Consider the following 71,815-nt stretch of genomic DNA (forward strand, 5'->3'; position numbering starts at 1 on the left):
TGAATCTAAAAACAAAAAAACAAGAAATACACCAGTACAGTACCGTATTGTACTTCTACTGCAGGGTTGCCTCTCGTCAGAAGATATCACTATAACAGAAGTTTAGAGAATTTCACCCAGCTCGGATAAACGTTGGAAAGCTGGTTGGTGCTTCACCCTACACCATTAGTGTATTTAAAGAGCACATTTGCGATTCAGATCCATTAGAACTGTTAAAAGATACTGCCTTCCGTAAAGCACGTTCAATTGGAAAAGTCAACGTTAATCACAATGTCAAGTGTTCGCTAATCGCTAGATGTTAGAACACTACAGTGGTCGACTGGGGCAAACGCTGCAAATGGCAGAACACGAACAAAACAGCAATAAAGAATAATGAAAAAAAACTGCAAATAAAAACACAGACCCATTAAAAGAAACGCTACAAAAAATATATATATATCTCAGAACACTTACAAAAACTGAAACACGCACAAAGTGATAAACAACTCCCATGAATGGCAGCATGTAAACGGTGATTCTCACACCGGAAATGCGCCACGCCACTAGGAGACGCCATTGGACCAGAAACATCCCGAGACCAACTCCTCGATGGAAGTGTTGACCAGGTCTCGGAGAAAGAAAAGATCCACTTTAGTTACAGTCTGCCTTGTCTACGCGTAACCGGCTAATTTAAATCCGCATAGACTCCCCCTCGTTGTCGTTGTTTGTTTATGTAAAAAACTCGTCTATAAAAAAACCGCATAGCGTGGTTTCAAACTCGTGTACAAGCATGCCAAGTCGCTAGGCAGCAGTAATGTCGCAAATTCTGTCCACCAGAAAGAACCTCCGCCTCCGACGTGTGTAATCAGAAAGAACTTCCGCTTCTAACTTCGCCGGTATTCGCGTCTTCGGCGGGAAAAAGAGTAGCCCGTCTAAAAGGTGACCACGAAACTGGACGCGTGTGCAAATCTCCACTTTGGCCAGAGGTTTTGAAAACATTCAATTCTGTTGGAAAAAAAATTGCCGGGCCATATATAGCAAATAGGGCAAAACAGAGACATTCACTGCTCGTTTGCAAGAACCCCGGCAACATGGAGACAAGGCCAAAACGGCATTTTATTTTGCGTTTTATTCCAACTGAGCGTGCTAACGCATTTCGAGTATAGTGTAAGGCTGTTAGTTAAATGAATTGGTGTTTTCCCTTTTTTATATATTATTGAATATATTTCCTATTCGTTTTGTATTTTAAGCTTTTACAGTGTTCACACAAGGAAGGAAAATAAAACGGTGAAGCATCAGTTAAAGAGACCAGCTTTATTTCAACCGGGGATGCAACACCCTTTGACAGTGAAACGGGATTGTGGCATAGCTTTGTAAACGTACAACTTTCCAATTGCATCCTTGTACTTTGGTTTTGTGAAAGGGGTGTCTGTTCCTGGGATGTTCATAACTCTCCTACCATCTGCACAACAACACAATAGTACAATCTTCTAAGTCTTGTTTTAAATCTTTATATTTTGTTGTCTTCTCCAGGGGTTTGTTTGTCTGCTCTGATACAAATTTGATGTTTTTGCAGCACAGACAACAAAAGTCTGCTGAAGACATGGCAGTGGCTCCACAGACGGTTAGGGTTAGGGGTGGATAGTGTATTTTGTTTTTACCTGTCTTAAAAAACACCTAACTAAATTATGTGGGTACTAATGAACATGATTTGTCCCTCTATCCTCTCCCACGTGAGCTTCTTTTTATAACCATATTTTATAGTGTCACTATTGGTATGTATTTTTTTCATATAACTTGATTTAACAACTTCAACTTTTTAACATTAAATGAACATACAGATGTACAAAACATGTTGGCATAGTTACAGTGTAATACCAGAAACGTAACAGACAAGCCTAAGAAGTGTTCATAGAAAAATAAGAGATTGAAAGATGCAAAAAGCCTCTTTAAATTAATAATGATAATACATTATTAAATTATCATCATAAAATAAATAAAAAAAAGAAAGCAGGACAAAAAATAGGGGGGGGGGGTGCTTGGAGTTTTCAAGATTGTGGTCCTCTACTAACTTACATATTTCACTACCTTTTTTTCTTCATACATTTCAAGGATGAAAAATAATGACATAGTTCTTTATGGAAAACAATTATGTCTAGACTTGGAATTATACAGTGTAATTACGTATTAATATATTTAATGCATGTCCAAGTTAATTAAATGCAAATCCTTTCAAATCAACAGGTTTAGAGTCAAGTAACTATACTTGCTGTTTTATAACAATAAAACTTAAAGTCCCAAAGTTTAAACACATTCAAAGTAAAGCGCACCTTTTCTTTCTCCGAGAGCTGGTCAATGTAAAGACTTCCACCGAGGATCTGGTCTCAGGATGTTTCTGGTCTAATGGCGTCTCCGAGTGGCCTGGTGCATTTCCATTGCGATATCACAACTTCCTTGCTGCAGGGGATACAGGGGAGTTGTTTTTCAGTTGGTATGTTTCACTTTTGTAAGTGTTCTGAGATTTATAATTTTGCAGCGTGTTTCCTTTAATGGGATTGCATTTTTATTTGTAGTTTTTTTTTTCTTCGTGTGTTTCCTTTATTCCTGTTTTGTTCGTGTTCTGCCATTTTGCCGGTTGCCCCAGTCGGCCTCCGTAAAGTCCAATTTATTTTCCATTTCAATTTGCTTATCCTTACTTTGAGCATTATTCACTGGTGGCAGCTTCCCACTCCATCTGGTTGATATGTCTCAGCTCTTGAGTGCGCTTGTGTGTATGGCTGTCTGTAAAATGTTGTCTTTGCCCATCTGCTTTGATTGGCATGAATTCACTATTCTTGTATCCAACAATGTGGCGATAGCTTTTACTGAATTGTTGGCAATTTTGTTTTCTTTTCTTACTGAGCAGAATTTCGTGTAACCTTTTATTTGCGTCCAACAGAAAGCACTGTCAATACCCTTAAAAAGACAATGTAAGATTTGACAGTTTTTCATTACTGATGCATTCACCATTGTTCGTAGCTATAACAAACTTGCCAGCCTCTGGAGAAGTGCCACCCTGCATAATATAATTTAATGTTAACTAGACCTACGATTATTTATAAAATGTACTGGTGGTTGTTGAGATCACATTTATTTGCAGAGTTTTTTAAAAATATTTTTAATCATTTAATTTATTCCTTTTTAATGAAAAAAATTCCAAATCTTACCCATTGTCCCTTTCGCTGACTCATGCGAAACTGTCCAATACTTCAAAGGGAAGGCAAAACACAAGATTAGTAAATTAAATTTTAATTGTAAAGGTATACTTTGACTAGGCTTCACATGATCAGATTTCTGGGACCAGTTACTGATGAGTCAGTTAAAAAAAAAAAAGGCCTCCTACTCATTCAAAAGATGGCACAAATATATAAGTAACCTTTTTTTTCACTGCATATGAACTTACACTGTTTACAGCATCGGTGTTAAACTTAAGGCCAAGGGGCCAAATCCGGCAAAGATTTGGGGTAACAGAGAGCAGCTTTGCCATTTCCATGTGGCCAACATTTGTTCCATTGGTAACTCTCAAGTTATGAAATGCAGAGTTTGGCTTAATTTTTCATTCTTTTGTTCATTTCTCTCTTCTTTTTTTTATTTTTATTTTTTAGCTGATGTATGTCGGATGAAAGAATGAGCTATACTTCTACATTTACTTTGAAATTGACTTTCATTTTCTTTTTTCTCCAACGGTGTCATTTTCAAAATTGAGTGGCTACAAACAACGTGTCAATTCTTGATGTTGTAGAAGCATATGTCATTATTGGGTCATGGGTAACTGGAGAATAGCCCGGCAGACTTCAGACAAGAGGTGGAAAACACATCCTACATTCCGTTCAGTTGCCAGGACACACGCACACACACACACACACACACACACACATATATATATATATATATATATACATATATATATATATATATATATATATATATATATATATATATATATATATATATATATATATATATATATATATATATTTACACGCGTCCATTCCAGACGCTATAATTAATTCTATAAGATTTTTTTTCATGTGAAAGGAAATTGAAGTACCCAGCGAGAGCATGCAAAGACCGCACAGAGAGATGGTCCCACTGAGATTTGAATTAAGATCACCAAACTAAATCAAACCTGCCAATTAATTCCCAGTTGAGCTGCAAGAGGTGTGACATACCAAGAATAAAAATCTGCCAGAAAGCGTCCTTTAGTGCACAAAACAAGATTCATTTGTCCACTTGCATGATATAACCTAGTTACTTTGGATGGGCAAAGTCACAGTAAAGGTAAAGGTCAAATTTTTGCAACGAAAACTGAAGATGTGTGATGATCATTCACTTCCTGGTAAGAGCTTTAAGGAGCTTCACATGACAAGTGTCAACATTTCCCTAATCCACTCAGATTATATTGAAGAAGCAGTGGGTTAAAAGCTTCTTGGAGCCACGATTATACAAGGGAGAAGCAGTAATGAGTGGGATGGTGACTGCGACTGTCGTTTTGCCGCAAGTGAGTAAGCGAGTGAATAAGAGAAAGGGGTTACATGTGGGAGTATACCACTGTGGATATGCTAGCGAGACAACACATTGCAGCCGCTGCCTAGTTTTATGAAGTGGATGAGCCAATGAACAAGCAAGCATGTCTGGTCCAGACACCCACACTGCATGGGCTGGTGTCCTAGGAGATAAGCAAAATATTGTTGCGCCTTCATCTGCACAACACTGTGCGTTTTCACCATTTCACTGCAAATCTCGCATTGCCTTGAGTAAAATATTGAGTGCTGCCGTCATATCCCGGCTGTATTTGTTTGGAGTCATGATGCACTTGCTGAATGTTTTTATTCATAGACACCTTTCAATTTAGCAGGCACATTTAAGTGTAGTTTTGACAAATCCTACTTGCTGGAATACCCCTCTGACATCTCAATACTAGCAAACAGATGAGACAACGACACACACTTGGACTAGACATGGGGGTTTGGAGCGGATCGTCTTACACAGGGTAACAGCTGACAAGTACAGGTAGAATCGAAAACTTAATGAGCAAGACAAGCCTTGAACATAGCAGAGACATGCGTGGGTTTGAGGGGGCAACAGGGCCAAGGCCCCGGACTTCCACACGGAGGAGGTGGGCGTGGGAAATCCACATTGCACATTTGCCATATTTGTCAATTGATGGATTTACAGTAGGAAAGAAATAAGAATTGCTCACTTTGAATTGCAAAGGAAGTGGAAGTAAATAATCACGAAATCATTTCATTGGCAAAGAAAAAAACAATCTTTACAATTCAGGAATTCTTTAGAAAAGCTCATCTTTGGCAATGATCAGCGTGATGTTTTCTGCGTTATTCCTCCAGAGAGTTTAGTTATGAATCCACAGAGGCCTCGTGACTCACAGTCTGGCAGTGTGCCAGTACGGTCTTTTGGCCGCAAGATTTTCCAATGTCTTCCTGTTAATTGTGAAGGCAGACAGAAGGCTTATGGAAAAATCACAAAAGTAACAAGATTCATTTATGGAGTATATAGTTACACATGTGGACAAAACTTTTGGTACCCTTATCTTGAAACAGACCTCGGCATTATAGTGGTTATTTTCCATGGGAAATCTGTATTCTTTGGTAACAAAGGTAAGGTAAATTACTATTTGTTCATTTAAGTCTTTAGATTTTATTAGACATGAAAAGAACGTGTGCTCACCTAAAAAAAGAGCAATACTGCAACATCTTTTCCTAGTGAAATTGTATGTTGAAAGTTAGAGCTACGCCCGCTGTTTGAACCCGTTCCTTTTTAGATTGCTCCTAAGCAATCAGTGTCTCCGTGGCGGAGAATAAGTTCCACTTCTGATCGTTGTCACCAAGCGATGGTGAAAGACGAAGCTCATCCCCGCTTTTCATAGAAATCTGGTTGCAACCACGTTCAAGCGGAGAACATCCAACAACGGCCAGCAAAGTACCACGGCAAGTAATAAGTATTTGATCTCTGGAAAAGAAAATGTATGCTCGCAAAATAAGAACCAGGGAGTTGCATGTGTCATGTTGTGTTGGGATTCGTTGTTTGTTGTTCTTGTTGTTGTGGGTTTATATCGGGTTTGTCTGTTCTTTTATGTTTTGGGTTTTTGTTGACAGGTCTATTCATGTTTCTGTTTCCATTATCAGCGTCTCATCAGTGTCATTTTGTCCACCTGGCCCTGTTTACCTGCCCCCACCCACCCCACCCATGTTGACCAATGAGCTCCCTCTGCCGATTGTTTCCCTTCCAGCTGTTTCATGTTGTCTTGTTAGTTGTGAGTATAATTAGTCTCTAGTAACCTTTCACTTCTTGTCAGGTTATTGTCAACTGTTGCTCAATGTGGCTGTTAGTTTCATGTCGCCCTCGAGTATATTTTCGTTGCATTCTAGAGATTATGGCCTTTTGTAGTTTATTTCAAAGCTTTGCATTTGTAATTTTTATGCAGTAGTCAACATTGTTTTCCTTTTCTATTCTTCAAATTAAACAAGTATTTTTCTGAGTGCAACTCTCCTCCCTGCCTTCACTACATGTTTGGGTCCACAACCTTCCACCTCTTCATCCACCATGTCTGGATGTGACAAGAAGTATATTGATATAGTATGAAATATATATAATATCAGCTATATTTATGTCTTTTCACAAGAGAGTTTTGTATATTGCCTCCATACATTCAATTAATTTTAATCCTCGGGCATTACCTTTTGTAAACATAAAGACAAACACTTATTTACCTTGAAAAGAAATATGTAATATAAAGTAAACATTTGTCTCCCCGGGGAAACAATATGTAGCATACACATCTAACATACCATTTCAATGACAACATTTACTTACCATCTTGGAACTTAAATATAAATGTCTCTATGTACCCCACACAATTTCCATACCCGTGCATGGGAAGCCCTTGGTATTGTGTTTTTGTTTAACAATTTAGCTTTAGCAAGACAAGAAAATACATGTTGCACCAATACACAGTGTGAATTTAAGAAATGAAAACAGTTTAATATATAACCAAGAAAACCAGTTGTTAATAATTTCATATGATTAGTGTTGAATAAAAACTGTTTATTTAGGTCTGTTTGGGCTCCAAGAAAATATAAAGTTGCTCCTCAAATTAAGTCAATGATTTGAAAAAGCTGCTCTACAAAAAAAATCGAACCTAGTGTGTCAGATTTGTTTGCAGTAACATTCATTGTATATTCACCTTTGTTGTCTTTTGCTAGTTTCAAGTTTTTTCAGTAGTCAATGTGTTTTTTTTTTTTCTTTTTTAATTTTCCATCTCTGTTCAGCCATTTCAATTGTATCCTCTGAACACATTCACCTGAATTCCACAAAACAAATATGACAGCACTTCACTGATGCAGAGACTAATTTTGACAATGTCAGACAAAGGCAAATAAATATTCTTCCATTGCCAAGGCTGCCAATACCTTTATTAATTGTGTGTACCTTCCACAAATTAAAGACAAAACTGTCTAAAAGGGGTCGCAATGAAGCCCCTTGTCCTTTCTTTTATTCTCTTTGTCTACGTATCTGGCAGCTAGTAACGCTTTCTTTTGAAGATTGTTTTTGATGTATTGTTGTTTTAGTAAACAATTCAGGAACACTGTTGAATAGCAAAAAAATAATGATAGAATAATTTGATTATCGCCATATGTAGGCACAAATGTTTGTTTGCGAAATCATTTGAAAACTACAGCTTCTGACTCATTGCTGCAAAAACACTCTCTAGGTCTGCACTTGTTTTGGATTAGTATTTCTAAAAATTGAATTTAGTTTTTTGTCATAGGAGGTTGACAGTTGACTCTTGGCAACAGGTGGGCTACGCCGTAAACTGGTCGTCAGTCAATAACGTTACAACTAATCACCAAATTTGACTACTTACAATATTGCAATATTACTGCATAGACAAAATTAACAATTTTAGAGAAAGTACTCGGTGGGTAAAAATAACCAATGTGTTCACTTCTGCTTTGCGACATGTCAACACACCCATGTAATGAAGAGCCCTACCCAAAAAATGCTTCGTTCAAAAACGCTAGTTACCCTTTAAGTAGTCGGACATCACTGCAACACAATACCATTTAATCACGTCCACAAGGTTGTCCACATGTTACTCACAGAGTTATCAATTTCACACTGTCTGAATTGTTATTAATAATTATTTTTTTGCTTGCCGGGTCCATATTTAGTATTCAGTAGGAAGCTTCCTTGGCTGATACGAAACACTGAACACCCACATGATATCTTCTTCTTTTTTTCTTTCTCTTTTTTTTAATGCTGATATCATGGCCAAAGTTGTTTGGCAGTTTATATCTCTTTTAGCCAAGCTACACAGTGAAATATTATTTACCAGTGCTACCTAACAGTAAGAAGGTTCAGGGTTCAAAAATGTCAGTGTGTGGATGCTACTTTGGTTGTGGAGTATGTTAAGATGTGAAAACAATTGTGACTATGCCTCACAGTATTGAAGGCCACAGCACACACATATCTCATTTAAACTTTATATAATTTTATATGCAGGTTTTTTGTCGTTTTGAATGCCCAACTCAAAGTCTTAATTAACCTTGTCACACAGAGCCACAATATTTTCTTAATTTTTCATGAGTTTATATTTATGGCCTATGATGTTAAATTTGAGTCAAGGCGAAAAATGTGAAAAGTCATTTCTGTGTAAAAACACACTCAGCTGATCTCAGTTGCATGTAGACAAGAAATGTTGTTCCTGAGGCGTGTGTTTCTAACAAAGACACAGCATGAGACTGTTTCCTCTTTCAAAGGAACCTCTAAATGATTTGCTTTGGAGAGAGAAGTTGTTTTCTCTTCCGCCCGGCCTGTTGCTTCCTGAATCTTCAGCAGGGAGGAATTCCCTCTTGTGCCTGTTGCCCGCTCTCCTTCCTAATGCATGCACACACACAAACACACACGCACACACGCAAGCAGAAAACATCAAGTTATAAATTGCATTTATTGTCACATTACGTGAGGTTATATTGGTATCTCACGTTTCAAATACAGTACAGAAAATGTTATACAATTTGGAAACACTCCAAATATTTTCAGTACTGCCATTGCTGGAAAAAGAAACCATTCAAAAAACACTGCCTCTGCACACTTTAAACTAAATTTCTACATCCTAGCTTGCAGTAACAAATGAATTAAGCAACTTTTAACATTCAAAGAACCATTTTGACATGGTTTCCACAGATAAGACAACACTGGGAGCCACAAACGCTGTATTACATCTGAAATGAAGATGTTTTATATATATATATATATATATATATATATATATATATATATATATATATATATATATATATACACACACATATTGTTTTGATAATTACGGTAATGGGACGAGTGGGAGGTTGGAAGCGAACTGCAGCTGCTGTTAGCAGCCAGATGAGTTGCTTACCGCAGCTTCTATTAACCAAGGTCGTACCACATTATTTTTATTAAAAGAGGCAAGCAGACCGAATAAACGTCTGAATCCATTCATGTCACGAACGGGCTTTAAAATGATATTTATTCTGTTTTAAGAATTTTTCAAGCACTCCAGTTTGTATCGTTTAGTTACCTTTGTCATTTAGCACTTAGCTGTGTTCATTTTAACTAAGGTTGTTACCATGTTGGTTTCAAGAAAACGACAAGCAGACTCACCCAACGTGAGTCCAACCTTAATTTATTTTGTTTTAAGAATTCTTCAAGTGCTTTAGTTCTTAATGTTCAGTTATATCATACTTTAGAAATGTGTGCTATATTTGTATTTCCTGTTTTTACCTTCCCAAAACTGATTGGCTGACTTTTGTCACCTTTCATATGCATTTTGCACCAAACATGTCCTATAGATGTCACCTTATCACCTTATCATGCAAACGTCATTGACTGCAATTTAAATGTACAATGAACTTAGCATCGTTTACTTTCCCAAACCACAGAGAGCCACAACATAAGGATGAAAGAGCATCTCTGAAGTTGCAAGTTGCTGACCCCTGGACGAGGACATATGGAAATAAGGCTGTGTTTAAAAAGGTGAGCAAAACTCAAAAGCTCAAAAGCAAAATTTTAATAGCTTGTTTCAAGTTTTCTGACTATCTCTTTGGTTAAAACTACATAGATGCATCAGAGCAGGAGACACTGCTCTCTGGTCTGCTGCTCTTTGGTTAAAACTACATAGATGCATCTGAGCAGGAGACACTGCCCTCTGGTCCGCTGCAATGTCTAGAACTCACTGGAATGGTGAAAAAAAGCCCCACAATAATTCTACCAAATCAAATTCAGCTCTGGACTTTACAGAACTAGCGTGACCTTTGGTTAGATCTAGTCAATCAGTGTTGGGCAAGTTACATCAATACTGTAATGCATTATTTATTACTTATTACTCTCATCTCAAAGTAATTAGTTACATTACAATATTACTGTAGTTGAAATGTAATGCATTCCACTACTATTGCATTACTGTACTTATATATTACTCTCACCAACATAGTAACTGGAAATATGGATTTTCCATTCTAGATGTAGCTCGTTACATTCATTAAACATCCAGTGGAACGTTGGCATAAGCCTAAAACCAGTACAAAATTTTGGTCTGTACACCTTTAAAGACATGACTATTATTATTGTGTTTAACATACTGTTTAACATGAGTTTTGTATGCTTCATCTTGATGCATATTGACCAGAGCTATTTATAGTATAGTACTATTATGCCTACATTTACAGTCAGGCCTTTCAGGCAAGTTTAAAGCGTAAATATATGGACACGTTGATCTACCAACCTAGATTATTACAATGACCTTCAGCTACCCCATAGCCACACAGCAGTTTGTGGAGGAAGTGGGGTTTGTCCAGAAGTCACAGAAAAATAAGCCCGTGCAGGAATGTCACGAACCTCCACACTTGAAGTTTCCGAAGGAAGACCCCATTGACACATGTGCTCAAGAAGTGCTGTTGTCCAGAGTCCCAAAAGTAGCTCGCACAGGCATGGTAGTGGTGCAGATTGGTAAGAACTGCTTTGAGACAACACAGGGCCTGTATGAGTTGGGACTAGGCAATAGTCCGCAATGTCACTTGGACAGACAGCTGGCATGCAGAGCATGCGTTCGAGTGTTTTACCATTTTCAAACTTGCATGGCGATCCCATTCATCTGAAGAAAGGTGGCGACCCTGAACTTATTGCTGGGCTCCATAAAGGAAACTTTCAAGCACGTACTGAATTCATGCCAAAAATCACTAGGCCTCTTACACCTGGGTCCACAATCAGGTCCTGAACCCAATTGCAAGCATACTAGGGGCTTCAACCAAGTGCTAAACACCATCAGTGCAATCACTTTAGTACAGGCAAGAGTTCAGCCAAGGCTAGGACACAATTCTGTGGCACCAGGGATCATGTCAGAAGTAGGACTTTACTGGCAGCTGTCATGCCTGGAGAGCCGTCTGGTACATAGCGGCATAGTGGCGAGAGAATAGGACCCAGACGCATGCACACTGAACAAGACGGGGTCTTTAAAAGCAATAAACTGAGAAAACGAGACAGCCACACCAGCTAGAAAAGTACAACGGAAAATCGCTCGAAACTGATAACGTTTAAATAAACCTTGCTCAAGGGAAAAACAATGTTGGGACAGAAAAACAGCGTGTATAGTATATAACACATCTACGAAGGAGTAGGCTTGCGCTCATTCACAAGGATAGAAGACAATGATCCGACAACTCACGGCATGTAAAACGGACATAAGTAACCTCTCGAGATTGGATGACATACAATGTGTGGAGCAGGTACGTGAAACTAGCAGCTGGAATCAATAATGCTACTTAGAATTAACCGTGAAAAACAAAAGCGGATCTCAACAAAAAGGCCAAAGAAGAAAAAAACCACAAAGATAATCCAAACATGACTGCAGCTTCTTGAGGACCTCAAGACTCTATTGAGAGTCCAACACCACATCCCCAATACCACTTTGAGGCTAGATATTCTTGTCTCCGTGACCATAAAAAACACCCTCAGCCTGGTGCTGATAGTACCACCGCAAGATCACTTGGATGATGCACATGAAAGAAAGAGAACCAAATATAAACATCCAATCATCAGCTGTCAAGAGCAGGCCTAGAAGTAAAGGTGAATGGCCATAAAAGTAGGCTGGACAGGGTTTATGGGCCAGTCACTCTACTGGGCCCTCAGTGTACTAGAAATCACGGGAAGGGCAAGGGTCAGAGTCATCTGGAACATCACTGAAGCAGCCAAGAAAACTCCAGATTGCTGGGGATCGGGAGAGACTGTCCCTGGAGACAAGCGAATGCCACCTGGTCATATATCACAGCCTTGGCAGAGCATATATTATGTCGCAAGACCCAAAACACCCTATGGCACCAGGTTAGATCACTGACAATGTGATCCAATAAATCAGAACACGTCATTTAGAACTGTATAATTGAGAATGATTTGGCATTTAACATTGCTGCGAATCATCAAAATAATATATACAAGTAAATATTATTTTGATGATTCGCAGCAATGCTTTTAGGTGTCAACAAAGTTTCTGTTGACAAAATTCTACAAGGTGAGACAGTGAGAACTAGAGGGGAGATGGTGATGATGATTGGGAGGAATGGTCCCCCCGATCAAAGCATTGAGGTGGTCCGGTTTGGGAGTCTCAGCATTGCATCTCTGCTATTTGCCGATGATGTACCTGACTCTGGATAAAGTGGTAAATAATGGATGGATTGATGGCAAATTCTGCAAATCATCTAAAATACGTTTCTTGGTTTTGTCTCAGAAACACAACTGACACCATTCCACAGGTTTTCAGTTGGATTAAGGTCTGAGGTTTGGGCTGGTCACTTCATAAATTTGCTTTTTATGTGAAAGGGGAGGGAATATGTGGAGGGAATATGCTGCTCTTTCACTGGTTTATTTGGAGTTGACTTGCCAATATCAAGGATCATTTTTTTAATTTTTTGTAAAATAGACCTTTTTTTCTACAGTGTATCAATGTTTGATATCTGCTGTTTAGTCTGTGTAATCTGTGCAAACTCTTACAATTCACTGTCAGCAATTTGAAATCCCATAATTTGTTTTTATGAATTCCTCCATAGTCTACACTCACTTATAGCAAAATAAAACTGTTCTCCCTAATCTCCATCCCAATGGCTTCAACATTTTTTCTATTTTTGCTTTGAGTAGGACACGTTGAGCTTCATTTCAATGGTTCGTTACTCACTGACGATTTTCTCTGTCCTGCATGGCATTCCATCTCATCTCTCTTTCCCTAAGTCTTTCACACAGCTTACTCTCTCAGTGGGGGGTTGTGTTCACATGGCTGACCTCGCCCCATCCTCCACGCTACCCCACCCTGGCCAGAGTCCCCCTTCGCTACATTCAGTTGACCAACAGATGCTATTCAGATGAGTGTAGTCTAACCAAAGGACTTAGCCGGGTGGAGGATGGGATAGTGAGATGTTTTATTCGTTCCCAGATGCTGACAGATTTTTGCATTAGAAATACAACTTGGGGGATGTCATGCACTCTATTTCTTTGTATGGAACTTTTGTATATGCTACATTTTTGACAATTTTATGGGTTACTGGTGTCCTTTATTATATCATGTGTGGCATTCGATCTTGGGGTCAAAAGTCATAGTGCAATGTTTCATGTTTTTGAATAATAGTAAATACAGTGCACTCTCACTTATTGCTGGTGAAACATTCTGTGGTCGGTGTATTTCCACAACGTAGGAGTTGACGCTACTCACATTAGTTTCCAAACGCAACCTATCTGTAGACCGTGCTTCAACTGTTTAGTACTGCCAGCAGTACCGTGCTCCAGTACACCCAATTTTGGGACAACTGCTAATATTCAAAAAACGCATTTGAACATTCTGAGTTTGCTGAACAGACCGACAATGAGGAGGTAGGGATTTTGAGGGTGTCAAATTAATTAATTAAAACAAATGTTTAAGGTCTCAGTTTTTGTAAAACAAACATCCTCTTAAAAAAAAAATAAAATAAAAAAAACATGCTGTGACTTAGATGGAAAATAGCAAGAATAAATGGCAGGAAATCCTGTATAATAGCAAACAGCAATTCATGAAATATTGGTCACAAAAGAAAAATTTGTGATCGAGTAAAATGGCAATAAATGACAAATCACAAAGTGTCGGGGAAACAATCTATTTCAATTTCCTGCTTAATGAGTGTTTATAGGTGTCATTCATCATACCATTTGTTGATTATACTGTGTTTTGGAAGATGAACACAAGGAGTGCCATTTTAATATCTTTTTTGATCCACGTCTTTTTTTCTCTTACTACTACCAGCACTCTTTTCCTGCACATGTTGTGTAAAAGAGACTGTCATTTACCAGCTTCACTTGGTGTGTGTGCGTGCGTGTGCGTGTGCGTGGGTGTGTGTGTGTCAGTTTGCATGCATGTGTGTGTTGACCTATTGAAATCATTTCAGAGCCATGTCCCTGTTGCCATGGCAATGCAGGCTTCTGTGTCTCTTTTCTCTCAGTGATTCCCCTCCCATTGCATTTCCCCTCCACTCCAGTGAGGTCATGTGATTATGCTTACGTCAAGCTGGAGAGGCAGGCAAGGGAGAGCGTTAGCCTGTGTGTATGTGCGTGTATGTTTTAAACAAACCATCTTGCTTCAACGAGGAGTATCTGAAAGTCTGTGTGTCTCTGTTTCAGTCAGTCAATTTCTCATTTAGTCCACATTGTTCTTAAGTCCCTCCTTGTTTTTCCGATAGTATTCTCGCCTGTTGCTTCCTCTTCTCCCTCCACAAACTTATTGTACAGAGTGTTGAGTGATGGACTGCTGAACAACTTGTACATCGCTACAAAGTGAGGTAAGAACCATGATGCATTTTTACAATGACTAGTGGCTGCGCCTGGAACCACAGCTGAGAACTGATAAGAATTCTGCTTTTTGTTGCATTGACAAAAGATTCCTATAATTTTTTTTGAGGAGGGGGCAGGGCATTCAATGTATTCACCGATTCTACTCTTTATTGGCCTGCTTTTGGTAAAGTAGAGCCAGTGATGTTATGAAATGCTTAGTGGTCTCAGATGAATCCCTGATTACAAGACAAGTTGCTTTCTGTCTCAGCAAACAGCCTGATCTTTTTTCAAAGACGCTGCAGGAAGTGAGGGGGGGGGGGGGTGGGGGGGTGTAAGCGAAGGCGAGTGTGATCATTACGGGGGCTGAGAGTGTTATGTGCTCTCTAACCACGAGTGATGGGCTGCGCCACATGGCTTTTCCTCTCAAAACATTCTAATGTTAGTGGCGGTCGTGGGCTGTAGCTGCTTCTTCTGCCTGCCAGAGATTTAGAAGACGGGAGGGGGGCTGAGCAGCTGCCACCTGCCCCCCTTGGAGAGAATGGGAAAGCATGAATGGCATGCTGTGCATGTCTCAAATAGTCTTAATGTCAATTTTGTTTATGATTTTCAAAGCAGACACCACTGATAGGGCAAGAGTTCCAAATTTCCCTTGCTGTGGGCCAAGCTTCAGAACCCTCCTCCCATTATTTTTTACAAGACCCTCACACACAAACCAACCCTTCGCAAGGCAAGCCTTACAAAAAGCATGCCAGACTACTTTTAGCTAGCCGAGATGGAGGAAAGAAAGGGGAAAACATTGACAAGAAGTGGTCACCATCTTCCTATAAAAACTCCCCGCTCGTATTCACTCTTTTCTCTGCTTTCTAAATCTGCTGTGGGGTTCTTTCTCTCCATCCCCCCTCCAGCCAAGAGCCTAGACCACGCAGCAGCTCATTGTGTCTTATTGAAGTGTTTATATTCACATTCCCAAAGTAGAATTGATGATTTGTGGCTTGTAATTTACTGTTTGTCCGATAGAAGCCAGTGACTGCGAGTATTTTTTATGAAGTAGCAAGTTCACAAGCATAGGTTCATGTCAATATTTTCATCAAGACAATGAGCTGAGCATATGCTTCTATTTAAAATCCACATGTTTTTGAAATTATCTATTGTGTAAGAGTTTACATAAAAAAAACAATGTAGTGTTCAAGAATATGGAGTGCAGTTTTTCACCAAAACCCCCCCACCAAAGATAGCATACTAGCAACTTTTATCAGACATCCTGCAGCCTACAGCAATGTGTGTGTACGCGTGTGTGTTTGGGCCCCTGGTTTTTGCTCCATGGTGGGTTGGTGGACCATATAAGTTCAGACCATTTTTTGAGGTTCAAGACTTGCTTTTAGAGTACATGTCTGTATTGGATTTTGGTTGAGGTTAGGGTTAAATAATCTAGAGTTATGGTTAAGGTTAGGAACAAGTTATGGTTAAGGTTAGGAACAAGAAAATGCACTGTTGATGGGATGCCCTCACTATGATGAAACAAAATAACCCCTTGCGTGCATGTGCGTGTGTGCTCATGTCAGTGTGCATTCGTGAGCATGATGCAATTTGTTTCAATTTATGTATGCAAAATCCAAATAATGGTAATGTTTCCATTTTTAAGTGACTTCTGTTTAGTGTCAGTAATAGAGGCCAATTCAGTGCAGAATGTTTCCTTTTTGTAAGACAAGTGTGAATTAATGTTTTATTTAAATTATATTCATCTATCCATTTTTGTGCTGCTTACTTTTAATGCTGATGCTCTTGACCAAAAGAACAATTGATCCTAGATAAAAGTGGTTTCCTCCACATTGTGTCCAGCCTCTCTCTTAACGTGGGCATTCCACATACTGCGTTGTGGCTATGCTCCACTGCGTTGCATCTCCGCTGCGTCAAATGTAGCACTACGCAGCCATATTAATGAATGAGAGCGGTTCCACATCCTGCGTATCTGCCACGCTGTTTTGCATTGCAGCTCCGTCGTTGCGCCGCCTTCCACCAACTTTAAGCAGGATTTGAAAAATCTGGTCCACCGCCGTCCACCATGGTCAATTCCACAGTTCAGAAAGCACCAAAGGAGAAAAAGAATGTAATCTACATCCGGATTTATAAAGAAAAAGCACACGATGTGGACGATTGTCTTGTCCTTTGCTGATTGACTGGATGAAGCCAAAAGCAACTGCTTCTCCTTCTCTGTGCCAGTGTAATCAAGAAAAACAAGTGCAAACACTTTCCTCCTTTTAATTAGCACTGCAACGTGTGTACATATATAGGATTGTTTGAGTCACGATTCTATCAATCCACTTGAAAGTTGAAACGAATACAATTGTAAATGAAGCTTGCTGTGAAGTGTTATTCACACAGACTTTCCACAAACGGAGATTGCTTTGTTTCTGGAAATTCAGAAAACATATTTTTTTCTGTTTAATCTCTTGATAGTACCCATGAAAGCAAACCAAACAACAACAAAAAATTCACTTCATTTTCATCCAAATACTAAATCATTCAAAAGAAGCATCACCTGTGTGGTGACATTTTGGTTTTCCAGTTAAGGAAATGAATGGTTAAATATTGACATACCGAAGTATGTATATGTATATGTATGTGACGTATGTAAACACTGCAAAAAAATTATGCCAATCACCGCAGCAGATAAGATGCGTGCATTATGTCAAACTAGCTCAGCCACACTCTATTGTTTATGTTTACATTTGCCCCTAAGGTGTTCTTGCAGTCTGCTCAATAAAGAATATATATATATATATATATATATATATACATGGAAACTAACCAAAGCAAATAACCAAACTAACGAACGTGATTATGTGTGTGTGTGTGTGTATGTGTGAAATGAATGAAAACCTCAATGACACATACAATATGCTGCATAATGCCCATCTGAATATCTACTGTAAATACAGATTGGATGTTACATATATTAGCCGAACATTGTTAATTATATCAAGAAAAATACCACAAGTTCATGAACTTCTTGAAGGTATCTATATCATCCTGTTAAGTGCTGTTAAGAGCTAAGAGCTGAAACACTGGCGGAAACTAAATTGAAAGCAGTTTATGTAACCAGTGATTTATGACCATAGTCAGGAAGAAAGACATGGAAAAGGGTTAGGGTTAGGGAACTTAACAATAGGGAAAATAGACAAATGTTGAAAAAATGTTTTAATCAGATTTGTCACAAAGATTGAATGGTCACACATAAACATTTTGTATTTGACTATCAAAAGTAAGATGGGTTGAGCAAAATATTCCTTACAAGCGAGCCTGTGAGTCCAAAGCCTTCAATGTGAAAAACATGTTCATAAAATATGAATAAATTGGGCACTCACGTTTTTAACTTTATCTGTTGTTATGAGACTTTAGCTGGGCTGTGAGAAGCTTCTTTTTTATGCCTCTATTTGAGCGCAACACAAACATGGTGCCAAGCTCTTAACAAATATGAACTTCTCTGCCAAGAGGGCAATAGCCACACAACCACACAAATAAATAAAAGGAATATATAAAATCAGAAAAACATTACTTGGCAAAATAGACCTAAGTTGAGGAGATAGGGTGGAGCTATGCCATGCAAGTATTTTATAAGTAATTAACAAAACCTTGAAATGACATCTCAGGTGTACCGGAAGCCAATGCAAGCTAGCGAGTTCCCATGCTTCATCCTCTATCCATGCTGCTAGCATCTACCAGCTTTGGTCTTTTCTTGATGCATGCACGGGTTGCGGTATCGCTGGCCAATTACTGGACTTTATTTTTTTTCTTTTTTTGTATTACTTGGTATTACTATAATTGATTTCATTGCTTTACTTTTATTCTTAATATGATCATTATGTTGTTGTATATTATTTTTCATTATGTATTATATATATATATATATATATATATATATATATATATATATATATATATATATATATATATATATATATATATATATATATATTATTATTATTATAAACATGTGACATGTTTTGATAAAACCAGGCACTTATGTCAGAAATTACTCCCCTCAAAAATGTGTTTTTAAGTAGACAATTGTTCTTAATACTTTAATACTGAACAACAAACAATGTCCATCCCTCCTATTAAGACTATTTTCAGTGCATTCCACGAATGTCAAAACTTAGTTGTCAGCCATTGTGTTAGTTATTTACCCCGTTGTTAACCATCAAAGTCATTACAATTCTTTGGCCTTTCATAGTTTCCTTCCTTTGTCGGCAAGGTCGTTTTTTTATAAAGGACTTTTCTAGGTTTGTGTCTCCACTGATGAATTATATGTAGGTTATCAAATGCAAAATTTTGGTGGAGTTGCGTCACAAGCTTGCTGTTTTGCTCGCTTTTTCCTTTTACGCATCAGCTTCATAGATGTTCAGTTCAAAGCTGTTTTACATATAAATGGACATGGAGCATAATTTATTTGTGTCTGCATGATTACCGGTAATGAGAATGAAAATAATGTGTTCATTCCCCAAAAAAGCTAACTCTTGGGTGGTTGGGATCCTGGATATGATTCTAGGGGATAATGCAATTTATTAAGACATTTGGTGTATTTATTGGAATATTGAAAAAAAATGCATGGCTGATGAACTGCAAACCTCAAATCTTCTGGCCTTGAGCTTGATGCAATAGCGTGCTGTAAATATTATTGATACTGAACATACAACTGAAAATAAAAGCCTGGAATAGTTTTTACTAATGAATATTTTAATGAGTCCGCTCTGCTTACAATCTGAGACGAGTAGTGTTTTTTTTCCCCCCAATTTTGAATAAAATTCATTTAAAATCCACGACATCCTTGTGAAAATCTGCACAGATTTCTGTGAAACTCATGATCATTATCATTCTTGTAGCCATAAGACATGGCACAATTAATTCCTACAAACATTTTAGTTGTAATATTTTTTGTTAGAATGCCAATGTAAAGTTGAAGTAGCTTTTGCTAAATGAGTGTGCTCTTCCCATCGGTGAACGTGTTGTTTCCAAGCACTAATGTAAGCAGAACACACTTAGCCAGTCATTAGCGAGTTATGTATGTGTTCTTTAAAAGAAAAAGACTAAATTCTTGCAAAAGTATGACTGAATAGAGAAAATCAGGCCAATCCTAATGTGCAGAATCTGAGCGACGCCATCTAGTGTAGTGTGTGTTGTAATATGGAAGGGGAGAAAAAATTAAGTCAGACAACTTCTTAATAATAATTGTGAATAATTAACACAATAATTTTAAAACCATACATTTGAACATTAAAATTGTCGAGAATGTCTTAAGAACATTCAGTGAATATTTGAGACCTTATGAACTGTGACAAACTCCTGACATGAACGTACATTTGGTACATTCAAAACACTTGTAAAGGTTACTTCGGGGTTACTTAACTGAAATTCCACTTGAAGTGCTTGCAGAATATTCAAAGGGGTCATCTCCAGCTAAAAGATTCCTTTCAGGGTGTCACACACTGACCTGTCTCATTTTTAAAGAATAACCCCGGCCTATTGGGTTTCATGCATCTTTGGGACCTATGGGAAACAGATGTTCTATTTTTATTCACAGACCCTAAAATGTCATGCTAAACACAAGTGATTGATTAAAAAGGAAGATGTTGTCTCGTTTGCTGCTTGCTGGACTATATCTGACAGTGATACCATTTGCCAAGCTAATCTTAGTCTGATTCATGTCTTAAATTCTTCAAGTCATCGTAATATAACCATGTCTTGAACAAAAAACAAAATTATATTCTGACAATCCTAAAATTCATTGTGATTTCTTTCCTTCTGTGATTGACTTTTACTGTTACTTATTTGAAAATCATAAGGTATACAGTTTTGATATTAGGAATACAAAATATGTGGTTAGTTAATAGTTATAACTGGTAAGCATGTCCACCTCAAAGTTCAGAGTCACAAATTCAATTCCATTTGACGCAAGTAGTCAAGTATGTGCTGCTTATCAAAAGCAAATGTGTTAGCTAATGCTAATGGGTGCAACCAGCACAACGCAATGTAGTATTGCTTACTTGTGGCATTGACATAGTATTTAACCCAGATTTCTTTAAAAGTTACTGTCGAGCCTATTTTCGATGTTACACGCCTCAAACAAACTTGATTGAAAAAATCAATTTACTGTATCAGCTAGCTTTGCAGGAGCCTGACAGCAATCCTGGATTGGGCATCTTGTGAAGTGGAGTTTTCTGTATTTAGGCAAGAACCGTAAAATAGTGTGTAAAATAAATTGTTGTTTCTTTACATTGCAACTATGTAGCTATATTCTTCTTTTTCTTCTTATTATTATTACTATTATTATTCATTAGTAATTATTATTTTACAGCAATTCTTTTTTTTTCCAGTAATATTGCTTAAAAAAAAAAAAAAAAGCATGCAGTCACCCAAGCAGAAGAGACACTTTTATTGCGGTAGTAACTAAAATGAATTTTTTTTTCGGCTGACTTTAGTCCCATTATTCAGTCCGATGTCTTGTCATCAACGAACACAACCTCGGCCGCGGTCGACACATTGAGCACCCCTGCCTTGGAGTCATCTTGCCTTCTGACCTCTCCTAATGTGACTTCCGTTCTATTAGTTATTTTCCATGATGCTATATCCTGTTTCTAAATTTTTCTGCACAGGAAGCAAAGTGAGCTCTGGTCCATCCCTGGAGGCATGCTTAATGAGAACCATCTCAAGGCTCAGGCTTTGCCTCCAGATTGCTCTCACTGTTTGCCAAAAACATACACTGTTAGTCAATAGTGGTTATCATCATGTCTGTACACTTGCACTGGTTGTTCTGGTTAACTGTCAGACTTTAACTTGGTTAAATCACAAGCAATTTTGGGACCCAAGGCTAACCAATTAAAGTTTGAATGAAGCACTAAAATGCACAGTAAATATGATATTATAAGCACTCACACTAGGATCAAGTCTTCAGTTTGTCGCATCTTAGTGACACCACCAATAGCAGACCAGCATATTAGTGACACATTGCAGCGCAGGCAGTTTGACGCAACCAGAAAACTGGAGCAATCACAAATAACGATGCCTGAGGATGGAGACAAAAAAACATGAACACAGCTGACCCTTGAGGTCATGACAGTTGTTGGATGTCGTAAAGCAGGAAAAATGCCATAAAGAGGGGACAGAAAAACGTCACAGTCCATGTCGAAAAGTGAAAAATACATAAGGCAAGGGCGTCGTAAACCGCATAATTTTGGATTGGAGAAAAACCTAAAATGGTATATGTGGACAACACCCTGCTGATGCAAGGTTGAGTAAGAGCAAGCTTGTTCTTGATGTTTTGTTGTTGTTGTTTTTTTAATAGATGGTTTATTTTGTTTGAAATTTGAATCTCAAAAAAGTAACTTCACACCTGACCCTATGGGAACATGCCCAGTAGAAGCGACAGACCCTGCAGCAATGAATTTTGCGTGAGAATTCTTGATGATATAACCATCAATTTGAGCATGTCTTCCATTGATGGTCCAACCATCTTTACAGCTTGACCAACAGATCTTCAAACTTTGTAACGTGCCACAGTTGGTCATGTTCCTGTCATGTCATTATCATCGTTGGAAGCTCTTTGTCCTCCCTGGACGACATTGCCAACTCTTGCTATCCGAGCAGACAGAGGAAAATTGTCAGCGGCAGAACTCACCCTGGTCACCATGCCTTCAAACTGTTGTCCTCTGATTAGCAATACTGGGCTAAAAAAAGCCACATAAAAAGACTCAGAGACAGCTTTGCCCTCAGAGCTACTGTATATACGCTCTGAATAACAACAAAACAAGAAGACACTGAAACGATTACGATAGCAATTGCGCTCTGTGAAACTATGGTTTATTTTCTATTTAGTCTTTTTTTTATCCATTATTTATTCTATTTATTGTTCATATTATTACTGTATTATTACTGTAAACGGTTTCTTACCTACAGGAGTGAGTTACGTCACAACCCCTTATATTAAAAAAAAAATAGAAATGCAATGTTGTTCTGAAATCATGTTCAATCACCAATTCAGGGCACTAAAGTATCTTCGCCGAAAAAGTAGTATTCCAAGAAGTGTTTGTTAGGTCTGATTGTGATGTCAGGCTGACCCAAGCCACAAAGATATGGACCGAAAAAAAACACAAAAAAACTCGTCACTACCAGTACTGAGAGCACAAAGCAGCAAGGAAGCTTAGCTGATTCTCATAATGTTCCAAAATAGTTATCAAGTGTGACTCAGTTGAGTGGGCGCTGAGTCCACTGGTACTGTATTTTTCACAGTTTTTTCTCACATTACATAATTTGTGTGGAAAATACCAAACATCTTTGATAGTATTGTTTTATTTATTATTTATTTTCAATTTAGTCTTTAGCACAAACGAAACAATTAACTTTTGAGTGAGGATCAAATTGACTTTTTCATCTTGTTCGTTCCATTTGTTTTCCTGAATCAATGAGGTTTGATTGCCTACTCTTCCTTTTGCAAGATCTGTTGCTATGGCAACCCAATGATGGAGGGAGAAAATTTAAAGGTATGTTCACCATCCATCCAGTTATTGCCTGGGTACCCAATTCTTGTCAGATTGTTTCAAGGAGTTTGGCGGCTATTGGTCCACCACAGCACATGTGACTAAAACATCATTATTCAAATTTTGGTGAACACATGTAAACACAGTGGTATTGAATTAATAGCAAATTCTTCCAAGGAAATTAGATTTTTCTTAATGTATTAGTAAAATGTATTCGTAAAACAAGCAAAGTTTAGCAAAGTTTTGGCAGATGATGAACAGAAATGGACTGTAAGCTTAATAGGAAAGTTGTTTTGGGGTTGAAGCCAACACTGATGTGTTTAGGGCAGAGGTGTCAAACATTCGGCCCGTGGGCCGGTTCTGGCCTGAGAACCGGTTTAAGCCGGCCCGCAAGATGATTTTGTAAAGTCTAGAAAGGAGATGGATTTTTTTCAATTAATGAAAAACTTGAAATGGTTTATGATTCATGTTATAGTGTTATGATTCATAGTGATGTTGTCCTAATTTGAACACCATTAAAAAAAAAGAATAATAAACATGAAGTTGTTGTTTTAAATTTATATAAATATATACATCATGATTTTATTGATCCAGCCCACTTGGGAATAGATTTTCCTCTATGCGGCGAGTTTGACACCCCTGGTTTAGGGTGTTCAAATCTCAGATGATGTCTTTACTTGCTATTGGAATTTACTTTCCAGTGGTCATTCAACACTTTTTCTAAGGTGCTTGTATTTGAAAGAATGGGCCAAAACTTTAAATGCATTTTTTTTGGCTCCATGTATTATATATAATCTTAAAGAGAATATGAATTACAATATATTAATATCTCAATTTTCATTTTTGATCAAATAAGCCTGTTTTTGTCATCATGGGTCTAGTAATTATGTATATTACATAGATCTCTAATTGTATTAGAGAGAACACCAGGGTTAGCAAAGTGGAAAATGATTGTGAAGTGTAGTCTCTCTAAGACGCTTTGGTGTATGTGCTTTAAAATAATTGTATTCTTTTAGCTCACCACTAGATGGCTTGAAACTCCACACATTGGCCCTTTAGGCATAGGTGTCATTGCAGTCATAGAGGGCCGGTATCTTGCATGTTTTCCAGGTATCGCCTCCCAACACACCTGATTTAAATGATTACTTCATCGGCAAGCTCTACAGGAGCTTGAAAATGATCCTAATCATTTGACTTGGCTGTGTTTGAGAGTGAACCATCAAAAACATGCAGGATAACAGCCACTGAATGACACCTATGCTTTAAGGCAGGGGTGCTCACTGTGTTGCCTGTGATCGACCAGTTGCCTGCCTAGCTATTGTTGGTTACCTGCATGACATTTCACAAAAAAAAAAAAGAACTCAGCTGAAAAAAAGAGCGTCAATCGAAAAAAAAACAGAATGCCAATCCAGGAAACAAAAGGATGTCAATAGAAAAAGCAAGATTGTCAGCCATCTAAATTGACTGTTTCAACGTATTTTCTATCTGGAAACCAAAGATTATCAAGTGAGCTGATGGGTCCCAAGGTTAATTCCCCTGGCCTCCCTGTGTAGAGTTTGCATGTTCTCCCCATGCTCGCGTGGGGCTTTTCCGAGTGCTCCGGTGTCCTCCAAAAATATGCATATTGAGAAAATTGGTCTCTCCAACTTGCCCTTAGGAGTGTGTGTGTGTGTGTGTGTGTGTGTGTGTGTGTGTGTGTGTGTGTGTGTGTGTGTGTGTGTGTGTGTGTGTGAATGGTTGTTTGTGTGTGCCCTACGATTGGTTGGCAACAGCTGGACTAGGCACTAGCAAGTCAGCGACCCCAGTGTGAGATGGATAGACTATTGTTGTGACAATGCTTCCGGGAGGAACTTCAAAATAAAAGCCTACCAAGGCCGTTCATGTTATATATGACTTGTTATAGAGAGTTTATTTTGAAGAATTTGTTGGCTATCTCACAGCGTGTGGCTATTTTACCATAATACAGTGATTTGACAGGCAGCGCATTCTCCCATGTATTTTATTGCACTTCTGCAAGCTAAACAAAAAACACTGATCTCATCCCATGGTTTCTGCCAGGAAAATGTGTCTATCCTACTAGGATCATTTTACTCTTCCCTATCTGAAAGGAGAAGCCTTAGTGAGCTGAGTGAGTCAGACTTTGTCTCTCTCTGCAGTTGAACCAATCTACAGACATGAGTGACACAGCCCAGATGTGTATCTTCATTTGTCTGGTGTTTACTAAGCTTTTGTATCTCTACATCTACAGTACATTGAATCAAACTGAATTGAACAATTACTCGTTAAAATCTATCAAGATACATCTCAAGTCTTTTTTTTGAGACGGAAAACTGGCACAGTTCTGACAAGTTCATTCAAATTTGGACAAAATGGGTAAAAAATTTAATTATTTTGATAAATTCATCGTTTTAAATATCGACGACTTAAAAAAAGCTAAATCATAAAATTGATGTTTTGCTCTTGGCAAAATGCTGGATGGGTCATTTAAAAAATGTTTTTATGATAATTACTAACTACTGTACTCCCGTACCTATTGTCATTTAAGCAAAGGTTAGGGTGTAGATGTTGATTTAAAAATTATTTAATTATCAGTACAGTGATCCCCCCTACTTCGCGGTTAATGGGGGCTGTCAACCCCCCGCGAAGTAGGGTATCAGTTCCTAGATTTCTATGTACGACCCAGAATAGCCGCAGTAACCCTAAACAATCCTTTTTGTTTTGTATTTTTTGCCTATTTTATTTCCTTTCTCCTATTACTTAACATTACATTATCCTTATTAACATTATTAACATTATTGTATATTCATTAAATAACTAATATTACAGTTTGTTGAGAATTTGTTCTCAGGACTGGTTATCTGCACCAAGTGTCTGGTGAAAGAGTACACAAGTCAGCACGTTGAACTTCACATTTATTTTGGCTCATGTATGGTGTATCATGTAGTATCTGTTGAATAATAAATCAACAACAATCTTAAAGTCCGTAAACTAACATATAAACACTTAATCGATTAATTTACTGTATTTTTAGCCGACATTAGCGGGTTAGCAACAACTAAAAACTACTAACTATAAAGTGCAACCTCTACACAAACGAACACATAAACAGAATAAACACTCATCGCTTACTAAACATAGGCAGTAGCGTGCGTTATCAACATAAATGAGAATAAACTATAAATATGAGCTTACGTTGTCATTCACTACGTCTCCGTAACGAGCCGAATGACTCACAGAGAACGTAAAACAGGAAACAGAAAAGCAAAGCAGCCCGACAAATTAAAAGCATGCATTTCAAAATAAGATAATACAGTACTGTACTGCATAATGTACTTTTTTGCTTTTTTTTCAACTTTTGTACATTTTTGCACATATTTTAAATGTTTTTATTATTTTGAAATATTTTTTATTTTTCCTGGAAAAAAACGCGAAGTACTGAGACCGTGATATCCGAGACCGCGAAGTAGGAGGGATCACTGTATACTCCTGTAAGTTGGTAAGTCAGTATATATTGTTGTTGTTACACCAATTTACACAGGATTTACTTTTGAAGAAATCAAACTATGAATAAAATGTTGGTCTTACTACTATGAATAAAATTGTAATCATTCAGAATAACTGAAATTAAAACAGAATAGCGCGTGGGAGCTTGAGTGGTTTACGGTAGATGCAGCAATACACGCTCCTCCTCCGGCTGTCCGTAGCGATGACAGACATGGCAACCTCCGAAGGAGTGCCACCCCCTTCATGCAATATAATTTAGTGATAACTAGACCTCTGATTACATTTAAAACATACTGTTGGTGGTTAAGAACATATTTATTTGCAAGTTTTTTGTATTTTGTAATAATTTCATTTATTCATTTTTAGTGAAAAACGGTCTAAATCTTACTCTCATATGGTTACTTTAATAAAAATGTATGTAAAATACCCTCTTAAACTGAGCCGTACCATATCAAATCAAATCGTAAGCCCACTTAGTCAAACCAAATACAATTGTTCAACAACGAATAGAACCGTCCTTGAATCATTTCACGGCCGAAGCATCAAAAACTGTATCTAATAGCCTTTTTGGAGCAATGCGCACTCCAAGTAGCCATATGCTTTGTAAAAGGATAGCACACCGATTTAGCCATTTTCGGTAGAAAATACTTTTTATTTGGTCAATTAATAATTTGATGGCTACTGCACATTATGTTTCATGTGCAATTAATGCCCCTAATGTGCTCAAAGCTCTGGTGATGACCATACGCAGCTCAGCTTGTGAACATCACATGACCAAACCCAGAAAACAAATAAGCTGTGAATGTCAGTGGATTACAAGAAAAAAAAGGGTATTTAAATTAAATGTGCATAACAAATGATTTAGTTATTTTTGACAAAAATACAGCGACATAAATGTATTGTCCCTTTAAAGCATTGTGTTTTTTGGTCACTTACGCATTTTGCACTTTCTCACATGATTGAAGCCTGCTTTTATTTCAACAGCCTAAGGACTGTATTCAGTACAACAGTCTGTCTGCTACTCACGTCACTTACCTTCACCCACACATAGCATATGCACCCACACAAGTGAACACACACGCCAGGCAATCGGAACCTCTGTTTACCTGCAAGTAAAGTGTATATCCGTGCGTAAGTGGATGAACGTGTCAATGTATTCAGCCAGAAAGTTCATCAATTGTTATGTGATGTGAGCACTATGTTGCTATGGTAACAGATATTGTAAAAATGCTTCATAAGAGATTGTAGGATGCAGTAAAATGGCTGTGTGGAATTAAGGTACAAAAAAAAGAAAGAAGAGTAGCAAAGAGATTTGAGTGAACAAATAATTTGTGTTCAAGAGACCTTAACATGTGACTAATGTTCTTTCAGTTTTTTCTTCATCTTGTTTTGGGAGAGTAACAACATTTTTTAGTCAATACATTCATTTGGAAGCATTGCTTCTTTGTTTGTTTAGTTAGTTTCACATTACGGAATAACATGATACAGCATTTAATGGTGCAGCATGTGTGCATCCTAAAAAGAAATCAATGCAATCTTTTGTGGGGTGGCAATCAACCAGTGGTGGATCCCTTCCTTGCTGGACTAACATAGCCTGACAACATTATCATAATAAACGATAATCATTATAATAACTATAATGAAAGTCAATTTCATTTCAAATTCATTTATCCTAAATATATACACTATATTATATATATTTTCTATTTATTTAAAAAATTATTCTCCATATTCTGTTCTTTTCGTGTCTGCCTTCCCCCGGAGGCGCTAGGGCATTCGCTTCGACAGTTGTGGGATTCTGCGCAAGCGCAGATGGATATGTGAGCGGCCCGTATAACTTAATAGACAGCTGTAATAGCCAACCGAGTCGTAAGATCGCCATCTAGAGACCACATACTGACCGTGACGTGGGTGGATGCTCACTGCAGGAAGGTGGTGCAGTGCTCAACAAGCAAGCTATGCAGTGTTGGCTTTGCCTGATCGCTTTAAAGGTGTAGCCTAGCTATTAGCTTACCTGTCTCGACTTAGCCACATTTCTGACTGGGCTAGCAGGGGCTTGAGCTAAACTGACGTTTTTCTGGCTGGGAGTGCCTTTTGACTGCAAAGGATCGATTTGGTGTTTGGAGCTACACGGGATTTGCAAACGTCAATTGTTTAACCAAGGCAGCAACGAGACACCAAAGCACAGCTGGACACAGGCACTATGGTGCTTTTAAAAACTTATGGGGACACCCGAGTGGATATACAGTATTGTACATCTCAGTTCAAAGATAAAGAAAGCTCCTCAATGCGCTACGGTGCTTTTAAAAAAACTTTTGGAACACCTGAGTGGATACACTGTACATCTCAGTGCCAAGAGAAAGAGACCCTCATAATAAAAGGTGAAGAAAAATCAAGAGATATTGAAAAGACTTATCGATTGTGACCGCCGTTTGTTTTGGTGAGTGCAAGCCTTTAATATATTTATTGTTTTATTTTGAATATGTTTGGGTTATTTTATTTTGTTCATATTCAATTAATAGTAAAGAAACAATATTATGTTCATCATGTATTAAACTGTAATTTGTAATTTGGACTTCATAAAAGGTTGTGGATATTTATTTTAAATTATTATTAATTTTTTAAAGTGTTGACAGCATCAGGTATAATGACAAGTTTTAATGGCTGATGTGGGTTTACTGACGTTTTAAAGCTCTGGAAAATAACCTGTATACCCCAGTCATGCGTACGTGTGCGCATGGGGGCTATTTATTCAAGAATCTGACATCACAGAAGGCGTATGCGTGAAAGTCACGGCCCGCCACTGTAAACAACATCCAATTTCTTTGGATTAAAATGGACCTATATCTTGCAAAATAGTGATTGAGATGTTAGTAGACCCATTGTTTTGACTTCATCTCACAAGCTTTTTGATTTACAAAACACGGACATTAGAGTCCGTAACTGTTTTATTGCTGCTTTCTGAGCTCAAGTGAGTTGGTCTTTCTGCTATATTCAAACCAAAGGAACAACGTGACTTTAACTCCCGTTCGATTTGACGATAATACGTTGCATCATAAATACTTACAGTTGAACTTCCATATTTTATGGATTTTATTTGAATGTGTTAAATCTGAGAATTGAACAATTTTCCAGTTATCGTACTGTGACAGTAACAAGCGCCACTAAATGTGAACATGCAAACACGCAAATGTAAGCCATTAGGTCATGCTATTCTCAGAAAACGTACAGTATATATCTGAGTCATTCTGCTTACCTTCCTGTCTTGCAGTCTGACTTGCAGTCTGTGTAGTTTGAATCATAACCAATTCAGTTCTCAAATTTAAGGTCACGTGATTGATTTTGCAAGTAATTTCTGCTAAAAACTATTTGTCAAATAAATGTGTAAATGTGTAAGTGTTCTGTCTCATCTACTATCCACACTTTATCAGCGCCGCGATGACTTTATATTTTCCCTTGTAACATTGGAAGCTATTTGAGCAACAAAAACATTACCATGTTTGGCTGCTTAGCATGCACTTTTGATGCTGCTCTAGAGAAGGACTAACAGATGTGTTTGGCAAATATGTAGCTATCTCTGGGAGCGTTTCGTACGTTTCCACATTAAGAGCATGATAAGGCTACATGCAACTCTAATAATCCATTCTGTTAATCTACATGCTTCAGTTTCAAAATTGGGAGAAATATTAAATGTGAAATTCATGTTCCAATAACAAATAGATTTTTAACGTTTTAGTGTTCCTGTAGCCCTATACTATGCTGTTACTGTCAACTCAGAGAACATTCGGCTGCTGCCTTTAACAAACACCAAGACTCTCTTGTTCAGTTCATCAAACAATCCTCAGCTCCCCATCAACAAATGGGTGTCTCTTACTGTGAGTCAGCATCAGGAAATGGTGCAAAAGGGCTAGTTCAACTCACCAGTCATCTGTCCTTGTCACACATGTGCACTGTGGAGCCACATGGTGACTGTGGTGCGATCATGTGACTGGCTCACTACCTCTTTTGATTGCTCAAGTCAAACATCACTACTTACCTTGCATTGGTGTAAAAGTCATGTGACATGAGTCTCTGAGGAAGCAAAATAGATGGCAGAAGTAGTGAGTAGAATGCAGGTAAATGTAACTGTAAAAAAATGTGTCTTTTAAACAAAACACTCAAGTAAAAGGTATATTGAATTAAAACTACGCTGAAAAGTACAATGTATCCAAAATCTTATTTCAATAAATGTAAAATTCGTTTCAAAGCTTTTGCACAGAACATCAAGTGCCGCCATATCGCCTCTTTGTTGTCATCAACAAGGCTGAGTGGATCATTTTTCCGATTGACTTTGAAGCATTATGAAAAGGAAAAGACAGCTTATCTTTCAGCCCTTCGATGTGTGTTTGAACAAGTCGGCAATGGAAGTCAGTAGGTAGGGGGGAAACAGCGAAGGGCAACGTTCCACACTCTAATCTCACAATAGTTGTCAGTTGGTTAAAGAAAGCGTGGAATAATATCCCAAGTAAGATAATCAGCAGATCATCACAGAAGACCTCCATTTCAAACAAATTGGAGGGGTCCAAAGAGAACTACCCACAGAAGAGTAATGAGGATGTTTGTGCAAGAAAAAGTGATGAGCAGGATGGAGAGAACGTCGTGGAGTAAAATGGGAGGAGCTAGTTGGCATGTCAGATAGTGATGATGTCATCGAGGGATTTTCGACAATCTAATATTCAGATGTGTAAAACAAACAAAACAAAAAAAAAGCATTGAAACTTCAAATCATCTTATTGTTCCAACATTTGTTTTAGCATTTGCATTCCCTCCACCCCATAACCGCAACAGAATGTTATTTGTCTAAAAGTATCATAATTTTGTCATTTTAATAACACATAAATGTGAAGTATCGTATTTTGAACAAAAAGCATGCGGTTTGCATGCTTGATCAGTAGGTCACTAAAGCCACTTAAGGAATATATTTATTTTATTTGGTTATATTTAGCTGGAAAAACAACTACAGTATTATGTTAGTTTCCAATAGATGTTTATTCATTTTGATTCTGAGTTATGATTTACAGCCTGTTACTCTGATTGTGACTCAGCCTGTACCTACTTCTTTTTTTCTTTTTTTTTACAATTTTATACAACAGCTTTGATTTACACCTGGTCTAAAACACTGTTTATTGTTAGGTGTGATTTCTGGTGAAAATGGAAGCATATTCACCAATCTCATTCAGTTTGCTCTTTCACATTTACACGGAAAACACAACTTTTTTAATTAAGTAATGTTACAGCAGGATTTGCATGATAGATGGTGTGGACAAGAGGTGGCTTCAAATAAAGGGAAGGAGAAGCAAGTGCACTTGGATTGGAATACACTAACAGGTGGAGATGAAAACCTTATGCAAAGACATCCCATGATCAAGAGACATGAGAAGCAAGACACGGCATGTTATAAAACAAACATTTAAAACAATGCAAAAGTTCTCAAGCCCCCTGTGAATTCACATTATTCACTATCGATCGGTGTGGGGCTGCTACTGTATAACAAATCTTTCTGAATGACCTCTTGTTTACATGCCAGTGTCATATTGAACAAAATAATGCTGTAGGATTGACAGATTAATAAATGCCTCAATTGAGCCAAAATGAGATTTCCATGCACCTCACAGATTTAATAAATGACAACGCCAATGTTTTACTTCAAATAGGGGAAACCGTTTACACGGGTTGTGGCAAAGTAGACACATGATTTGCTGCAGGCATGGATGGTGAGCCTAGAAATATTTTCTTTATCGTAGAGCTGCACAATTGTTTTGATTTTTAAACGCAATCACGATATTGGCTGCCACAATTAATTATGCGGATCCTCTGCGATATTAACATTTAAAAAGCTGGGTACACACATGTCAAATCAAGCCCTTTCAGTCATCCTACCACCAGAGAGCAAACTCAAGGTTAAGACTTCATTAAGCTTGAGAAATAGAAAGCGAGCAAATCCTGCAAAAAGAGCGGCAGCTTGGTTTACGCTTGACGCATCTGCGTTAAAATAACGTCATTTCGGCAACCGCGCCCCTTTGTGCCGTGTCCACATGGGCCAGATTTTCCGTAACGCGTACCTTGCGGAATTTCTTTACCGCGTGTAAGCACCGGGCAGAAAACATGGCGGACAAACTATTGCATACGAAAGTTCACAGTTACAAACACCTTCATGATTCGGCTGAAAAGGACTACTGTGACCTAAATACCGTAAACAACTCCTGGCAAGCACGCACACTGTGGAGAGATGAGGAGTCTGTCAAAAAAAGCTTGGAGGATTTTCGATCATTTTAATCTACTAGGATTCTCTGTTTACTCCCACCAGTATGGGAGAATATCGACTGACTGCAGGGGAAAGCCGCACCGAGTATTAAGTGCTGCAAAACGCGTGCTAGACAAATAAATTAAAAGCATGAAAAGGGCCCAAACAGTACCATACTTAAGTGGGATAAAAATCATTGACAGGCTAACATTATACAGTTCTGCCAATACACACACATTAGTAAGTTGTCCATCTTAACCATCGTATTATACTCCTCCAATTTAATTTTACAAAATAAAAGTGCTTGGTTCCTGAGCATAAAAATAAAACCACTTATCCTCCTACATTATTATTAGTATTACGTATCAAGCCTTGAAGACTTGTTTATATACTGCTTGTTAAAAAAAATTTTAAAGTGCAATAAATAGACACGTTTGACCAAACATGATGAATAATTGTGAGTAATAATCATATTTTCAATATTGACCAAAATAATCGTGACTATTATTTTTGGACATAATAGTGCAGCCTTACTTTATCGTATTGAAAACTGATGTCTAAATTCAACTTTATTTATACAGCACATCAACATCAACTCGAGTAGTAACATTGCCGTAAAAAAGTAAATCAAATAATAATAAAATTAAAAAACTGAATCAAATTACTCTTTCTAATCTTTCTAATCGCCTTTACATTGACATTTAGTTTCCAAGAGGTGCTTGCCCCCTCTTGTCACACATGTTGTGAAACTGTCAGTAGATGAAAGAGAGGAGCAAGACTGAAGACTCCAACAACTAGTCTGAGAAACACAGATGTCAACAGCCCGAACACTGGAACTGTAATCCTGGGACCAGAGCGGCCATGATGTCACTCACATTTCCCACTGAGTTTAAAAGTAAACATTAACAAACAGTAGTTGTCTAGCAGCAGGAGGTTTATCCTTCAGAGGGTAACATGCACATACTGAATGCTTAGTTCAATTGGACTGTCCTGTTTAGTTGTATGTGTAACTGAAAAAATGATGATCAAATTGAATCTGTTGGCCTTACATGGTTGTTTAAAGCACAAACAAGACTTCCTAGTACTTAAACATCTGTCTCACACACGACTGGGATGAAGGATGTCGAGTCAAAATTCTAATATCGGTGTTGATGTCTTTTGTATCCGAAAATTAAAGTTCTTCACTTTCTGTGTCCTCCAGCAGTGAGTCTACTTCTTTAAGGACTGCCAAACATGGGGAAGCAAAACAGCAAGCTTCGTCCTGAAGTGATGCAGGACCTGTTGGAGAGCACCGATTTCACCGAGCATGAGATCCAGGAGTGGTACAAAGGCTTCTTGCGGGATTGCCCCAGTGGAAACCTGTCCATGGAGGAGTTTAAGAAGATTTATGGCAACTTTTTCCCATATGGGGATGCCTCGAAGTTTGCGGAGCATGTCTTTCGCACGTTTGATGCAAATGGTGATGGGACAATAGACTTTCGGGAGTTCATTATTGCTCTAAGTGTGACTTCACGTGGCAAGCTGGAACAGAAGCTCAAATGGGCCTTTAGTATGTATGACCTAGATGGAAATGGGTACATCAGTAAATCTGAAATGCTGGAGATTGTACAGGTGAGTAAATAATAGTTTTCCTGTCTACAAAAGTTAAAATAAAGAATTAACCACTTTCAGTTTAATTCCCATTTATCAAAGAGCCCCACAGGCTGCAAACACACACACTCTCACACACACAGTAACTGTAGCCGGTGGTTGTAATGACCGTAAACCACGGTATCGACAGAAGTAAACTCTTTATGAGATAGGACGAACACTTGCTGGTGATAAAGGAGGACAGTTTTGCTCCGGGATGCTAATAGGCTCTTATGCTGTGCTATGCATGGAAGTGCAGGATTGCATTAAATGAACACATAAACAGAAATGAAAAAATCTATTTCGTAAGAAGAAGAAAAACACATTAAGCCCTACTTGACAGGAGTGCAGGCCTTCAGGCGCAACTTTTTTTCGCAACATGGCTTTTAGCCTCACGTAAAATGGAATTGGAGAGTATTCCCTCTGTTTGATTTGACAAAATGTATGCGAACCCCATATATATGCACAGTATCCCAACCAGGATCGATCAATAACAGCCAACATCTGAAGCCTCTAATGAATTACTTGAAAGTCCATTTTCAATGCATTAGCAATGCAAGTGATGAGGCAGAATGAGGTCATATATCACAAAAAGAAGTCACTCTAAACTACAATTGCATTATATTTTCTATTAAGTTAGTTTAATAAATATGTGATTCTAAAATACAAGTATAATAATGTATACCCTTTTCATTATATTTCATTATGACCCTTTTATTCTTATATACCTTACTTTGGCTAATAGAAATCACTTGGTTCAACTGCTTTGGTGAGGCAAGCGTCTTCTATTTTGTCACCAGTTAAGTTACCAAGTATGGGTTCTGGTCCTATAAACTGATCCCATATGGGGTTATAAAAACAATCATAGTTGCTGAAATGACACTGTAGGTAAACGTCCATGTTCCAAATCGTCCAAGCTTCCTCCTAGAATGGCTTTAGAGTCCTAAAGGGGATGATTGGCAAAATACTGACAAGCTAGCATTCCTGCATTGTTGGGTGGTGTGTCGCTAAAATATATATATATATTTTTTTAAATGGAGACTTTTGAAAGCAGTGCTCTACTCACTGTTGAATAAGGAATTGAAGGAACGTTGAGAGCTTGGATGGCATTTCCTGCACTTGAGCTCCAAATGTAAACACCATCACTTGCAATAGTCTTACGCAAAAGCATGTTTAACACACTGGAACAGCAGCTAAGTGGCCCACTTTCATTTAGTCAAGAGACACAACGGGCTCTATTTTTATTCTCTGTGCATGCCTAATGTGGGGCTTGGTCTAAACCTGTGCAGGGGCATTCTAGACTGAGTTTTGGTGTTTTTGCAGTTGCACACACTTTAGACGACACCGCAGCACATATTTTTAGTCATTTGTCTTGAAAAGCCCCAAATTCCTTGCAGTTAGAGCATGTCCAGAACACAAACTAATGACCCTTTCAAAGGAGAAGACCCGAATGTGTTTATGTGACCACATATTCAGGTTAGAAAAGGTGAAACCAGGTCATTCAGGTTTTTACAAAAACAAATCCGAGCTCATTTGGTTTAGTGTGTTTACATGGCATTTAAAAACCTGAATATTGCCAATATTTGGGTTTGAACAGGGATATTAACTGCATGTAAACATTGTCTTCACAATGATGCCTGTTTAACTGAAATCAACAGTGAGTAGAGCACTGTTTTCAAAAGTTTCCATTTAAAAAAATACTGTAAATGAATAAATTAGCGACACACCACCCAACAATGTGTATCATCCTCCCCACACTTCAGAGGAGGTGCATTCAAATGGATTTTCTCCACCTTTTTCTCCAATTTATTGAGTCTGTTTCTGAGTAAAGTGCGAGCACCCACCCTCAGCACGCAACAGTTTCATAAAAAGAGCACAGCAATAGTTCACAGACATTGAAAAAACGTAACCTGATCTGACCCCACTTGTAGACTACCTTCATATGGCCGGACCAGTCCAGTTGAGTGTCCAGCTGTACGTCTAAGTACTTGAATTTTGTGACAAGCTCCACATCAGTTCCTTGAATGGAGACGGGATCGGGTTAGGGCCTCCTCCTCCTGAAATCAAAGACCGTTTCTTTGGTCTTTGAGATGATGTTCAACCTCAGGTGGTTAAAGGGACAGTGTGTACGATTTTGTGTTTTTCATTTAAAAGGAAGAAATTAAATGATTGTAAATGTTAAAAACTTGCAAATGAATGTGTTCATAATGACCAACAGTATGTTTTAAATATAATCATAGGTTTAGTTATCATTAAATAATATTACATAGGGTGTGGCACTTCTCCGGAGGCGGCCATGTTTATTAAAGCCACAATGAACCATGATAAATGCAGCACCTTTAGCACCCCCTGCTGCCCGTAAGGAAAAAGGTAAAGGTGTTAATTGCATCATCACAGCTGAGTCATCATAAAATTTCTGAAGAAAACAGGAGTTCGAGTTACGTTGGAAGTCCGACTTGTACAGGGTAAACTAAAGGGTGACAGAACAGTTCCTTGTGGGGCCCCAGTACTACACTGGGCAGTCTTAGAGACACAGTTTTGGAGCTGCACATCCTGAGGTCTAGCAGTTAGATAGTCTAGCACCCAGGAGACAAACGCCGACTCCAGCTTCATCTTACTCAGCTTCTCACAAAGCAGCTCTGGTTGGATTGTGTTGAACTCACTTGAAAAATCAAAAAACATATTTATATACTCATTTCATATATTCATATTCATATATTCATATATTCATATATATACATATATCTGAGGCATGCCACAACATGTGTTTGCCGATTAACTTCGAATTATGCTTATACTTTATGCAGTTCAACTTCATCAGGGTGGGCTAAGGTTTTGGCATTTATCCTTGTCTCATCGGTTGCTTATATTTAAGATTCCTTGCTCGTTTCTTTCTTGGTTGGTTCTTTGTTAGTATCAACTGTCTCTTTCTTAAGTCAAGGAACTTCATTCAACAATCAAAGACACCTAACTTTGCATGCCAGGACCTTAGCTGCACAAAAGATTGGTGCTTGATTTGGATTGATTTTTGGAATTGCTGCTTAGCACTCCTGTTTGATGCTGCTGTCTTGCGACTTTTAAGACACAACTGTCATGCCGTGTTCCTCTGTGAATCTGGCAAGTTTCCAAAGTATTCGATTCACTCATTATCATCTTCCAATTAGACGGTGTTCCCTTGTTTTTTTGCGGTTAACGGGGACTGAAAACTCTCCGTGAAAAATGAAATCCACGAACTAGGACCTCTCCCAGGAATTTTCATGCATAAGTATGTAGGTACCAGAATTTTTTAAATATGTGAAAAGTACTTAAGACATATTTGAGGCAAATATTACTGCACTACATCTGTAATTGATAAACCTTGTACAGTAGTTGCCGTAGTTCGGGAAAAATGGAGGTCCGGAGTTGCCCTCGGTGTAACGGCCCTCGGACATCGACTTAAGAGTGGAGCGCATAGCTGAACAAACATGATAACAGGGAAGCAGAGGTTACACTCGAAATCCCAATTTATTATATCACCGTTCTTCATAACATCACTTTCACTTTCATCCTCACCGTGCTCCTCCTCAGTTGACTGTAAACGCACATGCCATGGTCACTCTTACAAGTGGCTCCCGGCACAACATCGACCAATGAGGGTAGGAGTTGTAATCCACTCCTGCCCAAGAGTTGTAATCAACTCTTGTCCCCGTTGGACGATGTTACGCTGGGAGCCACTTGTAAGAGTGACTGTGGCATGTGTGTTTAAAGTCAACTTGTCTCTATTTGGTATACACTAGGACACCTTCACAGCATATCATTCTACAATATAGGTTTTTTTAAATTATTATTAGAAAAACGCAAAGCACTGAGAGCACGAAAAATAAAGTGCAAAGTGGCTAGGAAACACTGTATTGGATGTATTATAAGCTATTAATTGAGCAATACAGTCGAATTCCCATTCCTAATTGTGAATTTGAAATTTTTCTTGTCACAGTAAAAGACTGAGTGCCATGTGGGCTATACGTTGTACTGAAAAAAATACTAAATATTAAGTTGTTTACAACAGATAATGATTGCTCTATGTCAGTCAGCGTTTTTGTTACCCTGAAGATGAGCTGCCCTGACACTTTGTAATGGGAAGAAAGCATAACCATCACCTATTTAAAGCACTGTAATCACAATCAGCCCTCTTCTGTTCACATGTCAGTTCTCATCCCCCTCAAGGCCGTCTTCTCATTAGAGACACCAAGAGAGGTCTATGATTTCAGTGGTTACCACTGAGCAGTCTGCAAAGGCTCAGACTACAGCTGATAGGTCTGAGTGTGTATGCATGTGTATGTGTTTGTGTTATTACTGATTACTTCAAAGAAGAGGAAAGCATCTTTTAAGATCGATACAGTTTGAGAAAAAGTATTTGACCCCTTCCTGATTTGTGTTTTTTGCATGTTTATCACTTGCAAATGTTTCATTTTATCTGATTTTTTCACAGGGAGAGGGGCAGGGAGAGGATACAAACCTATCTTAACCTACTGGATGTAAAAAAGAAAAAAATAGTAATTGTTATCAAGCACTAAAATGAGTTGCAGCTGACAGCAGCTATACATATACAGTATATATATATATATATATATATATATATATATATATATATATATATATATATATATATATATATATATATATATATATATATATATATATAAAAAGTCGGGTGCAGCTTATGCATGGCATAAATATATTCATATATATCATTCATATCTCATTTTTGATTCATATTTTATTCCACATAAATGAGGGTAACGTGGAAAATTGTGGTTGCAGCTCTACCATGCAGACTGATTTGTCAATGACGTACATGCATGGTATGTTATCAGTCGTAAACTTTGTGTGAATGACAACATTGAGGATCAAAACATAACTGATATTACATTTTTTGAGTACATGACCTTTCAAAAGGCATTTAATGGGCGATTAAAAACATGTACTTTATTTTTTTTTAACTGTTATTCACTATACTCTCCACTGGTGAGAGGGGCATGCACTCCTACAAACAAGCTTCAAATGCACAACTCACAACTTGCTTTAATACATGAATTAAAGTATAAATTAAAATTAGAATTAGACCAAACTGACGATATTGGTATTTTGTTATTTTGGAACACATAATGGTAATTGAAGAATGGTTGATAAAGTCACATTTGCGTTAAATATAAATACACAAGCTGTGTACTTTTGTCAAAGTGATTTGGGATCATTCTTGACCAACCATTTATTTGTTTGCCTTCACGTAGGCTATTTATAAGATGGTGTCCTCTGTGATGAAGATGCCTGAGGATGAATCAACACCTGAAAAAAGGACAGAGAAGATCTTCAGGCAAATGGACACCAACAGAGACGGTAAACTTGCTTTATTTGCTATTCAACAGTTCAACAGTTTTAGAACACTACACTGCCTTTTTTGGTCTTGTTAAAATTAGTCTGTTTTGAAGATGCTGCCTTGCTTAATGTAAATGAGTCAAGGCTCACCCCACGCTATGTATATCCTGCTAAACCAATGGAGATTGCAGATTTATCGAAATTGGAGTGGCTGCACTTTGCGGAAAAGAAAACAACAAGTAAATGTGAAGTGTACAAGCTTCCACCACAAATCCAGAGAAGATTTTTTTTTTCATCGCCAGATTATGTCTTTCAACAGTGTCTATGTGTGTGATACATTCAACCGGTGAAATGTATTGTAGGAATAAGTACCCGATTAAGCAAAACATATTTTATCTAGACCGTATTACGTATACATCGCGATGTTTAGGTGTGTGAGTTGTATATTGGCCATTTACTATGCAGTTGCATAGTATATGTATATATGCATATATGAATTGTATCCATATTTCGAAAAAGATTCTGCATTTTTCTCTCTAAACAGTCATTATCTCTAGTTCTATTTTGACACTAGGGAACCAAAAAAAAAAAAAAAAGAAAAAGAAATGGTATTATCCATGAATTGTTAAATAAGTCTTGTTTTAGTTGGAATGAGAAACATGCATTTTAAAGCGCATGCGCATCAGAACATGTCACTGCCAGCTGGTTCGCCAACCGTCAGCTGTGTTCCTGTGCTGCCTGCTTTTTTGAGCGATACTCCAACTTGAAGCACTTGACAGTTTTATTCTCACAGACCTGATACTGTAATGATGCAACTTTCACATGTTTCAGTCCTGCAGTCATACACTATATTGTTGATCTTGATTTACACTACATGCTTGGAGTGACCATTCTGATTTGTGGCAGCATATGTAAAAAAAAAAAAAAAAAAGGCATGGAATCAGAGACGTTTGGATGGGAATATCATACAGCATTTCAAAAACACAAGGAGGCTTAAAATTATGATAGATTGCCATAAGGTAGAGGTTCAAAACGGCACCATGCGGCCATTCTTAAATGCTTGCAAATGGGATTTTTTTTGTTTGTTTTGTTGTTTTTTGTATTTGTGACTCCAAATATAAACTCTGGGGCCCTGTAAAACCAACCAACGACATGGGTTAAATATGGTCTTCACAAGCAAAATCTGAATCGGAGCATAGATAGTTCTATTTGTTTGGATAATCCATGTACTATTGGGCAGTTGAATGTTTAAATAATTTTGCTCACATACAGTATAACCTGGGTGGACTCAAACAACAGGATGTTTTGACCTTGTTGGTGCTTTTAAATGAGAAGCCTCGGGTCTTCAAAAGAAGTTCCAAAAGAGGTCAACAGAATAAAGACAGTCACATCGCTGTGCTGTGGACTAAAAAAAAAAAAAGTCACATGTTTTAAGATGACTGTTATGTCACTACTGTGTTTTAGGAAAGCTGTCCCTTGAGGAGTTCATCAAGGGGGCAAAGAGTGACCCATCCATCGTACGTCTGTTGCAATGTGACCCCAGCAGTGCTGGGCAATTTTAAAGATGAGACCACCTTGACTCGTAAGGCTTACATCAATTAGATTATGTTAGACTATTAATTTGTGACCAACCTGTTGGAATGTCATCCTTTGAAAAAGTTCCGATCAAGTTATTTTGTCCCCATTAGAACTTCTACGGGCAATCCATAATGCTCTTCAACTTCCACTATGGAGAAGTCAAATGAAGAAGAATGTCAAGCATGTGACGATGAAGACGCAAGCCTTCGGTTTACACTCGAGATGTCAAAGTTGTGCACAACTCTGACCCACTAGCAGTTTTTCTAATTCTAGGCAAACTCCAACTGCCAGACCTATTGGTTTTGAAAGCCCAGTGTTTGCTGTCAACAGGCTCATAGAGAAGATTTCCACTAGGTTGTATATACACTGGTGTTTCTGTTATCAGTGTCTTTGCTTGGCTCTTTTTGGACAGCACAGAGGCACTAATGTTCATAATTGACATGGGTGTACAATAATGAGAACCGTGATGGTGTTCAGATAAAAATGGCTTAGCATAAGCAGGATAATTTAATCTGCTGAGCAGACTTGAGAACAAGTGTTACGTTTGATTTCTTCTTTGCTACATTTGTGTGAAAATGTATATTGATGTAATATGGCGAATTCCGCAAAAAATGTGTGTTAAAAAGAAAAAAAGGAAAGCCAATGATATGCTCCATTCAGCATTTACAGCACTTGCAAGGTCTCACAAATAAAAGGGCGTTTTGAATGTGGAGCAGCTCTTGAAGAGGCCTGGCAGAGATTTTGAAAACAATATAAGGTTATGAAAAAAAATGCTCATGATGATTGTATTGTCATCTTTGTATTCATGCTTATGTGAAAAAAAACAAGACACTTCCCTTCATTTTAGATGTTTTTATAAGCCGCATGTCAGCTGGGATCAATCAGTACTCAAAATACATATGCATGGAGCTTATGCTTGTGAGTATTTATGATTGGTGTGTGATGATGAACGGCTATGTGGCCAGTCATACATGCAGTTCTTTGCTTCTACTCCCAAGTCCTGTATTGGCAGGATCAGTACTACCAATAGTCAGTATTATTAAAACCACAGTTGTAATCCTCTTTCAAAAGTTGGACAAATGAGACATTGAGTGGCACATGCGTCATGATGGAGGAGACATTTTACTTTGGCTTGACTTTGAGTCTCATTTTGAAGAACTGCTGTGTTTATTTCATACCGTGCAGGAAAAAAAAAAAAAAACATTCACCCCGTAAACTACTGCAATGATAACCCTGACTGGTTGCTTTTATTGTATTTGTGAGATGTTATTTTTCAGGACCACATCAGGTATAACTTTTCTGTAAAATGCAAAGGGGGGCGAAGCATCTTGTGGTCAAGTGCCAAATAAGCAACAAAAGCAGTGTTGTATAAATGTATACTGTACATCTGTGATTTGTTCAATGGAATGTTTGTAGGTGCATTTTTGTAGGTTTTGTATGGTATCCTGTGCAAAATGGCAAAATTTTGAGAAATACAGGATTCCGATTTTAGTCAGTCTTAAAAGTAAAGAATTAAATTTACAATTTGATGTAGTCTCTTGTGTCTGGTGTTTTTGTGATATTTTGTTTACAGACTGATGTCAGTATCTTCTAGTTGTTTTCCAAGGTTGATGCGTGCATTTTATGTAAGAAAAATCTCATGGCACACCATTACAAAAATGTTACAAAACTATGTTTACTGAAATACCTGTAATAATTTTGCATCTTCTCCCAAATTCCCTGACTATGAAATATACCAAACAAATTGAAAAAAATAGCATTTTATTAGTGAAGGCAACACAACTAAACCAATGCAAAAACAAAGACAAACATTCTGGCAATAAATCAGTGGCCAATGAAATTAAAAAGAGGCATTCTTGCTGATTTCGCCATAAAATTGGGTGACAAATGACAACGCACATCTGCATAAAACTTTTTAGGGTTTAAGACATTTTGGAAAGGAGTCACAATAACGCAATCTGGCAATAGGTTGCTTCATGTTCCAATGAATTTGCCGGTAACGTGACAAGAAAAATATAGTATTCCTGACACCGCATAAAAAAAACACATTAATTCGATTTGCTGATACCCGCAGAAACTATGCCTGCTAATGAGACATGTACCCCACACATTAACTAAAGTTACTGATAAGACAAATGACGGTAATAGTCAGATGCAAGGCTAGCTCGCCCTCTAGAGGAGCTGTGAACAGCCGCACAACCAAACGTTACCGCATGGGAGAATAACTACATCAGTTAACATAGTTACAAATCATAAATACAAAGAATGAGGCAAAAAAAGCATGGATAATTGTCTCAGACTTGAAAATGTCCCCTATGACGTGTACAATTCCATTAAAATTAATCAATTCAAACAAGAAAGCAGAATTGGAACAAAACTTTAAAATAAAAGTATAGTTTTGTTGTGATATTGAGTTTGGCTTGCTGGGGTTATCAGTCAAAGCAAACAGCAACAACAACAAAAAAACAAGGTTTGAGTTACAGTCTCAACAATACTATTATTACACATTTCCCCGGAGAATATCAGTGCTTCTCAATTATATTTTGCAAAGCCCCCCTGGGAAAAAGACCTACTAGATGCAAAAGAAGGAATGTTAATTTGACCAGGGTGGCCACTAGAATATGTGATGGCACTCTGAAAACAAATGACAATCATAAATGAGCCTTTTGATGATACATTCATCAGATTTGTTTTGCTTAGAGCAAACTAACATGCCAGGATTACCCCAGACAGAAAACTATTAAGATCTTCTTAGAAATTGAGTCTAATCAACATGTGCATAATTTACTGTACATGCCATCTCAAATGTTTTTGATGTCTTTTGAGTCCTCTCATTTTGATGGACTGAGATCTTGCACAGTGCTCATAAATGCTGTGGTCCCAGGTATTTACACACACACACACACATATATATGCAGCATGAAATACAGATTTATGCGCGAAACTTTGAAGATAAAAGTGAAGCACACAACGTCCTGTCACAGCCTGCCTGTCTGGCCACCTCATTCTTTCACAAACCAGTTTGACCTCATTCCAATCAATCAATCCAAATTACCACCAGGTGTAAGTAATTTGCTGTATTGTATAAAATCCTGGCTCTATTCTGCCAATATTTGCCGAATTGTCTTGTGTTCCCATGCCAAGCCTTACAGCAATTACCTTCGTCTGCCCACTTGTACCTCGACCCTGCCTGTCCCCGCCTACCTGTCGACCATTCATGTCCCTCATGTGTCCAGTAAGAAGACCTGTCCCACCTGCCTATTGCCCCCACATCCCCTCCAAGGACAGTCAGCCCTGGCTCAATTATGTCTGCCTGCCTCTTGCCCTTCATGCCCTCAAGTGCAAGCCAGCCATTCCGACTTTGTTTTATATAATGAGTAAGTTCCAACTCTTACATGCCTGTGCATGCTCCAGGGTTCATTCTTCGATCGTGATACGTTCTAAAATACTTTTAATGAGAAAATTCAGTCATAGTATTCCTGTCCTTTTGTGTACCTTGGGCTTTAGACCCAATATCCCCTGTATCATTTCTGAAGATTGTGTGCTTGATATGAAGACCCAAGAGCAAAGTTTTGTATATAGTATCATACACCTTATACCTCCAGTTAATTAGCCAAAAGTTCAAGATTAGTGTGCACATTGTATGTACACTTTTTTATGGAATCACAATCCCCCTGGGAGGTGCGAGAATTCTTAAAGAGGATCGTAATTGAACTCATCTGCTACCGACTGAATATTGTGGTTTGTATCAAAGTAGATACTGACACCCCCATTCATTGTCATTCTGTGTCCCGATAACCACTGTTAGTTGATAAGAACTTGCCTTGAGCTAATCTTGTGATTGATGATATCTCTGAGGTCAAGCAGCTTTGTAGATGTACTTGTACAAGTAAGTGGACCAACAGGTTTTGTGAACAACTGCAATTTTGTCTTTCACCCTGAAGACAAATACCACTTACTCACACATCTTGCCACAGGAAACAGACACCAGAACCTGAAAAGGAAATTTAGACTCAGTTTCTGTCACTTGTGAAGCAAACACCACAGCTTTAAAAAAAAAAAAAAAAAAAAAAAACATTATCATTTACTACATTAGATCTAGCCTGGATAATACAGTACTGTCAAATGTTTATGATGTTTATGCTGTGCAGTAATGCATGAATCATCAACTGGCAAAAACAAATTGTGCATGTGTGTGTGTGCGTGTGTTTAGGGGATTGGCCTGAATTTTAACTGGTTTAAGTTGATAGAAATCTTATTCCCTGAATTTAGCTCTTTCGTTGTTATCTGAATTTCCTTTGCGTTCTTCCCCTGGGGAAAATTATTATTATTGTGTTTTATTATAATAATGATAATTGTAAATTCACACAAATTCAAAACAAATAATGTATTTAACCTTTAATGTTTGAGTGAAATTAGTTATGATTTTTTTTTCAATGAAGCCGCGTAGTTCATGTCCATTCAGAATAAAAATCATAATATGATAGTAGTATTTTTCTTGTGTGATTTGTGTGGAAGGTCGTGTATGTGGCGTCTACCTTAGTCTTTTGAGTACTTTTTTTGGTAAATGAATAATATCTTTAAATTGCTGTTTTATTCAGGTTTATTCAGCTAAAATATGAGAATATGAAATCCGGTAAAGATATTTGAATGTCAAAAGATATCTCATTTTGTTTATTCAAGTTTTAATTTAATTGAAAATAATGGATGTAAAAAACCAATCTTACTCTTCACATTTTTTAAGATAATATAAAAGCACACACGGTTATTTTTAATTTAAAAAAACGCCTTTGCCACAGCACTCATCTGAAATGTGTTTTTCTTTGTTTAACATGTGGATCTGCTGCAAATCGACTGTTTTTTTAGCACGTTTCATTGGCCGACCATCAGTTTGAAACTACAACTCCCATGTTGTCTACACAGCGGTTGCCTTAGTGATGATGACGTCATCTACTTTTGCAAGGGCAGCGTCTTTAACCAGTACAATTGGAAGGAAACCCCGTCGACTATTCCCGCTGACGACGCTGAGAGAATCAGCTGAAAGTTGAAAGCCGCTGCTAGCTACCATAAACCAGGTAGGAATGGACAGAAACGTATTGCAACTATTCTGTTGCATTAGTGCAGGCGATAGCTGGACCTCTGTTGTGTAGCAAAACCCAGCGACACGTTGTCGACATTGACCGTAATTGACTTTGGTGCTGAAAAATGCTTACAATAATCAGACCGAGAACAATGGCTGATTTCAAATCAATGAAACGTGTCCTTTAGCTGCTTTCTACTGGGAAGGCGTGTCAAGTCTAAACGAACCTAAGATATTGCCTGTGCGGTTGAACTCACTTCAACGGGTTGGGCTGTGTATGCTCACGCTCCAACAGTAGTTAACTGCTGGGGCGGCCACACATTGTCTCCGTTGTTGATGTTAATTTGTAGCTGATAATAGATTTATTTTTTGTTAACTGTCGTCATTCTATACGTTTTGAGAACCCTTAAGTATTATTTGCGGAGATTCTAACGCAAGCTCAACGAGAAATGACATGCTCGAAAAACCTTTGTAACGTTTTGAGAAATGCGCTGCTTACAGTAGTTGCAATAGATAAAAGCCATGCCTAAAACCTCATGCGCCAATGTCAAACGTAAACTTAGCAGGAAATAATGGTGGGCGAGACGCAGGTATGGAAATGGGTGTGGTTTACGTATGCAGGAAAGGAGTGTAGGGGAAGGTGTCTGTTTGCTCTGCAGGTTTGTAAAGAGGGCTATAAATATATATAGCATATATATGGCATTCCTATAAGTATTTGGCCAAATGCAATACTTCAGTGATTGCAGCGATTCTTCAGTTCAATAAGAAAACTACAGTATAAGACAATTCTTAACTTGGTTTGCAGATTGGTATCGTAAGACACTGTGTAGTCATTTAGCCCTGTGGAAACTTGACAGAGCAAATGATTACACGGCAGGATCCGTTCCGAGATCAGGACTCAATAAATGAATACAGCAGATCGACTCTAGAGCAGTGATATTTTGAGTCTGTCGCCGGGCAACATAGATTTTCAGTTCCCTCCAAAGATTTTCTATGGAGTTTAGATCTGGAGATTGGCTAGGCCACTCCAGGACCTTGAAATACTTCTTTTGAAGCTACTCCTTCGTTGCCCAAGCGGTGTGTTTGGGATCGTTGTCATGCTGAAAAACCCAGCCACGTTTCTTCAATGCCATTGCTGATGGAAGAAGGTTTTAATTAAGAATCTCACGATACATGGCCCCATTCAATCTCCTTTACATGGATCAGTTGTCCTGGTCCCTTTGCAGAAAAGCAGCCTCAGAGCATGTTTCCACCCCCATGCTTCACAGTAGGTATGGTGTTGTTTGGATGCAACTCCACATACTTTCTCCTTCAAACATGACAAGTTGAGTTTATACCAAAAAGTTCTATTTTGCTTTCATCTGACCATATTACATTCTCTGAATCATTTTCTGGATTATCCAAATGTTCTCTAGCAAACTTCGGATGGGCTTGGACATATACTGGCTTCATCAGGGGGACACAAAAGAGTTTGGTAAGAGTGTATGTGAGGTATTTTTTTTTTTTTTTTTTTTTTTTTTTTTTTACTAATCTTAGGATTGTGCGGCCCTCTGTTTTTCTGAGGGAGAAGCGTCTGCCAAGACGAATCGGTTGCTTGCTCCGCTCCTTGTTGAGCCGCTGGGTTCATGTTTTGAAAGCCATCCTCCATCAACTGGAGCGGCCTGCTTCGTTGTAACCCGCCGTGATCCTGCTGAGCCTCGCTGCAGCCTCGTCTGTCTTCCCACTCAAGACTCGTGACAGGCGAGATCGGGTCGTTGAACAGTTTTCTGGCTTCCTGGATCAGCGTGTTGCCCAAGGAGATCGTCGGATCCACTTGGCCCAGCAGCTGGCTGGCCGTCACCAGGACCGACGCGACCGGTACCAGATTGTATCCTGCTTGGCCGGTGACCCTCAACGTGACATCGATGAGTCTGGCCAGCTGTCTGTGCACGTCCAGGATTTGCTGCAAACGCTCTTGCAATCTGCTTGCAGCAGATGTTTCTGTCGCAACTGTAATAGAAACAGGAATTGGTGATTGCGTTTTATTCTGCTGAGACGAATGGCCACAGCGGTCTGTTTGTTGTGAATAGGACTGGCATCCTGGCCATCTGCACTGGGTCTTTGAATTTGTTGCGAACTTTGTTAGAATCTATCTTCGCCATGGTGATGAGAAGCTCTTCCCAACGCCATGATCTTTTCTGCAGCATCCTGAGAAGCTGAATGTGTTTTCGTGGTGCGCATCTGTGTAATTGTATATATTCAGCAGAGGCCTGATGAATGTTTTCCTGTATTGCTTGCCCAGTGCAGCACCAGCATGTTTTTTTAATGATGATCATCGCTATGGCATAATTAAGTTGTTTTTTTAGTGCCCTGTAGTGATTGGCTTTGATTTTAAAACAACAAGGTATTGTTTCTTGCCCTGGATATCAGCATATTAAGCAAGGACCTGCCTGAGCCATATTCTCCTGTTAATGCTGTTGCACTTCTGGCCCAACAGGCCAATGAACAGTCAAAAGAAAATAAGATCTTGTGCTCTGCAGGGATGGGAAATCTTTTGGCGCTGAAATTACTATAAGACCCCGTCCCATCCTTATGCTGCATTCACACTGAACGCGTAAAATTGTTCCTACTACGCGCATTCGCTAGCCTTTTGGTCGCTGGGCGTTAACTGCCGGCATTTGGCTTGTTCACATATTTACCCAAGGGCCTGGGGGGGAGTTGTTGTGCAGTTTACAGTGGATCGAGAAAGGAGACCACAGCTGAGAGCTATAACTTATTTTCAGGGAAGCAGTGGAGCCAATCTTTTCTCCTACAGCACCATTTTTTATTTTTATTTTTTTTGTGTGTGTTGTCTCTCCCTCGCTTGGTAGCAAAACTCGTCAGAGGAAAAAAAAAGTTTCAACATGGCAGTCAAGTGGACAATGACTGCTAAGTACTGTGCAGTCAATGCTTCACTATTGCTATCTTAGCACAGTAAGTACAGTTCAACAGCTGTTCAAAAATGGAAGTAAATACTGCACATATGAGGTATTCCAAGTCCATCCTCCACCATTCTACAAGCGAGGTGAATGCTCTTGCTTGGCTCCGTTTTTCTATTGAAAGCCCAGCTGGCCGTGTTGCATAGCTCCGGGGGTCCGCAAACCGACCGCCATGATTCATTCCCGCCCCATGTGAGACGTTGAACATTCCCGAAGCTGATTGACCGTCACAACGCAAGGCGCGACAGAAGTTAAATTGTTTTACTTCTTTTGTTTCACTTTCTGTGTCATGTCGCTCCATTCGCGTTTTTCGCATCGCTGACTGTGCTTTTGTGCCATGTTACTTGAACTACATTGACCCCAATTCAAAACATGCCTTTTTTTTTTTTTTTTTTCCTCCTTTTGCAAGTTAGGTGTGAACGCAGCACACGTGTTTATATGGTGTATGTTTGGCAAATAAGTGAACTATTGTCATTTTACTACATTACAGTTCAATATGTCGTTCGTAGGGTATACTAAAAGTGGTTTTGACTATGAAAATCTGTTTTTCACTAAATCAGATGGTTAAATTTTAAAATGTACAATTTTTAAATCGTACCAAATTACTATGTCTCCATTAAGGGTGTGAAATTTGTCCCTGTGAAATCCTCTTTTGTGTTTCATTTGTTTTTCTAGTGATCCATCATGAGTGGGGACTCCAAAGAGTGCTTGATCAAAAAAGCCAAACTGGCTGAACAAGCGGAGCGTTATGACGACATGGCTGCGACAATGAAGGCTGCAACAGAGAATAATGACGTAGAACTAACCAGTGAGCAGCGCAACCTGCTTTCTGTGGCCTACAAGAATGTAGTTGGGGCCCGTCGTTCTTCGTGGCGTGTTTTGGACAGTATAGCCCGGAAGGCTGAAGGTGACCGAAGAAAACAATTGGCCAAAGAGTACCAGGACAAAATTGAGGCAGAGCTCAAGGGAATATGCCAGGATGTTCTGGTGAGCTTTATTCTGTACATCATAGAGAGTGCCTTTTGAAATCGTTAGCTTCCCTTGAATTTTTTGAACAATTGCTATATATCAGGTTTTGAACAAAAATATAAAATTTATAACAGTAGTTGATGGCAGGAATATTTTGAGCCCTGTGAAGGGAAAATCAAAGAGCGATCACAACTCACTGTTGCTCAATACCCTAAGATGCAGTCATCAGCAAAAAGAATTGTAAGGCCAGATTGGGTTTTTCAAAGAAGTATTGAGATGAGTCCCTAAATTGAGACCAAGATTGACCTGGAACAAAGGAATGGATATCTTAAAGTATAGGGGAAAAATAATTTGCTTGGGATCTAAAACATTTAATTCATTTGGAAAGTAAAATGGCATGGCCTGGGCTTGCATTGCTCCTTCTGGAACGTGCTCAGTAGCCTTTATTGATGATGATGTAACTCCTGATAGTAGCAGCAGAATGAATTGTGGTCCATTTTGTTTGGCATTTTTCAGAAAAAAATGCTTTCAAATTAATCAGGACTAACTACATAATGTAGCAAGACAATGTCCCAAAATGTTCTGCCAACACAAAGAAAAGACTGCGGTTTCGGATTGACCAAGTCATTTTCTAGACCTAAGAAAAACATGCATTTTACCTCCTGAAAAGGAGACTAAAGAGGAAAACTCACAGAAAAAAACAAGAAGTGGAAAAAGCTGCTATAAATGCCTCGAAAAACACTTCAAGTGAAGACTAACAGTCTGTTGAAAGCAATGGGCCACAGCCCTGACTGATACTGATGATGATGATTTTTTTTTCTGTTAGGATCTCTTGAAAGTTCACCTCATCCCGAAAGCCACTTCACCAGAGAGTAAAGTGTTCTATTTGAAAATGAAAGGTGACTACCACCGCTACCAGGCTGAAGTGGCAACGGGGGATGACAAGCAGGGTATGTAAGGATTTATCGCAGCTCAGCCATCTGTGGCTGAGGTTGTGTTGAAATTTCATTTCTTATTCATATATGTGTGATTCACATGATAAAATGTGGGTTGTGTAGATTGATGTATTAGTTACATTCTGAATATTGGATTTGAAAATATTTTTGTTCTTCAATGTTTTTTAATTTGTCGTCTTCATTTAACTTCAGAAATCATCAAAGACTCAGAACGAGCCTACCAAGAAGCTTTTAAAACCAGCACGGAAGAGATGAAGCCCACAAACCCAATTCGTCTTGGTCTTGCACTCAATTTCTCCGTGTTTTACTATGAGATCCTCAACTCGCCTGAAAAGGCCTGCGAACTGGCAAAAACTGTAAGAACTGCTGACATAGGTTTTGTCATTGTATTTTGTATTTGGTGATATGTATATGCTGGCAATGTTTATGTTTACATTTGAAGACTCTTGGGAAAGACTCTTGTAAGACTACAGTGGCACATTTGCTCATATCCAATGGCTGCTTTTAATCCTAACCTAGTCTCACACCGAGATTTTACAAAGACTGAATTTTGGTGGTTCTAATTAAAATAATTCTAGATTTAGGAATTTCCCACAATTATTTTTTCCCCCTTTTAGAAACCTACAAAAGTAGAAGTTTCTGACTCATGCCGTTTTACTGTATGCAGGAGTGTATGTAGAAAAAAATGACAGAATTCAGCAGAATGTAGGCATTGGTCTGGTTGTAAAATATTGTGTATAAAAACATATACATATTTGTCATTAGATAACGTTGTTGTCGTCATTTAAGCATTGACCCTTGAGATGTGTCAATGTTGGACTATGTAGGTAGAGTCATGATGTTCAGTCACTTTGATATTTTCCTTGGTAAATCTCAACTCTGTAATATATGCGGGCTTTTATGAGCACCTGCTCCTCTATCTGGACACTTGCTTTTCGTAGACCGCTCGTGTTTTTGCCAATTTTGTCCTTTGTTCATGCCATTCTCGTGATAGTTTACAAACTTTCCTATTTACGGTTTTATTTGAACCCAGCTATTGGTTGTCACATCACCACAAATATTGAAAGACCTCAGACACGTAATATTGTCGTAGGGCCAATACTTTAAAAAAAAAAAAAGAACAAAATCATTGATCGAGTTGAAAGGGAGCATGATTCGATGCACAAAATGTGTGCATGTGCTATATGCAAGAGAAAAAAGCTGGTCCCAAACATAGACATTGTTGTTTTCTGATGCCTGACTGAGGAAGCCAAATTCGGAAACCTTAAAATTATTTATTTACCTTGCAGGCATTTGATGATGCCATTGCAGAGCTGGAAACTGTGACTGAGGATTCATACAAAGACAGTACACTTATCATGCAGCTACTGAGAGACAACTTGACAGTAAGTTCCTCAATTTGCAATGCTGAACCTCAGATGCACTTAATTATATTTACATGTATACATGTAAAGATGTGTTTAAGCAACTTCCTACTTGGTGGCAATGTCTTACTTTCCACACATAGTGTTTATAAACCCAGGGTCTTTGAACACTCCTTGAAAAAAGCGAAAAAATAAGGTAATACTGTATGTACAATGTTCCCTTATTTTTCGCTGTTAATTGGGACTGGAAAACCAGCGTGATAAGTGAATTCCATGAAGGAGTTTTTTAAAGCAGTGCTGTAATTTTCAGCACAAGTGCCTTCATTTGTGACTGAACAAGATAAGAGTATTAGCAGGTTAGGCTAAATTCACACCTCATTCTTAAGTAAACAATTATGATTTCTGCCCCTATCTGACCAATATCTGATCAGCACAGACCCGATTTTTGTTTTTTCAAATGCAACCCAGACCATTTGGTTATGTGGTCCTAAATTCGATGCATATCCGAGCTTTTGACAAGCGACTTCAGGCTGAAGAACCAGGTCGCATTCATCTGACTTGCATGTAACAAACAAGCGACAAATGTCACAATTCTGCAAGGCTGGAGTAGATTGTTAAAAACAACATTAACACCAACTCAACTGAAAGGAGAGAGGTGTATTTTGTCTCTTGTTTCTTTTTGAGCAAGAGATGTTACAGGAATACCATGACAAAAAAAAAAAAATCATCCTTCCCCTCAATTTACTGTCTAAAATTCAATAGAATTAAATTATTCTGGCTCCGCCAGGTACTTTTGTATACACGTTAAGTACACCCGTGGTCTGACTTCACAGTGTCCTCTGCGCATGCGGGACAGCTTTGGTCTTTTTAGCATGCAAACACAGGTCATATACAGGTTGCATTTATTTGGAAATGTGAACAACCTCTCCAAAAAAAAAAAATCCAAGTAAAATGCTTTTGAAGTAGTTTGTTGTTTCTGTACTACCCCATGCACCACTTCTTAACCTTCATTTCTCATCTATTCTCTGTATCTCTTTTATCAGTTGTGGAATTCTGACAGCCAGTGTGAAGATGTATAGAACTCAGAGATCGAGCAAAACGCCGTGTCCTTTTCGTCAACCCGCCATCATCTTGACTACTCTTCATCAGCACCACAAACACAAGAGTCCACCACGGCATCACTGTTGTGCTGCTCTCCAAAATGAATATTTTTCCTCACAGCTCTTATCACTCCTTTGGGTTTAAATGTTTTCTTTTAACGAGATTTATGAGGATGAAGAGGGTTTGGGTCACAGTTGGGATTTGAAAGGGTGCTTGTGTTGTTGGCTGTGAAGCTGACTACTTTTTTTGTTTGAGGGTTATAAGTCTTACACTATCATGGTGGTGGGTTGGATAACAAGCTTTTCAACCTTAAACGTACGAAAACAGGTATACTGTATATGTATGTCATTCATGTTAAGTGATTTTTGTTTGGTTATTTTGTGGTAAAGGTGAATATCAACACTTTTTTTCCTCACAAGAAGACATTCGGTGTGTAATGCTAAAAATGTAAGCAGGCTATGAAACTCACAGGTTACATTCCATTGTCAAATTTGAACTTTCTACTATTTGAATTGTTGTTGTTGTTGGATTATCAACCTTTTCTATATTTCAATATAGAAGTTACAAACTGTTTTTGTTTCAACTGTTTTTGGCATAGGAAAAAAAGGCTGTTACTATTTTCTACTTCATTTTATTACTCCTTTTGTCAATTTAAAGTGCGTTTTATGTTGGCAGGCTTTGTTTACTTGATTTAGAATCACTTAACTAATCCCTTTTTTTATTTGGAGGGGTAATGTGTAAGTTAAATAATAAAGCTGATTGAAGTTTTAAGTCGTCCACTCCACTAACAATTTTTCAAGCAGACTATTTTTTGCACAGCATTTTCTCAAGAATAATTTTACCCAAATCAATATAAAATTTTCAATTGTACATTGCATTATCAGCATTATTTGTAGGTTTATTTAGATGGCACAATTAAAAAAAATAATGGAAAGAAAACTTAATATTTAACAGTGTCTTCTTCTAAAAGGTTGAAGTTGAACATTCAACTTGAGTTAGGTGATTACTCAAAATGCAAATTGAACAAAATCTCCAGTGGATTTTGCACGGAAACAATTGCTGCGAACAACATCTGAACAAACCACATGCCAATGTTAAAAGAAATTAAACATTTCAACTGGAAAAGATATTAATAAATATTTGCATGAGGAAATAGTTTTGGTTTGTTTGTAGATGTCCTTACTCAGCAAGTCCATGTAACGTGAAAGTGTTCTGTAAATTTAGCTTTCCATGTTGTAACAAGATAAAAGACTGATGACCTGTGTCTAATAACTATGGGAAATGTAGTCTTATTAGCTAAAACCCATAAAAATCAACTGAAATTTATATTTGAAATTACTCGTCTGAAAATTATTCTAGAGAATATAGTTTACTGCTATGCACCATGTGAATTTAAAAAGTTTGTATTATATCAAAATAAAACCATTTCGTTTTTAAAATCTATTTTATCTAATACAGCTTAACCCTTGCTTCAGGTCTCTTAAGATGAACCTATGAAAAACTACTCAAAATTAGAACATTTCTCTTTAAATATATACCATATATACCAATACTTCCATGCAAAGAAAGTAAGTTCTTTCAAGGCATACAAACCCACAAATTCAGAAAGGGGAGTCAGATGTTTATACTAAGATTTAAGATTAAAAAAAAATTAAGGTCTCTCTCTCTCTCTCTCTCTCTCTCTCTCTCTCTCTCTCTCTCTCTCTCTCTCTCTCTATATATATATATATATATATATATAATGGATGGATGGATAGAGAGAGAGAGAGCATGGTTCAAGTCAGTGCTTAAACTCAAATTTCAAAGTGTCTTTTGGAGAAAATTTTACTGTCAACCACCTTAGCGATGAAGTCGGTCAAGATAGGGTCATAGGGACGAGCTAGAAAGTAGGGGTGCTGTCGTTGTAGATAGGGTCACGAGGTTTCATTTTAGGCGTTAGTCTTTTAAATTGAGCATTTTATTGATTGTCTATGTCCTATTTTTGATGTGTAAATATAAACTACATTAACCAGGCGACATTAAAAAAAAGCACGTAACAATCCATACTAATGATAATCAGCCCACGTTCAAACGACGGGGTGTAAAGTAATTGGGCGGGGCTGAGTTTGAAGCAGACTTTCAGCGAGCAGCTGGAAATGATGAGTCAATATAAAATGTCGCGAGATCAGTGACGTCATGTTTTCTGTGGCCCGCCCCGAGATTTGGACTGGTATCGGGAAACAACCTCGACCGACCTTCCTTTCATTCCTGTAATCCGTCTGCGTTGGGTGTGCTCCGTAGCTAGCCACGGCACACATTTTATTATTATGAAACAAACCAAAAGCTAGAGCGCACACGCAGACATATTTTTATAAGAAAAGAAATCGGTGAAGCAGGATTTCATTTGCCAACCCAAGCAAAGCAAAGAGGAAGAAGAACCTTAGACGGACGCTAAGAAGCTAACGTGAAGATATAACCGCCATTATTGCAAGCGTGGGTGGTCATTTGTTCGCCGTGTCTACCACGTTTCTAGCAACGCTGTTAGTCTTTTCTTGTCAATAGTAACAAATACTTGAACGTATATACGGAGCATTCTTGTTTGCCCGGAAAAAAAGGCACACGAGGAAATTAATCCCACGATCCGCATCGGTTAGGCCACGTTCTGATAGCTTGCTAACCAGGCTAGCTAGCCCACGTTGCCACCTTTGGGAGGTAACGTACGAAACAGCGAGTCTGGTCGCTCAGTCGTTTATACGACGCGGCAAAGCAGATTACCGCTTCACATTGAAGACGGCCGTTTCCACCTTTAACAGGGCGTCAATTGCCATTACTTTTCGTGAGTGACCACGCGTCGTCGTCATGAACCCCAGCGCTCCTAGCTATCCCATGGCCTCCCTCTATGTGGGGGACCTGCATCCAGACGTAACCGAGGCCATGCTCTACGAGAAATTCAGCCCGGCTGGGCCTATCTTGTCTATCAGAGTATGCAGGGACATGATCACCCGTCGCTCCCTCGGTTACGCCTATGTGAACTTTCAGCAGCCCGCTGACGGTGAGTTTTCCGTTTGTTCAAAGTGAGTGTGTATTCCTTTACTCCCATTTTGAACTGTTGACGAGCTTAACGTTAGTGTTACTTTTCGAAGCATGTTCATTGTGCAATAGAGGGACGGACAACCGGCTATTTAACACACTGCCATATATTGATTTGAACTCTTTTCAGCTGAGAGGGCCCTGGACACCATGAATTTTGACGTGATCAAAGGCAGACCCCTTCGCATCATGTGGTCTCAACGAGACCCGTCACTGAGGAAGAGCGGAGTGGGCAACATTTTCATCAAGAACTTGGACAAGTCTATCGACAACAAAGCCCTCTATGATACTTTTTCAGCATTTGGAAATATCCTGTCCTGTAAGGTAGGTGGATCAGTGGCTGTTTAGTGCACATGTCGGACTGCGGCTTGAATGTTTTTTGCATACTCACCACTACTTGGCATGACACAAACTCCACAGCAGAATCCCATTGTTTGTCAAATGTATTTCCGATGCATGGTGTTTGATTGTTACTGAAGTGCTCAATGTTCCCTCTCCAAGGTGGTTTGTGATGAAAATGGCTCAAAGGGTTACGGCTTTGTGCACTTTGAGACCCACGAGGCTGCTGAACGGGCCATTGAGAAAATGAATGGCATGTTGCTCAATGACAGAAAAGTGTAAGTGGGATTATGATGGACATATTGATTCAAGTGTTTTACTAATCTATTAATCTAATGAAATGATAACATCTGAGTGTGTTTAACATGATTTCCAAGACGTGATGAATTGTATCATACTTGAATCTGTAATGTAGGTTTGGGTTATCCCGCCGCAACAGCAAATTAACATTTTTTTCAAGTCATTCTGCACATTTGCATTTTGAATGAATTATTGAGTAATAAACCCAATGAACATTCATATCAAAATTGTTCTCAATAGATAAATCCTGTGCAACATGTAAAACAACAATCTATACGGATTTGAAATATCTGAATGTAAAGTTAACATTCTTGCTTAAGTTGTAACTATCGTAAATGTGTCTGGGAAAAGAGGTCGACCCAGTCTGGTGAGTTTACTTAGAAAACAGATTCTTTAGTTCTATGTTCAGCCTTTTGGGTGGTGGCTCTGTCAGGCTACCATTAGCCTAATTGAGGTGGCCCTGCCAGATAAGTCACTGGGCCTATACATTGCTGGCATTTGGTCAAGTCCTCGTGTCGCAATTTGGTCAGTTTAACATTCTAAACGTGCTAAATACTACGTTCTAAATATGTGCTAAAAAAAAATATGACATACTTTCTGCAATGTCTTGTGGAATGGAAACCTTACTGAAAGATAGCTGAATGTTTGCTTAACCCCATTTGAACATTCTCTCCCTCTCAGCTCTGCGTTGAATTAAAAAAAAAAAAAGACCATTTAAACCACAGCCTTTGCAATTACAATATTGCACTTAAAATATATTGTAGTGTATTATTATATTGCAAATATATAATTATTCGGCCCTAATCTGACAGATTCATCCCTAGCACAGAAACGATAGCCACTGCCCTGGTGCAGGTGTCCCAACTCCATGTGGTGAAACACTTTTATCCCAATTAAGAGGAACTCTTGCTTGAGACATCAACGGTTTTTACACCCCTCTGTAAAATTACTTAAAAAATAAAAATACTTTTTTTGGGGGGAGGTTGATTACTTGTTTAGATGATTGAAAAGATATAGTAGTCCACACCCCAATTAAGCATTCTACCACGTGCAAATTCCAGATTTCACAATTGGTAATTGTTTTATAATGGGGTTTTTTTTCTTGCCTAGCTCCAGCGTTGATGATTTACCCTTTTTCAGTTGTTTTAAGGAAGCACAGCAGAGAGAAATTTAATGGCTCAGCAAATTCTTCGGTAGTTCAATGGTGTTGTTACCTGTAAATAAGTCTACTATGGAGGAGCTTGTCTGCCACCATGCCACCACATTCTAATGGGATAGTTTCTAATTAGATGTGCATTGCTGTTACGGCTAAAGTCCTCTTCGTGCCTTCCAGTAACGCTTCATTTTGTGGTCCCGCCCATCACCACATATACACTGAATAGGGTAAATCATGGCATGCAGTGCCCTGGTACTCGCTATGTGAAAAAGGCTTCCGTAATGCTGTTTCGAATATCAAACAGTTAATATATATATTGACCTATGTTGTATTAGTTTGGACATGTTTGATTAAAAGCATGAGCTATATCAAAGTGTTCCTGCATCATTGACATGTTTTTGTGCAACTTTCTGTGATATAAATTACACCACTATCTACCAAGAGTACAGTAAGATGTAAATATTAGCTATAGATTTTAATATATTCTCCAGAAATGTTATGATTGGCTAATGTTTTTCTTTTTCTGGCTAATAGATTTGTTGGGCGCTTCAAGTCTCGTAAAGAGAGAGAAGCGGAGCTTGGAGCCCGTGCAAGAGAATTCACCAATGTTTATATTAAGAATTTTGGCGAGGATATGGATGATGAAAAGCTCAAAGAGTTGTTTGGAAAATATGGTAAGTATTGAATATATAGTTCAACCGTGTTAAATACATTTTCACCCAAACCATGGTAGTCAGACAGGTCTCGATACATTTTAACAACCATTTTTGCACCCAAAAGAACTCGGTGTTTATGGTTTGGGGTGCGCCTTTATCTTGGATGACCAATAGTTGGGTTTGTACACAAACACTCAGCCTAGAATTGGCCTATCTACACTGCATGTCAACTGATAAACCGTGAATGAGAAAAAAAAAAAGCAGGCAGTTCTAAGATGAGCAGGAGATTTCCAGTTGCAAGTTAATTCCATTCCAAGAGAATGAAGGGCCTGGATGAATGACTGTTTTCACCTCAGTTAGAGGTATTTACTATTATTACTATGTTTGTTTTTAAGGACCAGCACTCAGTATCCGTGTCATGACAGATGAAAGTGGGAAATCCAAAGGATTTGGCTTTGTCAGTTTTGAGAGACATGAAGATGCACAAAAGGTAGCAAGGAAAATGCTTTTAACTGACATAAATTTGACATTGTGACTTAATGTCGTAAAAAGTAACTTGAATTTTATTTAAAATATGCATTATCTCTTTGTAGGCTGTGGATGATATGAATGGTAAAGAACTGAATGGCAGACAAGTTTATGTGGGACGTGCACAGAAAAAGGGGGAGCGCCAGAATGAGCTCAAGCGCAAATTTGAGCAGATGAAACAGGATCGCATGACTAGATACCAGGTTTGTTTCAAAGCAAAATATTAGACTTTACTTTTGCTTGTCTTTACTTTCAAACTTCCAACTGTCCCTTTTGTGTTGTTTGAAGTCCTGTTTCAAAGAAATGTGATCTTTGGGGGCTACCTGGTGCCCTCGGACACCACGTTGGTGATCCCTTGTACTGGAGTATATGCAAATTGTCATTATAAAAACTGAAACAGCAGTTTTTGTGAAAATTAATAGTTCTCATTCTTAAAATTTTTGTTCATGACTAGTAGGGGTGAAACCGCTCAAAGTAATTTTTGCGAATTACAGCTACAATTGTTTCCATGCTTTGCGTGATCATAAAAAACCAAATAATATAGACAAATTCCTTGGTATGCTTGTATTTTTAAGTTCTTCTTGGCTGTGTTTCACAGCGTAGAAATTTCAATAGTCATTCTGCTGTTGGTCAACACTGCTTTGTTCTGAAATAATTTTCAAGCTCAATTTCTGGCTCAATTGTGTTGGCATTCTCCTTAATATTGACATAGGCCACCTGTGCAATGTTCCAATGTCTACAGGCTTGTGGCTCCATTATATTTGCATGTAGCATAAATTAGCCACTAGTTAGCAGCGCTCCAGTGCTCCGTAGAGGTTCTTTGGATAAGTGTAAACGATTCTGCATACATTTGATGCTGTCAGCATTCCTGTTACTGTTTTTTTTTTTTTTTTTTTTTTTTAACATAAGGACTCGTGCATGCTTTTTCAGTCGGCAAGTTAGTCTCAGGCAAATTTGTGGGGAGAGATTCAAAGCAGGAAAGTATTGTGCTGCAAAGCTATGTTAAAAGTTGGTCTTTCATAATTAAGTAGAAATGTTCTGTGGTATCCTGTCTTTATTAAAAAAAAAAATTAGCAAGCAATGTTTTCCCGTTTTTATCTGAAGCTCAATTTTCTCTTAATTTTCAGATAAAACGTTCTTTATCTGCATCCATAGCATATATAACTAAAACACTCACTACTTTCTATAATTGTTTTGCAGGGTGTCAACCTTTATGTGAAAAATTTGGATGATGGTCTCGATGATGAGCGGCTACGCAAAGAATTTTCTCCATTTGGAACAATAACAAGCGCTAAGGTGACGCCCCTTCATCCAATTTTCTCCCTCTCTAATTCATCTACTAATGTTAATTTAAAAGCTGCTGCTTTAGAGGCACTTAGCTTGAGTTTCCTCCTCCCCAGGTTATGATGGATGGTGGTCGCAGCAAAGGCTTCGGCTTTGTGTGCTTTTCCTCGCCAGAGGAGGCCACCAAAGCTGTGACTGAGATGAATGGCCGTATAGTTGCCACTAAGCCATTGTATGTGGCCCTGGCTCAACGCAAAGAAGAGCGCCAGGCCCATCTAACCAATCAGTACATGCAAAGGATGGCCACTGTTCGGGCTGTTCCTAATCCTGTTCTCAACCCTTACCAACCAGCTCCACCTTCAGGCTACTTTATGGCAGCTATACCTCCGGTGAGTCCCCCAAAGATCAGAACTATGGGGTAGTGATTTTTTTTTGGGGGGGGGGGGGGGGGGGGTGGATGTTGACTGGTTGATTGTCTTTTAGTAGCTGACAGTGACTTATTTTAAATAATGTGGTCATATATTGGTGTTTGTCCTTAGGCCCAAAATCGGGCTGCATATTACTCCAACCAACTGGCCCAGCTGCGTCCCAGCCCTCGATGGGCCACTCAGGCAGTGCGACCACAGCGTAAGTCTATGTTTGCGTTGTTACTGGTGCATTTGTTTGAGTTAATAAGCTCTAAAATGACCTATTCTTCCTCCAGACTTCCAGAACATGCCCAATGCAATGCGACCTTCAGCTCCCAGGCCCCAGAGTTTCAGTACCATCCGTCCCACAGCCACCACCAACACCCAGGTCCCACGCATGATGGCGTCTCAACGCATGCGTGAGTACAATGTGTCCTCACTTTGATCTTTCACTTTGATAGTAATTATTATTGTGCGTTTTGGGGTGCCTTCAACTTGTTTTCGTACCGCAGCCACCCAGGCCCTCAGTCAGCGGCCTGCCAGTGCTACTGCCACTACCGCCCCAGTGCGCGCAATGCCACACTACAAATATGCCGCCGGTGTCCGCAATCCTCAGCAGCACATGGCCTCCCAGCCACAAGTCACCATGCAGCAGGTTCATATTTGAATTTTCTTTGACATAAATGTAGCTCTACACTTAATCTAAAATGTACTTGTTTTTCCTTCTCAGTATAATTAAGGTGAAATGTTAATCATATGTTATTGATGTTGAAAAGGGGCAGATAACCAATGTCTTCTTTTTCTTCTTAGCCTGCTGTCCACGTCCAAGGACAGGAGCCGTTGACTGCCTCCATGCTGGCCGCTGCCCCTCCTCAGGAACAGAAGCAGATGCTGGGTCGGTACTTTTTATTTTTATTTTATTTAATAAACACTTTGCATCTAACTTAGGATGATTTCCTCCTTTAGGTGAGCGTCTGTTCCCGCTGATTCAGAACATGCACCCCAGTCTGGCAGGCAAGATCACCGGCATGCTGCTGGAGATTGACAATTCTGAGCTTCTTCACATGCTTGAATCGCCTGAATCCTTGCGATCTAAGGTCAGTGAATAGCTTAAATTTAACAGTTGAGTACAAACTTTTTGCAGACTTTGTGCTCGTACGGCTGTGTTGTGATTTTATCACCACTTTGGGGTGCGGTGTTTCATTGGATTAATTTATTGTTAATTTTATAGGTGGATGAGGCTGTTGCTGTGCTCCAGGCTCACCAGGCCAAAGAGGCTGCTCAGAAATCCACCACCCCTGCTGGTGTGCCCAGTGTCTAAGGTGTGTCAGAGGTTTCATCTGGTTTGAAAACAATGCCCATGGATGAGATCTTATTAAAATAGTTTTTAACCGTTCATTTCTTATTCCTCTTTACAGATTGAGCCTTTTGAAACCTGCTTCACCGATGGAAAAAGAGAAAAAAAATTAAACATTGAAAAACCTAAAACACTGAAAACATTGCAAAATGATAAATTTTTTCTTAAAAAAAAAGAAAACCATTTACTCTGCCAGGTCTAGGGATGGTTTGACTAGACCTTGTTCATATAAAAAAAAGTTTTTGAAAAAAAAAGCAAAATAGGTAAAATTCAATTAAAATTGAATGCGTTCCTCTGTTTTATGTCATTTTACTGTGTTAATGCTCAGAATATCAGCCATGGTATGGGATGGAGGTACCAGAGCATTTTTGAAAGTTTGTAGTTAACTACTGGCTAATAAATTCTCATTCCAATTGTGTCTTTTCTTGCAAACTATGAACATCTGTATATTGACACCTTTAGTCAAAGTTTTAACTTTTGTGGTGGTTGGATTAAAGATGACTGTCATCTGCGAACCTTGATTGGTAACGGTAAAACTTGGGCATGTTGCCGCGGCAATTACAGATTTGTCTGCTTAAAACGCGCTGACCATCGCAACCGGATGACCACTCTTATGATACAAGACTTACAATCGTGAAGATTAAGTTCATCAGTTTTTTTTTTTTTATTTGCGGTGCGGACATGAATCATTTCTGGGGCATTTTTGTGTGGGGATGTGTGTGCGTGCACGAGTGTGTAATTGAAATTCACATTTAATGTGAGGTAACTGAAAACTACTGCAGTAGTTCAGTCCCCCCAGAAAGTATTCACTGCAGTTCATTTTTTCCCAAATTTTGATAGATTATAAGGAATCAAATGTGCATATGTATTTAGTCTTTCCCATTGTTTATCCACCTCTTGGCAGCAGGTCCAGCCTCAAACGTTTTTGAATATGATGCTACAAGTTAATGTACCCATCTTTTGGCCGTACTGAGCAGTAATGAGGAAGCAAGCTCTTATGTTGGATGGAAGATGTCTGTACACAGCTGTTAAAGGTCTTTGCAAGAAGTTCAATTGAAATCAAATCTGGGTGCTAGCTGGACCACTCCCGGACATTCACAGAATACGTTTGAAGATCTTTGCTGTGTTTGGGTTATCCCGATGAAAAATTAACCCTGTGCTGTTAATGCTTTCTGGATGAACTGCATCATTCAAAGTACCAGGTTTCAATGCATTTATCAAGTTTATTCTTCCTAACACAATCATATACGGTGGTGGTTGTTGCATTTTATTTCCAGTACATACGACTCATGCATAGAAATGGCCGTTTATGTACTGCACTAAACTCAAGAGCAACAAGATAAATTGTAGTTTCACCATTTAAACCTTCGGCAAACTCGAGGTAATTCGGGTTTCGAGAGGTGGCTAATGAAACCTACAGATAAAGCAGAGTTCCATTAGTACAAGACATATTTACCCCCCCCCCCCCCCCCCCCCCACACACACACACACACACACAAATAAAAAAAAAAGGTGCATATTGATTTCATGCATATACACGTATGGTGCGCAAGTGCCATGACAAAGATTCCTGTGTTGAATTATGATTACATTTTTGATGCGTACATTTCCTTAACCCAGTTTCTTTTATTCCTTTGCAAATTAATCCCTCCATCAGCAACATTCAAACCCGACAAATGTATTTTTTCAAACGGCAATTTGTCCACTATTTACATATATACTGTTCCGCTGCAGAGTGGACCTTTTCGGGCCACACCAAACAAAACTCCAAATCTCGCGATGTGATTTGAATTGGCGAGTTTGAGGGACTAAGAGCCTGAGCCTCCAGTGTTGTTCGCTGTTCGTCTCAACAGCAGTGATATGAACCCCGACAGCAAGACTGGAAAATAGTGCAAGTGGCAATGCAAAGTACTTTGCGGCACTGCACCAGGATTACGGCATTTTTGTAAAATTATTTCCTTCATTCGCCGTCACTGTCCGGAGGAAAAACGAATGGCAGCGGACGGTATGTTCCCTCTTTTACAAGCTAACCCCACTAGCTTGATGCACGCTAGTGGTTGGGAACCAGGTGGCTCAAACTCGGTCTTAGAGGTCTTGAGTCCGGGCAGCACGAAAATAAGTACGACTGCTTTGAATGATCATAATTATGCGCCTTATTTTCCCGTCCACGTTTACCCGATCTCCCAACTGTTTCAAAGATAATAATCACATTCAAATTGACTCTCACTTTGAATTGTAAGGCTAGTTACCACACCATAGGCTTGAAGAGAAACCATTTCTGCACCATCATTTCCTTACTTTTTCGTAGTAATTTATGCCAGCTACCCACTATTTATTTTAATTATAGGTAGGTTTACTCTGTTCATATGTAAGAGTAAACTGAGGTAAATTTCTATGATGTATCTGCTCTGTGGTTGCAATGCGTTTTGCTCTTCCAACTACGCCCAATGACAATGCTGCCGGATGAGAGAATGACAAGTAATGAAGTCGGAGATATTTTAGATTCCTGGAAAGAAATCGAGAAATGGCATTTGTTTTTTGTGGTGTGTACCAGGTAACATGGCCTGTTTTGACCCTTGATGACAAGGATGGCTTTCTCACCAAAACTACATCCATCCATCTATTATCTAAGCCGCCTATCCTCACTAGGGTCGTTGGCTTGCTGGTGCCTATCCCAGTTGTCTACGGGCATTAGATGTCCGTTTACATATTACAATTAAAAGAAATTGTGCTGCAACAAAAGTACAATGACCCTTAAACCTTCCCTAAAGGCTATCTATACCTGCCCAGGTTGCTTTATACGTTTGGCTTCATCTGCCATAGTAAGTAAGCACACACTCATTGTGCTTAGCTAATATGGAATCAAGTGCAGCACTGTACATTTACACACTTGCGCTGCAAACCACTACAGTTAAATTTGTTATATTTGTAATCCAAAGATTTTGTTGTTAACAATTTGCTAGAGTCGAACAATAAATCATTTGCATCATAGACTTACTACATAGTGCATTCATTTCATTTCAAATATTTTTGACAAAATATGTAATATAAAACTAATAACTAATATACATTTTCCAGTTTTTAAAACATTTTCTTTTGACTGAGCAGACTGTAAGACAATTTATGATCTACTGCTAAAGTGCAAATCCAAACAAAAAGGAAAGTCACTTTTGTAAAAGACTCTTTTCATAAGTAAAAAAATAATTAAGGATACTGTCTGAAAGTTCCTATCAACGCAATCAATTTTTACCCAATCAATTTTTACATGCTGTCATGAATATTCATATTATGAAATTTCCCAAAGTATACAAATAACAATATTAGTTTTTAACATAAATAATATTAATGTGCTACAACTTTGTTGGACCGATTAGTACCGCTGCTACTAGGCTTAAAAAAAAAAAAAAAAAAGCACTGTAAAATGTTAATGAGTGGGACTGTTTTGGATTTCTAATGGAGTTCTGTTATTACAAAACCAACCCTAACCCCACCTACACATGCCGTAGATGTATCACAACTTATGGTATTGGAGCAGTAAAATCATAATTACAGTGAGGAGTTAAGAAAAAAAACCAAGGGGTATATTTGCATGGTATATGTAAGTTATAAGTAGTGTAACTAAATTGCATGCAGCGAACGCCAAATGGGTGGGAAATGCCGGGCTTGACCTTCTTGTACTTCACCGCCATTATCGGGCCCATCACTTGTGTTAGTTGAGCAGAAATGCCAGGATGGTGACTTCATTTCCTCCCCTCTTGAGTAAAGTGAGCGAGACAAGACGCAAATTGCACAAGATGTGGGGATTGGCTTCTGGTCGTTCAGCTGGGGACTAAACTGGCTTTTGGGGTTTGAAAAGTTTTCTTCTTCTCCCCGTCAGCTCCTTACTGCTGTGTTTTACAATAACATGCTTGTTGACGCTGTTTTTGTGATTATGCTTATAATTTATGCTGTCACTGTACTTGAAATATTATGATTGTCTTTCTATGTGGCATGCATAACAATCTACATCTCCACTTGGATTGACAAAAGTACAACAGCCAACCTGTGTTTTCACCTGTTGCCATTCATATAACAGAGTAAATAGTGGTTCCCTGCAAATATAGCTTGTGTTCAACTATACGCTCTTAAATTTTAGTTAGTACATTTGTGATTAAACCTAGACTAAATCATTTTTCCAGTATGCACGCTTTTTGTGTGTGTTGTGGATCGACATGAGGTTCTTCTCACACATAATCTGCGCCTTGGCTCTACAAGTTGGAAAACACTGACATAATAAATCACCTTAATAAAAGCTCACATTATTGAATGTCTTATATGATGCACATAGACGAATATTCATATCTAATACGGACAGAGTAATATTATTAGAATTATTACTCTTTATCTAGTGATAATTGTGTGTGCATGATGTATTGCACCATTCCATAATGTTTGGCTGCTCCATCACTGGAAGGATATGATGCTCCACCATCACCGTGGTTGCCGTCGTAACCATGCGCTGCCATCTTGGGTTTAGCGCTCGTGAGGGGGATAAAAAAAAAAAAAAAAAAACTAAAAAAAAAATCTAACTGTTTAAACCGAGTATCAGTTGCCATTACTAGTAAGTAAACATATCTTGAAAACAACCCTCCAGCACCCTACCACCTGTGCAAAACCTTGATTCAATGATTTAGCCCCTTTGTGTTCAAAGATACAATTGCAAATTGTACATTTTTGATCAGGTCTGGTGAAAGTTTTATTTCAAAGTTTTATGTAATCATGCCAGAAAAATGGCACTGTAATGTCCGTACTGTGAGTACGAATAATTAAATTCTATCCTCGACAAGGCCAACAAAACTCAAAATGCTTTTGTAGCACCCTGAGATGTACAAAAGTCAAATGCAGCCATATGCCAAAATGAAGTTATACATTTTCATCCAATTTTTCCTGATTTTGCACATTCATATTTTTTTTTGCATCTTTGTGGCATTGTCACTAAACCAAAATGTTGACTTTGATACAATACCTTCATAAAGTACCTATGTTTTCGAATCACTCAACAGCCTATAGATGAGCACTTTACAGACTTTTGTTCACGTGGCTAAATATGTTATTAAATTCAGTTTTCATCAAGTTAGACACAACACAATAAGTCACCTAAACCTCCAATCCAAACCTTTGTTGTCCATAGCCGCTTTGATTTTTCAATTATCCCTTGTCCCAAAGAAGCCGCAGAATGTGCATGCAGGCAACATTACTCAGACGACTAGCAGGCCAGGAATGCAGCCAGGCATACTGTCTGGCTAATTACACAGGCTCAGCTGCTATGTATTTCACTGTTCACATTTGTCTGTTGTCAAAGCCGCAGTCAATGCGTATCTGAGTGTTGTGCAAATGGGTGATAGTTTTAAGCAGTTTGTCCTGTCATCCGCACGCTCCTAGAGATTTTTTTTTTTTTTTTTAACTTTAAACCTGTTAGAGTTACTGTTTCTAAAACTCCAGCCAAAGTGGGTATTTGTGGATATGTCTGGGTTCTCTTTTGGCTGTGGCATCAGGGCTGTCAAATTTAAAGCATTAACTCTGTGGATTAATTTTATGAAGCATTAAAAAAAAATTGACTGTTAACTCAAATCTATTTACTTCCTATGGCAGCAGAACTTTGCTAACTCTGCAACCAAGCATAGTGGAGACACACCAGCACAGACAGACAAAAATTGTTTGTTTTTTTTTCATCTTACAGTATCTAACCTGCGCTATGCTACTCTACTCGGCAAAATGAATTATGCAACAAATCTACAAATTTTGGTTTGATTTACTGTATCTCAAGGGGTGGCCGTTTTGCCACTTATTGTCAATGGATACAGAAGTCTGTCTGGATCTCCTCTTAAGGGTCTGTATCAAAATAAACTTTTTGAGCTTTTGGCTATGTTAAAATAATAATTTCTCAACAAAAATGCCCTGAACACTTTTTTTCCTTTCTATTCACCCATCTCAGAGCATTCCTGCTCATTTCTGCTGTGTAAGCTCCAGCCCCACCCGATTTGTTACCTCACCAATTGATTACTACCCCCGAACCGCCGATGCAGACTAAACACTTTCGCTTTCTCAAGCAGCCAGTAAGACGACGAGAAGAATATCAGGCACAAGTGTTGTGCCACTGCCAAAAACTGGTATCCCCTGCCATGGCAGCTTGCATGCATGGAGTGAGACCAGTGCAGCATGACTTGCTTGTTTTCATTTTAAGACATGAAGCACACTGTGGTATTTTTTGATATTCAGATGATACAAAAATATGCTTGCAGTCAACGTTAGCAGCAAGGCGAAGCAAAAGAAAGTAAATACAGTACTCGCTCGCGTCAGCAGTTTACTCTAGGTTCGTTCAAGAGGTACTCCGACCTGCCTCCGCAGCGACTGGTTCCATTTACTGTTTGTTGGCCTGTATGTGCAGCAGTTTAGGATGATGTCATGAAAGGGGCGCTGATGCGACATGGTTAGAGGCGGCGTTTTAGTCAGACCAGGTGGGGTAGAAAAGTGGCAACCAAAGCAGATTGCCATTATGCCAAAGGTAACATACTGTATGTAGACTGTTGTAAGCTTCAAATATTAGATAGAGACACTTCAATATGGAACATATCCAACTTAACGGCAAGAAAATTATACCAAATAATGTTACACACGTAGCGAAACCAGACTGAAAATGTTATGCTTATATTACAGCGTACTGTACGTCAGCTAGGAGTAGTGTCCTCGTCTGTCAAATGTATTACCTAACCGATTAATTAGGTATCCAATTAAGATGATTTTCCATTTTTTTGCTAGGTTCTGTCTGCTGACCACTCTTCCACAACCATCCAATTTATAGATGTGACCTCGAGGTTGATCAGAAGATGCTATCATGTCATGAGTACAGAAAGGTACTCTGGAGCCTTCTACCCCCACCTGGGACCCCCTTCCCCCTCTCCTAGGCCCTTTCTATTCCCCGATCTCTGCGCCCATGTGAGGAACAGGCTTCCCTGCCCAGGCTCCCCACTGGCCCAGCCTTCTGGTTCTCCTGGAGAGATGAGCCTTCCTAAGCACCATCAGTTTGGTAGCGGTAGTGGCAGGGTAATGGGCTCTGACAGGGATCTGCAATCCACGGCCTCCTCCATTTCATTGTCATCTGTGAAGAAGGCCCCCAAGAAAAGGCGCCTATCCCTAGCTTCTCTTTTTAGATGGCGAGGACGGGAAGCCAAATCAGTGCGGCGAAAGTCTCGTGAGCTGCAAAACCCTGGGCCAGGTGGGCTTACGGGAGTGGATGGGATTGCTAGCATTGAGAACATCCACTCGGAGATGTGTTCTGAAAAGACCTCCGCCTTCTTCACTGTGGCTGGGACCGGAGCTCCTTCAGCTGCTTTTGTCGCTGCCTCCACCTCATCTGCCTCGGGACCTTGTGCATCTACTTCCAGCCCCTCCTCTTCCAAGCTAGGGAGTGAAATTGGGACGGAGCTATCGGAGTGCCCACTGTGCCTTCTACACCAGCCCAAGGAGAATTTCCCTGACATCATGACTTGTCACCACCGATCTTGCATTGACTGCCTACGACAGTACCTGCGCATTGAAATCTCAGAGTCGCGCGTCAACATTAGTTGCCCTGAATGCTCGGAGCGTTTCAACCCGCATGACATCTGCATGATTCTTGGTGACCGGAGTCTGATGGAGAAATATGAAGAGTTCATGCTCAGAAGGTGGTTGGTGGCTGACCCTGATTGCCGTTGGTGTCCGGCGCCAGATTGTGGGTAAGAGTTGTGATTTGGTACTTGGTACGTACAATGCTCTCATTTGCCTGTGTCCTTGCGTCCCCAATGTTTAATTTTTGCCAGGAAAGCATACTTTCAAATCAACCTGCGTCTACCGGAAGATACGTTTTTTTTTTTGTAGGGGTTTTGCTAAAAAATGGTTTCACATAAGGCAATTTCAGCCTGCAGCGGGAGCCTTCTCTCGATGTGACTCAAAGTCTTTGGCTGCCGCGGCCAATCAGCCTAACCCTTCCTGCTTTGTCGCCTTCAGTACCACAGTAAGTTATTCCAGTTATATTTATGCTATTTTTACGGAGCATTTTATCCGATATTGTTCGAGGTAGGACGCGAGCAATCTATTAAGCTAAAGTGTGGGTCAAGAAGGCAACCCAATAAGCAGGCTATATTGCGAGACTGACAGACAGAAGGCTATTTGTGTGAGCATTTGCGTGCTTGTTTGTGGCTCTTACGCTCACGTTTGTCTTAATTCACTGAAAAGTGTGCGCCATTGCATTGGATTCAGGCTCCTGACTTGACCATTGAAGAATGTACCTTCTTTTTTCTTTTTTGCCTTTGTAAATACAAGCATAATGGCACAACCTGTGAGAGCCAAATACCATTCTATCTATCCACACCATCTCTATGGAGTTCGCCTTTCAACTTTTTTTTTCCTTCCATCATGGCATGATAAAATTTTACACAAAACACATTTTTTTTCCTTCTAGTGTGGCATAGGGACATTTTCACACAAAACACAATGTGAAATGGACACTTGGTAAAATGATTTGAGTCA

At 38.7% G+C, this 71,815-nt stretch overlaps 4 protein-coding genes and 1 long non-coding RNA gene across 7 annotated transcripts in view; 4 read left to right on the top strand and 1 right to left on the bottom strand.

Annotated features, from left to right (window-relative positions):
* Positions 1 to 8,566: 8,566 nt before the first annotated feature.
* Positions 8,567 to 21,871, bottom strand: LOC148425691 (uncharacterized). The gene is made up of 3 exons (XR_015865079.1): positions 21,796 to 21,871; positions 20,270 to 20,409; positions 8,567 to 8,916 (listed from the first exon to the last, which is right to left on the bottom strand). It is a non-coding gene; the product is annotated as an uncharacterized LOC148425691 (long non-coding RNA).
* Positions 14,582 to 42,090, top strand: LOC148425692 (neurocalcin-delta A). 2 transcript variants are annotated; one of them, XM_088410698.1, is made up of 5 exons: positions 14,582 to 14,870; positions 34,388 to 34,794; positions 40,083 to 40,188; positions 41,632 to 41,749; positions 41,856 to 42,090. In XM_088410698.1, the coding sequence occupies exons 2-4, from the start codon at positions 34,417 to 34,419 to the stop codon at positions 41,727 to 41,729; spliced, it is 582 nt and encodes a 193-aa protein (XP_088266824.1). In that variant the 5' UTR covers positions 14,582 to 14,870; positions 34,388 to 34,416; the 3' UTR covers positions 41,730 to 41,749; positions 41,856 to 42,090. The 2 variants fall into 2 exon arrangements, with proteins under 2 accessions (XP_088266824.1, XP_088266823.1); XM_088410697.1 differs by having other exon boundaries at positions 14,584 to 14,870; positions 34,385 to 34,794.
* Positions 42,091 to 46,687: 4,597 nt separating this feature from the next.
* Positions 46,688 to 54,943, top strand: LOC148425693 (14-3-3-like protein). Its single transcript, XM_088410039.1, has 6 exons — positions 46,688 to 46,820; positions 50,458 to 50,769; positions 51,578 to 51,701; positions 51,900 to 52,063; positions 52,997 to 53,092; positions 54,115 to 54,943. Exons 2-6 carry the CDS (start codon positions 50,467 to 50,469, stop codon positions 54,148 to 54,150), a joined length of 723 nt encoding a protein of 240 aa, XP_088266165.1. The 5' UTR covers positions 46,688 to 46,820; positions 50,458 to 50,466; the 3' UTR covers positions 54,151 to 54,943.
* A 1,460-nt stretch (positions 54,944 to 56,403) lies between these two features.
* Positions 56,404 to 63,681, top strand: LOC148425694 (polyadenylate-binding protein 1A). 2 transcript variants are annotated; one of them, XM_088410245.1, is made up of 16 exons: positions 56,404 to 56,863; positions 56,965 to 57,203; positions 57,372 to 57,565; positions 57,743 to 57,858; positions 59,571 to 59,710; positions 60,088 to 60,182; positions 60,286 to 60,423; positions 61,421 to 61,516; positions 61,621 to 61,893; positions 62,044 to 62,131; positions 62,208 to 62,330; positions 62,424 to 62,566; positions 62,722 to 62,806; positions 62,878 to 63,008; positions 63,143 to 63,233; positions 63,330 to 63,681. In XM_088410245.1, exons 2-15 carry the CDS (start codon positions 57,011 to 57,013, stop codon positions 63,230 to 63,232), a joined length of 1,905 nt encoding a protein of 634 aa, XP_088266371.1. In that variant the 5' UTR covers positions 56,404 to 56,863; positions 56,965 to 57,010; the 3' UTR covers position 63,233; positions 63,330 to 63,681. The 2 variants fall into 2 exon arrangements, with proteins under 2 accessions (XP_088266371.1, XP_088266372.1); XM_088410246.1 differs by having other exon boundaries at positions 56,404 to 56,644.
* Positions 63,682 to 65,088: 1,407 nt separating this feature from the next.
* The window catches only part of LOC148425695 (E3 ubiquitin-protein ligase RNF19A-like), a 12,894-nt gene continuing 6,167 nt past the window's right edge, over positions 65,089 to 71,815 (top strand). Inside the window, exons 1-2 of the mRNA XM_088411603.1 lie at positions 65,089 to 65,273; positions 70,067 to 71,022. Of these exons, the coding sequence (XP_088267729.1) occupies positions 70,148 to 71,022 (875 nt within the window). The 5' untranslated portion in view covers positions 65,089 to 65,273; positions 70,067 to 70,147. The remainder of the gene's footprint in view (positions 65,274 to 70,066; positions 71,023 to 71,815) is intronic.

This window comes from Hippichthys cyanospilos, chromosome 3 (genome assembly GCF_059441005.1).
Source record: "Hippichthys cyanospilos isolate Australia breed blue-spotted pipefish chromosome 3, RoL_Hcya_1.0, whole genome shotgun sequence".
Lineage (NCBI taxonomy): Eukaryota > Metazoa > Chordata > Actinopteri > Syngnathiformes > Syngnathidae > Hippichthys > Hippichthys cyanospilos.

Excerpts from the sequence above, each read along its gene's own strand:
- LOC148425693 (XM_088410039.1), top strand. The coding sequence starts at position 50,467 with ATGAGTGGGGACTCCAAAGAGTGCTTGATCAAAAAAGCCAAACTGGCT. Across the intron at positions 50,770-51,577 it reads GAATATGCCAGGATGTTCTG|GATCTCTTGAAAGTTCACCT; the intron begins GTGAGCTTTATT and ends TTTTTCTGTTAG. Across the intron at positions 52,064-52,996 it reads CCTGCGAACTGGCAAAAACT|GCATTTGATGATGCCATTGC; the intron begins GTAAGAACTGCT and ends TTTACCTTGCAG.
- LOC148425694 (XM_088410245.1), top strand. The coding sequence starts at position 57,011 with ATGAACCCCAGCGCTCCTAGCTATCCCATGGCCTCCCTCTATGTGGGG. Across the intron at positions 57,204-57,371 it reads CTTTCAGCAGCCCGCTGACG|CTGAGAGGGCCCTGGACACC; the intron begins GTGAGTTTTCCG and ends AACTCTTTTCAG. Across the intron at positions 62,807-62,877 it reads GGAACAGAAGCAGATGCTGG|GTGAGCGTCTGTTCCCGCTG; the intron begins GTCGGTACTTTT and ends TTCCTCCTTTAG.
- LOC148425692 (XM_088410698.1), top strand. The coding sequence starts at position 34,417 with ATGGGGAAGCAAAACAGCAAGCTTCGTCCTGAAGTGATGCAGGACCTG. Across the intron at positions 34,795-40,082 it reads AAATGCTGGAGATTGTACAG|GCTATTTATAAGATGGTGTC; the intron begins GTGAGTAAATAA and ends GCCTTCACGTAG. Across the intron at positions 40,189-41,631 it reads AATGGACACCAACAGAGACG|GAAAGCTGTCCCTTGAGGAG; the intron begins GTAAACTTGCTT and ends ACTGTGTTTTAG.